Source organism: Oncorhynchus mykiss, chromosome 13, assembly GCF_013265735.2.
Source record: "Oncorhynchus mykiss isolate Arlee chromosome 13, USDA_OmykA_1.1, whole genome shotgun sequence".
In the NCBI taxonomy this organism is placed as follows: Eukaryota; Metazoa; Chordata; class Actinopteri; order Salmoniformes; family Salmonidae; genus Oncorhynchus; species Oncorhynchus mykiss.
The window spans coordinates 18115942-18174670 of NC_048577.1; the positions used below are offsets into that span (position 1 = coordinate 18115942).

At 43.5% G+C, this 58729-nt stretch overlaps 2 protein-coding genes across 5 annotated transcripts; both read left to right on the top strand.

Moving 5' to 3' along the window:
• Positions 1–6227: 6227 nt before the first annotated feature.
• Positions 6228–8944, top strand: LOC110485794 (homeobox protein MSH-C). The gene is made up of 2 exons (XM_021556959.2): positions 6228–6767; positions 7377–8944. The coding sequence occupies exons 1-2, from the start codon at positions 6332–6334 to the stop codon at positions 7790–7792; spliced, it is 852 nt and encodes a 283-aa protein (XP_021412634.2). The 5' UTR covers positions 6228–6331; the 3' UTR covers positions 7793–8944.
• A 7169-nt stretch (positions 8945–16113) lies between these two features.
• LOC110485795 (patatin-like phospholipase domain-containing protein 6) lies at positions 16114–53732 on the top strand. Of its 4 annotated transcripts, XM_036940440.1 has the most exons (35): positions 16114–16223; positions 23412–23509; positions 24892–24945; positions 25167–25254; positions 28659–28741; positions 28856–28947; positions 29097–29237; positions 29493–29652; positions 30130–30210; positions 31077–31205; positions 31310–31390; positions 31602–31809; positions 32075–32175; positions 32459–32638; positions 33178–33255; positions 33668–33873; positions 34544–34675; positions 34954–35077; positions 35321–35510; positions 35618–35767; positions 36012–36075; positions 36165–36333; positions 36609–36791; positions 37391–37509; positions 37818–37974; positions 38198–38314; positions 38549–38618; positions 43693–43809; positions 46092–46208; positions 48163–48311; positions 48408–48560; positions 48852–48971; positions 49231–49333; positions 50948–51117; positions 51208–53732. In XM_036940440.1, the coding sequence occupies exons 2-35, from the start codon at positions 23453–23455 to the stop codon at positions 51280–51282; spliced, it is 4218 nt and encodes a 1405-aa protein (XP_036796335.1). In that variant the 5' UTR covers positions 16114–16223; positions 23412–23452; the 3' UTR covers positions 51283–53732. The 4 variants fall into 4 exon arrangements, with proteins under 4 accessions (XP_036796335.1, XP_036796337.1, XP_036796336.1 ...); XM_036940442.1 differs by lacking the exon at positions 46092–46208; XM_036940441.1 differs by lacking the exon at positions 43693–43809.
• Positions 53733–58729: the final 4997 nt, after the last annotated feature.

Consider the following 58729-nt stretch of genomic DNA (forward strand, 5'->3'; position numbering starts at 1 on the left):
GTTTGGCCCCGGATTGAAATGCCCGGCCAAGAGTGAAGAGAAAATTGAGGCTGCTGCCTAGGGTTTTCTCAAATATAATGCATCACAACTTTGGCTGAGAAGATAGTAGGAGTTCGTGGTGACATTCTTTGGTTGCCTTTGTAACCTCAAAGTAGTCACGCTAAGTTCTTTGTCCCCTGTATTCCCAAACCTCGCTCGCCCACTCGCATTGTCTCCAGACTTTCCTCAAGAATGCTGATTTCTATGGCCGACGAACGCGGAGGTCAAATGAAAATGGTTAATTGCAATTGTCACCTCTTGCGGTGTACCACTACCTTAAACGCTTTCTGTTGGCAACTGCGTGTAATTCCCTCCCTCTCTCTCAAGGCCCGCTACCGAATCTGTTTTGTTTTGTGTAAAAGGCAGTTAGGATGGAATGACAAATGATAACAAGAAAGTCATTCCTCACATTAAAGACTCATCGACATTCATACTTCAGTTATCATAGTGTTGTTCTTCATTATAGCTCATTTGTAGTTGAAGTGGCAGTAGTACTGTTATCCTTGTTATTGCACACTGCTAGATCAAATGGTGCTGTAGAGAGCCTAAAAGAATTCAACGGCTCATTTCATTCATGGCGCTCAAAAATGTCATAGAAGTAATGGTCGAAAAGCCAGACAAGTTCATTTCACTTTTGTGCATTCTGCAACAACATTTCTCTTATTACCCAAGCATGCATTCAGCGACCAGGACCATTTCTCACTGACTGATGCCACTGTTGCCACAAGGAGGGAAGTGGCTTTGGCATAAAAATGTTAACCAGCATTTAACTGCAAGCTTGAAGCCGGTCTGATGTGGATAGATTCGACTTGTTAAGTCAAATGAAAGGTCAAGAGATTTTCCACGGATATCCTGCAACCCAAGGCAATGCTATTTAAACCAATTTAATTTAAAAAATGGGAGAGAGCTCTTGCCTGGTTTCCTGATGTTAGAGTTAAATGAAGATGGATGCAAATGAAGCAAGGCAAGGAACTTTTAAGATAAAACACACTCCAAATATTTTCTCATAGATTTCATGTGAAATGTATGAGGATGCCTCTCAATTCTGCTCACGTTCCGTTTAAGCCATGCAGTTCTCGGTCCCTATCTCTGACACGCAATAAGAATTGATCAAATTGAAGACTAAGTAACTGACTTTGGCAGATCCACCACCAAAATCTCTGTGTATTTCATTTTCATGATCAGATTCCACACCATTCTGGACTGCTGATTCTCCACTTCTCTCCTCATACAGACTCACGTGAGAGCAGAGCGGTGAGAGAGTGGCGTGATTGGATGGCGATGGCCAACGAATATGTCCCCTCGCCCCATCCTCCTGTGTGGTGTCAGCAAGTGTGTCCGTCTCACTCTGTTTCATTACCCATCAGCCATTGTGTTTCTGTCTGTCAAGCCCATCTCACACGTATTGGGTTCCAGTTGTCCCTCACTTTCTAAATGATCGGTTTGTTTGTCACTGTACAGGGCCTCACCATGGCACGGACACCACCACATCAGGGAATTCACAGTTCACTGGTGGACAGCTCAACTCTGCACCTTTCACCCCGGGTTCCTTCTGACTGAGAATTCAGCTTTGCTGTACAGTGCACAACGCTTATGGAGAATGCGGTTGTAGTGATCAACTGCTTAGTGATCATATAGTCATCTAAGGATGTAATCACTGTCTGCAGAGTGCACTGTATTAGATTGGAATTCCCAAATTCTCTGTCTGGTTCCAAGCTATAGAGCTACTTCCTTGTCTAACACACAAATCCAACTGCGCATGAAATCTAATTTGATTTTGATCGTGTTTAATTACTTTTATGGGTTTCCTTAGTCATTATATAGGGTCAGGGGTCATTCCAACTGTCTGTGAGAGAAATAGGCCTAAGTCACGCTTTCATTCAGCAGTAAAAACCTATTAATTGAGCTAGGAGTTAGATTAGGGGTCATCTACTATATAGGTTTCCATACCACTCATTATGAACCTTAAATAGATGATCTAACTTAGTCTTCTCACATTGTCTAAATTCGCTGCCCAAACTTGGACCCTGCTTTTACGAACAGGTTCCATAGAAGCTTGAGAATATTGGAAAAGGCCCCATTTGAGAGTCCTAAATGGGACCCTATTCCCTACGTGGAAGTAGAGAACTACATAGGGAATAGGGAGCCATTTGTGACAAAGACAAAGTTTTCATTTCGGGTGCCGAAGGAAAGTGTTTCCCATTGAACGTGTCGACCTTGGGGGACAGATCTGCTTTCAAACTCTGTAATGACATCTGACACAGTTCACTCGCTTGCATGCTGTTACAGAAATTCATTTTGGGGATCTAGGAGAGAAGGTCTCTGAAAGTCTGAAACCGAAGACCCCGGCCGAACATCAGGGGGGAACGTTTTACTGTAAATTCACGTGTAGATTATTTATGGGTAGTACCTGTATCGGGTGAATCTCTGCATGGATTTGTGTTGATCTATGATTCGCCTCTTATCCTCGTCTAGCACGACAGTTGGGAGATTAGATTGACTGAAGGGTACATGGTTGCTGGGATCTCAAACCTAAAACAGCTGGGCTAGGAGATTGTGGAGAGTGCCTGTTGAGTCAGAGCGAGAGGAGACAGAGAGGCAGATTGTTAGATACGAAAATGCAGGGGTGGACTCCCAAATTAGGGCTTGAATTTTTTTTTTTATGAGAAACTGTCACAGTGGTTCAGATATTGATAATGACAGACTCATTTGGGAGGAGTGTAAATGATTGTAACTATTCATTCATGTATTTGGAAATGTATTTGAATCATATGTGAGATTGGAAGCCTAGATATCCAGCCACTTTGAAATGACGCAAACTCTTAGGGTCATTTTCCCGAATTCAGATTAAGCCTAGTCCTGGACGAAATAACATTCTCAAATAACATTATCTTCAACGAACCCCCTGTATACGGTTCTACCTACAACCTCTATGAAGGGTTCTACCAAGAACCACTTTATCATCAAAATGTTCTTCCTAGAACATCTATGAAGGGTTCTACTGAGAACCCGTTTATCTTAAGACGGCTCTTCCTAGAACCCTCAATGAACGGTTCCACCGGCCGTAAAATGTTATTATTTATGACAATACATTACATATATCATAAGGCCTTTCTTTGAGGGCCTAGTTACTCCCAAACACAGTGATGTTAGGAATCTCCTGGTTTACAGGCCACACCAGGCCTGCAAGTCACATTATGATGGCTTGCAAAGTGATGTGTAATTCCTATTGGAATCCAGCCAGAGTTAGGATTTCCAACAAGTGGAATTGTTAATCACCTGCAACCTGCATTCAGAATGACTGCTAGGGTAGGGAAGATTGAACACTGAGAGTACCTCAATCATCTAAACTGGAACAACCATATCAGTAACGGGTGCAATAAATCCAACAGATTGGATATTTAGAAAACTGTAGGTTATTTATCTTTGTGTAGCATAAAATGTATCAACCAATCAATGTACATGCAAAAACACAGATATTACAGTAAAACGAACCATTCTGAAAATCTCCCTTGAACAGAGCATGCTGGGAAATATTATCTATGGTTCTATGTAGAACCCTTCTTGCCTTCCAAAGAATCATCAAAGAATCCTTTCTTCCTTAGGATGTTAAAAGGTTCTAGGTAGAACACTTTTCCTTACAAAGAACCATTGTGTGAAAGCGAAGTCGTGCATCTCGCTCATCGCAATATCTGCAGTGCTGCTCGAGGCAACGTCATTCCGCTGAGTTAACCAATCAATCTTTCCTGTCCTTGTGCAGCTTTGATAAAAAGCCTGATTGCCCACAGAACTACGTCAGTTTGGTAAGTTTTCCGACCATGACAGTCATGTGATTTGACATAAGTCGTATAAGATCATAAACCAAATATGACTTGTTGTCAAATGAAGTTGACCAATTACACTTAATGTTTGACACAAGTTCATTCATAGTGTGACTTAAAGATGCACTCTGGGATCTTATTAAGCACAACAAATTCAAATCATATTGCACTAATTGGATTTGTAACATATCACACAAATTGCAAAAAATGGTATGATATCATAAAAATTGCTACATTGTGCTATCACACAAAATGGATGAGGTAGTACACAATTGGATGACGTAGCACCCAAAAAACGGGGACCACTTTTGGCTCATGGGCACCACTTTCAAAACTAGTGGCTGAAATTATACAAAAGTTTGAGAGTGCATCTTTAAGGAGTTAAGGACACATAAGGTCATAAACCAAATATGACTGACTGGCGGTCAAGTAATGTGAACCAATCACACGTGCCTTCTCAGGATTGGCCAGATTCAAATATTGAATTATTCACCCTTTAATCCAACTAAGATGTAAATGGAAGTGTGAAAAGTAACAAAGACAATCCAGAGAGGGCTGAGTGGGTCTCCAGTGTATTGGAGTGACCATGCACTCTGCACTCTCTGTCTCTCTAAGTGTCTTCCTTGCCAGAACATTAACCTAAGAGCGATGGGGCTAAGGCAATTCAATTAAGACAAACCCCCCACTTGTGGCCTACTAGGCGGCCATTTTGCACTTTACCAAGTGTCAATTGTGTATTTGATACTGCTGATGACTGTTGGAAGTCAAACAGGCTTTCAGTGGGGTTGGCCATGCCAGGGAGGCCATCTTGGATTATATGGTGTTATTTACTATGGTGTCATGTTGGGAGTGCAGAAGGGCAACGCTTTGGGATGATACACATCATGAAAGATAGTTGACATCAATGACACTGGGGCAAAGTGATGATTTTAGTGAAGGAGAATGTCTGAGAGAATCCTTGTGTTACAAAGCTCCTGAAGGAAATGAGAGACTAAACTTTAAGAGCATATTTTGCGTGCTGGTGACACTTCAATCAAAGGCATTAATGTTAAAATAATATGTGGTCACATAAGGCCTATGCTGCCACTTTAAAGGGCTACCAAATAATGTTTTGTGATAGGAGACAACTAGGTCACCACATATGAAATCAGGCCATGACACCACAGCTATTCGAAACTGTCAAGTAAATGTTTTATTTTTTCATATATTTAAAAAGCTGTTAATTGTCCCTTTTTAAATGTTTGTTTTTTTACTTTACTTCGTGGAATGTATATGATGTCAAATGCCAAATATTCCATATTTATTATAAAGATTAATAGGCTTTATTTAAAAAAAATCGAAATCAATATTCATTGCATTGTCTTTTTTACCTGATCTTTTGTATTTTAGTTTTTATTCCTCATTGTTCATTTGACCATTTTAATTTCAATGTTGCTCGATGTTTATTCTTTCTGTGGAAATATGATCATTTTCCAAAACATTTTTGAAATACTGCCCCTCTTATCATCCGATCAAGTTGTTTGTTCTCTTCTTCCAAGAAGTGAAACAGGCTTTAATGTCAGTGGTTGTGCCTCATTCCTGCAGCTATGCTCTGGACTACGAAATATTTCGAGTACAATTGGTTAAGTGGAGTTAACCGTTCCCTTTTCTCCCCGAGGTAGCTTCCTTTTTGATCCCGCCGAGGCTGGCGCCTTCCAAAACACAACTTGTCTGGCTTATTAAATAGTTTGACCTGAAGAAAAAACGCCTGTTGCTTCTCAACCGAGCCTATTGTAAACTTTAAAAAGTCCATGACAGCATTTAAATTGGCGTAATGCTGTGTGACCAACAGTCATAGCATATCGATTTATTTATTCAATATGTCTGTTCATAAATGTTTAGATGACTTTTAATATTCTAACGAGTTTCAATTTCTTTGTGTATTTCCATATTGTTTGCCCTTTCTCATATTTTATTTTAGCCTATTTAATACTTTAGAAGGATCCCTTTATAACCTCGCATTCTTCTGCTTCTTATCACAGCGTTCTCGGGTGTGAAATTAATTAATTAAAAGGTTCCAATAAGTGCTCAACTAATGGATGTAAATACTCATGAGGCCTCCCCACTGGTTAATTGCGCTAAAATTGGTCTACTTTGTGTTCCGCGGAGACAAAAACCCCTTGAGCTATCAATGCACCAGCTCCGCACGGGGTCTGTATGATTAAAACTTCTTGTCGCTTTCAAAGGGCCTCTTGATGTCTCTTGGAAGGCAGAGGGCCAATGAATACGGAGGAAAGGAGCGCTGGGAACGTCACGAGGCCAAGTTGAGACAATGATTGGACGGCGCGGAGAGAGGAACAGTTACTGCCCTTTTATAGACGACCCCATCTAGTGAGTTGAGCTACTGGGCAATATTCTGACAGCGAGGACAGCACCAGACGCTATACTCTCGATCGAGATTCGATTTTCCTGAGCTGGCCAGGCGGAGGTGTATGGCCCCGTACCCCTTTGAGATGAATCCCGTTGGCCTATCGGGGTCTCCGTCCCGCGAGATTAAACTCCACCAGAAAGAAGAGTCGGATACGGAGTGTGAGGAGCTTCAACCCAAAGATATGACAACTGACAAAGGATACAAAAGTAAGACGAGCAGTCTTCCATTCAGCGTCGAATCATTGATTTCCAAGAAAACAACCTGCAGGACTTATTCTTCTTCTCCCTCCTCGGATTCGGGTCTCGTTCAACCGAAGCCTGTGGTGGCGGCGGTGCAGATCAGAGAACAGTTTTCTCCAAGGACTTTTTACGTGGAGAGGAAAGTTTCCCCGGAAAGCTCGCAGAGCGTGTCGGACTGTCAGAATGACGACAATCAAGATTTTTGTGAGAAAGACCAGAGCACTTGGTTCCAGACTACATCTTTCTCAACTCCCCCTCGTAAGTCCCTGCTTCCAGAGTTATTTGACTGTCTAAATGTTGGTCAACTAATTAGGCCAACCATTCCCTATTGTTTGTCTATAATAATAATAATAAAGTAGTAATAGTCATATTATTAGCAGTAGTATTATTTCTAGTTTTTCTATTATTAGTCTGTTATTGATGTTATCGTATTCATGAGATCGTTATTACCTCACATAATAGATCGTCATAAGCCTAGCTCACTGTGGTCCTGACTGTCTATCCAAAAATCTATAGAATTTGCCTCGAAATGTCCCTATATCAGTCTAATAATACAACGTTATTTCAGAGTAGCCTGATAGGTCTAAACTGTGCACAATTAGACAAAGTTCCTGTATGTTCCCGATGTCTGTCATAGGTCTATTTTGGAATTGGGAAATTGGTAGGCCTATCCATTAAAAGCCACCGTGCAGGAATAAACCTTATGGCAATGTCCTTAAATGCATACGTTGTTTGGTGAGGCTAATTATGACGAAAAAAATAAGTTTTTTGTCACATAGGCGCAGTGAAATGTGTTGTTTTAAAGGGTCAGCCGCCCTTGAGGTTTACATGTAATAACAATACCTTTTAATTTATTTGTCCCTCCAGGAAGCTTAAGTCCACCTCCATGCCCTTTAAGGAAACATAAAAACAACCGAAAACCTCGAACGCCCTTCACTACCTCCCAGCTGCTCGCTCTGGAAAGGAAATTCCGACAAAAGCAGTATCTCTCCATTGCGGAGCGTGCCGAATTCTCCAACTCCCTCAATCTGACCGAGACCCAGGTCAAAATCTGGTTCCAAAACAGAAGGGCTAAAGCCAAGAGACTTCAGGAGGCCGAGTTGGAAAAGTACAAACTGGCGTCGAAACCCATGCTACCTGCCTTTGCTCTGCCATTCCCCCTGGGAGCGCACATGGGCTCTCCATCTCTCTACGGACATTCTAACGCCTACCCCAGGCCCACGTTACCTGTTCCGGGACTCTTCGGTGGACCTGTCACCTATGGAATGTATTATTTGTCTTGACTTAGATTGTGCATTTACGTTTGAGATGAAATCATATGTCATTGTATATGTTTTCAAACATGGTTGCAACACTTAACTTTACCCCCTGTCTGGAACATGGATATATTTTTCCAGAAAGCCATAATTTCCCAGAAGGCCTATAAAGGCCTATATTTGTCTACGCGACAGAGATCATTTTTAGATATATGTTGTATACATACGCTCATTAAAGTCAAACAGGCCAATACTTGTGGGACATGTTCTCATGCCTAGATATTCTTAGGCAAATGTTGGCCACATTGTTGATTGCAAGATGGTGATTGCAAGCTCATTTTATATCGAAGGCCTATAGGCCTTATTTTGTATATTTCTGATAGCGATTTCTGATAGTTGAGCAGTTATCAATGGCCAAGTTGTCAAGGCACGTGAGGCCTTAAAACACAACCCGTTTGCCACTTGCAACTAACAGCGTGTGTAATTGATCACTAGACCTACACATTTTTGTATCCATTTCGATTATACAAATGGGGGCATTAGCATTAAGTTTGTAATTAATAACAGGCCTAGACAACGTCAATATCCTCGTGCGTAATATATAGCCCTGTGCGCCATGCAACGAAAAAGTACTTAAAACAGCCTTATTGAACGTGCCTTAAAATACCAACTAGGCCTATTTTGAGCTCTCGAAAAGCATACTTGAACTGTAAAATGTCTGTCATTTGTTCAATATTGACGAATTTTCACATTCAATTGTCCGTGCACACAATTATGGAAAATCATGACCAACAGAATTATGCATGTGTACATTTGCCGCATTTCTTTCCAGTTGCAAGCTCTGTAAATCCGGTTTCTTTTCATGGAGTGAAAAATTACTTTAGAAAACAAATGTGCATAAACTATTTGTACTTTTTTACTATGAGGCCTTAAGACCAATTACAAATGGGATATTTGTATGATTAAAAAAAATGATTTTATTTTCAAGAAATATAAATAATATCATTGTAAATAATAGTGTTCACGTGTCCTGCAACTCTGATGGAAGAAGGCGCAGGAATATTGATATTTATTAAATATCTCTGTATCTGTACTGTGTACATACATGGTCTTATTTTAATTATTCTCTCATACTTGTAAAAACTGAGCTCAGTAAATAAACATTATAATTTAAACTTCTGTTGAAATGCTTTTGTCTCGTCAATGAACACAGATTACACGTATTACACCACACCGTGAACATCAAGATTGAAAGGGAAAATTGTTTTGACTGACAGGAACCAATGTAGGCCTACATTTTCTCCTAATTTTCTCTTCATTAGAAATGTAACAACAATTTCTCATTTCAAGGTTCAGTATTCAACCTCCATCTATTCTGAATAATAGTTGTATAGTTCGTTCATCTATGACGACTGGAATGGTAAATTGCTGCAACAAAAACTGCCAAAGTTTTCTTGATACTTGCAATGTTTAAACGAACAATATACGTAGTCTATATATGTTTCTTAACAATTTAATAGTTGTGCGAATTAGGCCTACGTTGACAAGAAAAGCGGAAATTATAGGCTACCTTCACAAGACTAGACTTGTGTGGTTGTTGTAATATGCCCATCACTACCACTAATAGCCGTACTCCTATGATAAATATTTATTAAAATTGTAATAATAATTACAATCATACGCTTTCATAAAATGTTTCCTTGATATATTGTTTTATTTGTGTCTTGTGGCCATTTGATAAGCTAAACGGTAGTTGAAACGACCAATGACGTTTGGATGCTATGATTTGGTTTCATTCATCTCTGTCATATTAAACACAAAAACAGTAGATTTCAACCAGTCTTATTCCATCTATCTAGTAACTTCTTAATTCCACATGAACCGTTGTATCATCCATCACCAAGCGTTTCATATAGGCCTACTCAACATGTGTCTTCATTTCTCCCATGGTTGTTTAGGCTACAGTTTTGAAATGATATGGCATTTTCCACCACCAAGTAGCCTAGGGAGCTTTAGCGAAATTGGGAGGATGTTCAGTATTTATTTAAAAAAAAAAATATGACCATCTCCAAGAAACCCGTCGTGATTTTGGAATGGTGAGCAAGGTTCCTCATGTTGGAACCACTTCACACTCCAACACGGTAGTGGGCGATATACACTCTTTATTTGTTTCCCGATCAATGGATGCACCAAAGAAATAGAGGCACTTCCACAGTTGCGCAATGTGGGTAAAAGCTTGGACGTAACGAGGTATTTTGTCAATTAAAATGTTGTAAATAAAACGTTTTGGTATCCATGTCAGTTATGGAAATATTATACCATGCAACGTGTGCTTGTCCTGCACATGCACGGCATATAGTCGTTATTGTTACCCTTCCCACACGTAGGCGTTCGTCTGAAATCTCATGTGTTTTGCATTCCGACCTTGGCTGTAACATTGGTGCTAACAACTTGCAAGGTTGTCAAACGTTTAGTTTGCAGAGTTAGCATAAAAAAATGCAGTTAAGTTTTACATTAGTGCTTGCAATGATTAAACAGCGTTTTGCTCATCTGCAGAAGAAATGTAGAAGCATTGGCATGCTTGCATAATTCAAGACATGTGACTGTTTCAAGTGTCACCGCATTGTTTCTTGACAGCAGGGCTGAAATGGCAGTTTAGCAAACCCAATAGCAATACCCAACTGAATCCATCGTGTGTCTTGGCATTTCTCCTGGGTAAAACCATTTGAATTCAAATCAGTTTTTGACAGCATCCCTTGATTTAAACAAAACTTTCCATTCATGTTTGACCATGACTTGGTCAGAAAGTGACTTTTTGGACCTGAATGCCAAAATATTCAGGAGATAAAGGTGCTCAAAGTTGACTCATTTTGCATACCCTACCATACCATGAGACATCCATGTTTTCATCACTGGAAAATATAAACGGATGAGTTTAATATCATTTAAAAGCTTGCAAACAGGGGTGACATATTTTAACCTTCAAAACACCAGTCTTAACGTCAACAGTGAAGAGGCGACTCCGGGATGCTGGCCTTCTAGGCAGAGTTCCTCTGTCCAGTGTCTGTGTTCTTTTGCCTATCTTAATCTTTTCTTTTTATTGGCCACTGAGATATGGATTTCTCTTTGCAACTCTGCCTAGAAGGCCAGCATCCCGGAGTTGCCTCTTCACTGTTAACGTTGAGACTGGTGTTTTGCGGGTACTATTTAATGAAGCTGCCAGTTGAGGACTTGTGAGGCGCCTGTTTCTCAAATTAGACACTAATTTACTTGTCCTTTTGCTCAGTTGTGCACCGGGGCCTCCCACTGCTCTTTCTATTCTGGTTAGAGCCAGTTTGCACTGTTCTGTGAAGGGAGTAGTACTCAGCGTTGTACGAGATCTTCAGTTTCTTGGCAATTTCTTGAATGGAATAGCCTTCATTTCTCAGAACAAAAATAGACTGACGAGTTTCAGAAGAAAGTTCTTCGTTTCTGGCCATTTTGAGCCTGTAATCGAACCCACAAATGTTGATACTCCAGATACTCAACTAGTCTAAAGAAGGCCAGTTTTATTGCTTCTTTAAATCAGGACAACAGTTTTCAGCTGTGCTAACATAATTGCAAAAGGGTTTTCTAATGATCAATTAGACTTTTAAAATGATCAACTTGGATTAGCTGCCACAACGTGCCATTGGAACACAGGAGTGATGGTTGCTGATAATTGGCCTCTGTACGCCTATGTAGATATTCCATTTAAAAATCTGCCGTTTCCAGCTACAATAGTCATTTACAACACGAACAATGTCTACACTGTATTTCTGAACAATTTGATGTTATTTTAAATGGACAAAAATGTGCATTTCTTCCAAAAACAAGGACATTTCTGAGTGAACCCAAACTTTTGAACGATAGTGTACATGTACATATTACCTAAATTACCTCGAATAACATGTGCCCCCGCACATTGACTCTGTACTGGTACCACTTGTAGATAGTCTCGCTACTGTTATTTTACTGCTGCTCTTTAATTATTTGTTATTTAATTTTTTACTTAACACTTATTTTTCTTAAAACTGCATTGTTGGTTTAAGGGGTGGTAAGTAAGCATTTCACTGTGAGGTCTACTACACCTGTTGTATTCGGCGCATGTGACAAATACAATTTCATTTTATTTGACTCTCATAGTCATCACACCAAAGCCAGTGTTGCCTATATCAGACCGCTGCACTATAGGAGCATGTCTGGAAAAAGCTATTTTCTTATCACTGGTGCAGAGGAATGGAATGGTGTACCAAACCATATAATATCCACTCATACGCTAGGGAGTTTTCAGATTAACCTTGAGAAATGGTTTATGGGCAAAATGCTTTAAAACTGCAAAGGCTTAAAGAAAATATAATTGTTTTCAAAAAACGTTACATGGTCATCTATTTGATTCATTTGACAGTTTCCTCCCTATTGATGATACGTTTTTGTTTCCATGTTATAATCTTGGGTATATTTTGTTTTCATGTATTTTCATGAGGACCACAATGGAAATACGTTTTAAAACTGTTTTGCCATCCTCAATGATTTTAATGGCATGGTACTGTATCTACATGTGTGGTTGTATTGGGTTTTAAAATGGTCAAATATATCAATGGGAAAATATGTATGGACGGTTTTGTTCAAATCGAAAGGGGTGCGGGCAAAAAGTCGAATGGATTTACCCTCCTTTGAAGATTGCGTAGTTTAGATCGAGAACATTGAGTTTTATTACGTCTCTGTAATGTCTACGTTGCTGCTACTCTTAGTTATTATCTATGCATAGCCGCTTTAATAACTCTACCTACATGTACATAATTACCTCGAATGACTGTACGGGCACACCCTGTATATAGCCCCGCTATTGTCATTTACTGCTGCTCTTTAATTATTTGTTATTCTTATCTCTTACCTTTTTTTTTTTTAGGTATTTTCTTAAAAACTGCATTGTTGGTCAAGAGCTTGTAAGTAAGCATTTCACTGTAAGGTCTACTACACCTGTTGTATTCGGCGCATGTGACAAATAACATTTGTTTTGAAGATGCGAAGCGATGCCATCTCTGCCAAGTCAGTGGCACTCATTTACCAAATACAATCTTTGACAAAGAATATCAACTCCCGCAATGATAAACTTTCTACATGATCTAATAGCAATATATTTAATTTAATAGTAATATTGGATCAATGAGGCAATGGTGACTGGCTTGTCCAGAAAAAACTCTTAACACTACCCATATGACTTGTAACTCACTGCTTCTGCTTCCTGAGCATCGATGGCACTGAACCGTAGGGGGGAAAGCAACATCTAAACGAGTGCAGTTATAGCCAACGAACCAATCACATTAGCACATCACGTGGGCACATTGGCAAAACCCTATTTTCTGAAGGGTTCCACCTTCTTCTCAAACTCATCCACCATCCCTGCTCTGGCCACCTCAGTCTTGTAGTAACTCCAGTCGATTTTACTACCGGCTTCTCTGGCAGAGACTTTAGCCTTTGTGAACACACACATAGAGAGAAATCAGAGGGATCCTACAAGCTAGTACCATGAGAATGATAGAGGAATTTTCTTTGTATCTGTTCCATTATGGCATCTGTGAGCGCACAGTCAATGACATTGAGTCCATCTTCCGTTTGAAGCTGTCCATTTTCTTCTTCTTCTACTACTTCTATGAGTTGGTAAACAAACTGAAAGGGTGCATACCGCCACCTGGAGTGTGTTGTTTGAACAGGTAAAAAGCCAAGGTTGGCGATTTACTGCCACCTGCAGCTATGGAATGTTTGCTAATGAGTGTAATTCATGGGCTGATTCCTCTCGATGACCCGGATAGAATTATGTGAGCCTTCCTTAACCTATAGGATGTTCCACCCAGTTAACTACTTCAAGATGTTGAAAGTCCTCAATTGTGCTGCCCAGGCTAAAACAGGATTTTGAGCACTAGAGTCCTCTATCTATGGGCAGTGCATGGTCAGGAAAAACTCATAGCCCTAAATGTTAGGTATATTTGACTTTATCACAAAAATAGATCATCTACAGATCCGAGTACATTATTTTATTGTCATGATTATTTTATTTCCTTGAGAAATAGTTTGTTTTCTCTATGCTTTTTTCCTAAGGTTTTCAGAGGAAGTAGTAATAGTGCCATATCTAATGACACAAACATTAAATTGGTTTTTGAGCCAAACATTTGTTTGTTGCGTCACTAATTTAGCTTTCTTAACATGCATTTTGTCAATTAAATATTACCACTACAAAATAGAAATGTTGATGATGTAATGGCTGTTTCTAATCATCAAGCTTTGATGATTTGAATCAGCTGTGTAGTGCTAGGGCAAAAAACAAAACGAAACCCTCTCCTAACCTGCCACGTTAGTTCTCCTAACCTGCCACGTTAGTTCTCCTAACCTGCTGTGTAAGTCTACCTAACCTGTTATGAAAGGTCACTCCCAAAACCGGCAGCCTGCTTTGAGAACAGTGTGAGTTTCCACTAATGTGATACACATGTAAATTATATGTTCCAAGTTAAATATCCCAGATAATAAACGCTATGGTGTACTGACAAGTTAGCACCACTGGGTGGCAGTATATGCATGTACTTGGCTCCAGGTTGAATGTGGCACCAAGACTCAGCACACTTTTCATACTTGCACAAATATATGAAATTAGTATTGTGAATGCTTTAAGTGTTTCTTGTTGTTAACTGAATTGATTTATGTCAATGCTGAATTACTATATGGATTACATTTTAGTCATTTAGCAGAGTGACTTAAAATTTGTGCATTCATTTTAAAATAGCTAGGTGAGACAACATCAAAATCGTATAATGTTCAATTTCCCTCAAAGTATTAATTAGCTAAGTCAGTGTTAGCGGGAAAAGAGAAGTGCCTTTTTGGGGGGTTTCAGATGGTTTCAAAAGATGGACAGGGACTTCGCTGTGCCGACTTTAGGGGGAAGCTTGTTCCACCATTGGGGTGCCAGGACAGAGAAGAGCTTTGACTGGGCTGAGCGGGAGGTGACCCCCCCGTAGGGATGGGAGGGTCAAGAGACCAGATGTGGCTCGGTTTGGGGTGTATAGGGTTTGAGCATAGCCTGAAGGTAAGTGGATGCAGTTCCCCTTGCTGCTCCATAGGCAAGCACCAGGGTCTTGAAGATGATATGAGCTTCGACTGGAAGCCAGTGGAGTATGCGGAGGAGCGGGTTGACATGGAAGGTTGAACACCAGGTGGACTGTGGAATTCTGGATACATTTCAGGGGTTTGATGGCACAAGCGGGGAGCTCAGCCAAAGCAGAGTTGCAGTAGTCTAGATGGGAGATGACAAGTGCCTGGATTAGGACCTGCGCCGCTTCCTGTGTGAGGAAAGGTCGTACTCTATGGATGTTGTAGCGCATGAACCTGCAGGAACGAGTCACTTCTTTGATGTTTGCAGAGAACGACAGGGTGTTGTCCAGGGTCACGCCAAGGTTCTTTGCACTCTGGGAGGTGAACACTGTAGATTTGTCTTGAAGTGGACAAGCCTTTCCCAGGAGGAAGAGCAGCTCTGTTTTGACGAGGTTGAGCTTGAGGTGGTGGGCCGACATCCAAGGTGAGATGTCTGCCAGGCACACAGAGATGCGTGTCACCACCTGGGTGTCAGAAGGGGGGAAGGAGAAGAGCAGTTGAGTGTCATCTGCATAGCAATGATAGGAGAGACCATGTGACAACCGAGTAACTTGGTGTACATAGAAAAGAGGGGCATAGCGTTTTGGATGTGGCGTTACCCTAATTATAGGGCCTTTAAACCATCACAACAGTGATTGAATCAATCACCCCTCATTCAATACTAAGTACTGATGAATATCATTATATTTTATAAATTGCTGCCTTATCTTTCCTATCTAACATACATCTTGGTAGATGTCTGAAGATTCTGGTAACATTTTTTGTGTGACATTTTTTATTTTAATATTATAATGATGGCACCTGTAGAAAGTGGGCAATGTCATGGACTACATACCCAGTTGATCAATATGTATTGTCATTAGTTTGTAGTCGGGTTCAAGGATCCATCATAAATATTTTATTAGCAGCTAAAGTGATTGTTCAGTTATCAAGATTAATTTACTAAAATCATGCATAAACTGTACAGTACATTTTTGGTTTGTTATCTCTTGTTACTGGTTAGTGTAATCGTCAGTCATATACACCTCGCCAATCACAGGTTTATTTGTAGCGTCCCCTTCTCAACCTTGCAGTGCGACTGGCTACTTCTCTCATATGTATATTTAGATAGGCGGGCTATGTTGTAACATTTCATCCCTGGATGCAGATTGGATTAGATATCCACGATTTCAGATTTTGATTGGCCTGCTGCTCATGTAGAATAAAAAAATAGGAGGAGTTGTATTACAGATAATTTCCGCTATGTGTGTTATTTGACAGTACTGTAAAGCTTGACGAGAAACACGCAGTTCAGGTAAGGGTGTTCATCGTTTTAGTCACTTTACATGTCGATAAATATCATGACATTTATAGTGAGAGGTCTGTCTAGCTGAATAAATTGACATATGGATGCGTCTTTGTGGTAGAGATTGTGTCACCAAATGTCCAGATAGCGCGCAGGCTGTGCCGAGCATGTCAATCAATAAGCACTGTCCCTGCTGAGGTCAAAAGACTGCATCTTTGCATTAACCAGATTCTGGTGGTTTTTCTGCAGTTAACGGCTAGTTAACGGCTAGCCAGCAGGGACAGTGAGGTAGGTGTATGATGCTTGCCTGCTGTTTCAAAGCGTGTCAACTTAGCTAGCTACCGTAACCAGGCTACTGAATGTTGTGGTGTAGCGGCACACATTGTAACTGTTAGCTATGTAACTAGCTACAAAATAATGAGATTACTTAATTGAGTACACGTTTCTAATGGGCTTTCCAGATCATATTTGGCCCTGTAGTACTGCTAAGGTAGATGAGTGCCTAGACACGAAATTAGCACCACTTCACCAGTTTCATTACCGTACTCTGCGCAAAAACATACCCACGGTTTGCGCAGGTCCGACCGAGAATGCGGCTACGTTAGATTCAGAAGGGCAGACCAGGTTATTAATGAGGGCTATAGTAATGCAACGCTACACGCGAATTATGCAACAACTATTTTGACATAGAAACCCGAGTTGACCTACTATTGCCACACTGTCCTGCGACCGTTCACAACTGCACACAACTCATGAGCTACTAATTCATGCCACAAAGGCGATACTCTAGTTAACCTACACATTTGAAAACGGTAATATGGTTCATGCTAATTGATAGACTTTAGGGAGCAAAGGTCAAGTTGGGCTATATGCTTACGTCTGGTTTCTGTTCTCTATGGCCCTCGTTATTGCACATCATAGAAAGTTGGCTAAGTCAGAGATCATGTACTTTCTGTCCATAGTCACCACAGTAGTTTGTCTGTTCTCTAGGGTCTGACAGGCTGACCCAGTATAAACAACATGCTTATAGGCTGTTGTTGGTGGTGTTAATCCCTGGCCCAGAATGGGCAGTGTACGTAAATAAAACAGGTTTGGTTGTGCTATTATTTCTCCTGGTGTGAGAGGGAGGGGAGGAGGAATGACGAGAGAGGGAAAGAGAGTTTGCCCATGCCTGGGCCTAGGGACATCAACACTGGCAGCATTGTTTTGAGGACAATGGGAATAGCCACCAAGCTATATGGAGGCGTTACTGCAGAGTGGGAGAGAGAGACAGCTGCTTCTGCTAGAGGAGATTTCTGTAACATTTGACCCTTTTCACTGACCGTGATCTTATTACGCTGTAATAATTCTGCTAGCCCAAGCCTTGTAGTAGTGTGCAATGAATGCAATAGTTAGCATAGGCCTACGTGTTACACAATAGGATATACACTGTGACAACAACACTTAATATTCACTGAGATGGCATGAAGGGACACGGCAACTCGCTCTTGGGATCATTGGACACTCAGTACTTTAAGTTTGCCAGATTGATTGTCTTTTATCCTTCGAGAGCTAATTCTTTCCACAACAAAAGCCTAGCACTTCAGCTGTGTGTGAGGGGCAGGGAAAATGTCATGATGAGCCAATGGAAACGTGTAGGTTTTCCTTTCTATATGATTACCCTGGGTCTCCTTGTTGTCTATACAGCACAGACCAGCAGAGCATGTGATGTTTCCAGAGCCAGACGGTACTGCTTGGCTGGGTGGAATCACGTTTACCATGGTATTTCATTAAAATGGGCATTTATGAACATAGGGATATTCAATAGTTTGGGTACTTAGTTTTGCTTCAGCAGGTGGTTAAATGAGTCAAACACAAATGAACAGTGGAGGATGAGAGAGGGTAGTAGAGAGAATAGACTTTGATGATACACATCCTGTTTCAGGTCTGTTTGTGACAGGCTATGCAATATGACAGTCCACTGTCAACCACTCTCTCTGCTTTCATCCAATGCAGCTCTTGGCCTCTGGTTCCTAGACCATGATGTCATGGATTATCCCTATAGCTGGGGTTCAAAAGTACATACAGAGCATTTGAAAAAAGTATTCAGACCCCTTCACTTCTCTACATTTTGTTACGTTAGCCTTATTCTAAAATATATATATATTTTTTTTACTTCTCAATTTACACACAATAACCCATAATGACAAAGCAAAAACAGGTTTAGAAATTAGTATTCAGGCCCTTTACTCAGTACTTTGTTGAAGCCCCTTTGGCACCGATTACAGCCCTAAGTCTTCTTGGGTATGATGCTACAAGCTTGGCACACCTGTATTTGGGGAGTTTCTCCCATTCTTCTCTGCAGATCCTCTGAAGCTCTGTCAGGTTGGATGGGCAGCGTTGGTGCACAGGAACAGCAATTTTCAGGTCTCTCCAGAGATGTTAGATCGGGTTCAAGTCTGGGTTCTGGCTGGGCCACTCAAGTACATTCAGAGACTTGTCCCACAGCTACGACCGCTTTGTGATTAGGGTCGATGTCCTGTTGGAAGGTGAACCTTCGTCCCAGTCTGAGGTCTTGAGCGCTCTGGAGCAAGTTATCATAAAGGATCTCTGTCCTTTGCTCTGTTAATCTTTTCCTCGATCCCAACTAGTCTCCCAGTCCCTGCCGCTGAAAAACATCCCCAAAGCATGATGCTGCTACCACCATGCTTCACCATAGAGATGGTGTCCAGTCTACCATAAAAGCTTGATTGGTAGAGTGCTGCAGAGATGGTTGTCCTTCTGGAAGGTTCTCCCAGCTTCACAGAGGAACTCCTGAGCTGTTTCAGAGTGACCATCAAGTTCTTGGTCACCTCCCTGACTAAGGCCCTTCTCACGCGGTTGCTCAGTTTGACCTCATGGCTTGGTTTTTTCTCTGACATGCACTGTCATCTGTGGGACCTTTTTATATAGACAGGTGTATGCCTTTCCATATCATGTCCAATCAATTGAATTTACCACAGGTGGACTCCAATCAAGTTGTAGAAACATCTCAAGGATGATCAATGGAAACAGGATGCACCTGTGCTCAATTTTGAGTCTCATTGCAAAGGGTCTGAATAATTATGTAAATAAGGTATTTCTGTATTTCATTTTTTATAAATTTGCAAAAAAAATCCCACTGTGTCATTGAGGTATTGTGTGTAGATTGAGGATTTCTTAAAATTGTATCTATTTTAGAATAAAACTGTAACGTAACAAAATGTGGAAAAAGGGAAGGGGTCTGAATACTTTCCGAAGGCACTGTAGTAGGCCTTAACCATATCACATTAGCTTTTATGGCTAAATATCTGTCTGTTAGCCTAGCTAGGGTATGTTTGATCAGCTTCAGTGGCAGTCAATGGAGGTTTGAATTAGAGGTTGACCGACTGATTTTTCAACACCGATACCGATTATTGGAGGACCAAAAAAAGCCGATACATACCCATTAATCGGACGATTTTTGTATGTATGTATGTATGTATGTATGTATGTATGTATGTATGTATCATTTTGTCTGTCATAGTTCAAGTGTACCTATGATGAAAATTACAGGCCTCTCATCTTTTTAAGTGGGAGAACTTGCACAATTGGTGGCTGACTAAATACTTTTTTGCCCCACTGTATGTGTAATAATGACAATTACAACAATACTGAATGAACAATGAACACTTTTATTTTAACTTAATATAATACATCAAAATCAATTTAGTCTCAAACAAATAATGAAACATGTTCAATTTAGTTTAAATAATGCAAAAACAAATTGTTGGAGAAGAAAGTAAAAGTGCAATATGTGCCATGTAAAAAAGCTAACATTTCAGTTCCTTGCTCAGAACATGAGAACATATCAAAGCTGGTGGTTCCTTTTAACATGAGTCTTCAATATTCCCAGTTAAGAAGTTTTAGGTTGTAGTTATTATATTACTATTTCTCTCTATACCATTTGTATTTCATATACCTTTGACTATTGGATGTTCTAATAGGTACTTTAGTATTGCCAGCCTAATCTCGGGAGTTGATAGGCTTGAAGTCATAAACAGCGCAGTGCTTGAAGCATTGTGAAGAGCTGCTGGCAAACGCAGTAAAGTGCTGTTTGAAGGAATGCTTACGAGCCTGCTGCTGCCTACCACCGCTCAGTCAGACTGCTCTATCAAATCATAGACTTAATTATAGTATAATAACACACAGAAATACGAGCCTTAGGTCATTAATATGGTCAAATCCGGAAACTATCCTTTCGGGGGGAAAAAATGTTTATTCTTTCAGTGAAATACGGAACCGTTCCGTATTTTATCTAACGGGTGGCATCCATAAGTCTAAATACTGCTGTTACATTGCACAACCTTCAATGTTAAGTCATAATTACGTAAAATTCTGGCAAATTAGTTCGCATTGAGCCAGGCGGCCCAAACTGTTGCATAGACCTTGACTCTGCGTGCAATGAACGCAAGAGAAGTGACACAATTTCACCTGGTTAATATTGCCTGCTAGCCTGGATTTCTTTTAGCTAAATATGCAGGTTTAAAAATATATACTTCTGTGTATTGATTTTAAGAAATGCATTGATGTTTATGGTTAGGTACAGTTGTGCAACGATTGTGCTTTTTTCGCAAATGCGCTTTTGTTAAATCATCCCCCGTTTGGCGAAGTTGGCTGTTTTTTGTTAGGAAGAAATAATCTTCACACAGTTCGCAACGAGCCAGTCGGCCCAAACAGCTGCATATACCCTGATTCTATTGCACAGAACGCAAGAGAAGTGACACAATTTCCCTAGTTAAAATAAATTAATGTTAGCAGGCAATATTAACTAAATATGCAGGTTTAAAAAAGATATACTTGTTTATTGATTTTATGAAAGGCGTTGATGTTCATGGTTAGATACACATTTGTGCAACGACAGTGCTTTTTTTCACGAATGCGCTTGTTAAATCACCCGTTTGGCGAAGTAGGCTGTGATTCAAAGATAAATTAACAGGCACCGCATCGATTATATGCAACGCAGGACAAGCTAGATAAACTAGTAATATCAACAATCATGTGTAGTTAACTAGTGATTATGTTAAGATTGATTGTTTTTTTATAAGATACGTTTAATGCTGCCACGCAGTCTCCTCGTGGAGTGCAATGTAATCGGGCCATGATCGGTGTCCAAAAATGCAGATTACCGACTGCTATGAAAACTTGAAATCAGCCCTAATTAATCTGCCATTCTGATTAAATCGGTCTAGTTTGAATGCTAAGCTAGCTGCTTGTTTGTCTGTGCTCAGTGTGTGGCCTATAAAGACTTTGTTTGGGTTGCATACTTGCATTTATTTACGTCAACACATGGGTTAGGAGAGATGCTGGGGGGTCTGGAATGTCTGCTGTGATGTAGGGATACATGGAGGGAGTGGGAGGAAGACAAGTAAAGTGGCGAGATGAAGGGAACAGATGGGGGAGGAGTTTCATTGGTCGTCGCTAGGCCTAAATCCCAGGAGTCATCAAATCAAAGTGTATTTGTCACGTGCGCCGAATACAACCGGTGTAGACCTTAGTGAAATGCTTACTTACAGGCTCTAACCAATAGTGCAAAAAAAGTTTTAGGTGAACAATAGGTAAGTAAAAAAAAATAAAACAACAGTAAAAAGACAGGCTATATACAGTAGCGAGGCTATAAAAGTAGCGAGGCTACATACCGACACCGGTTAGTCAGGCTGATTGAGGGAGTATGTACATGTAGATATGGTTAAAGTGACTATGCATATATGATGAACAGAGATTAGCAGTAGCGTAAAAGAGGGGTTGGCGGGTGGTGGGTGGGACACAATGCAGATAGCCCGGATAGCCACTGTGCGGGAGCACTGGTTGGTCGGCCCAGTTGAGGTAGTATGTACATGAATGTATAGTTAAAATGACTATACATATATGATAAACAGAGAGTAGCAGCAGCGTAAAAGAGGGGTTGGGGGGGGCACACAATGCAGATAGTCCAGGTAGCCATTTGATTACCTATTCAGGAGTCTTATGGCTTGGGGGTAAAAACTGTTGAGAAGCTTTTTTGTCCTAGAATTGCCACTCCAGTACCGCTTGCCATGCGGTAGTAGAGAGAACAGTCTATGACTGGGGTGGCTGGGGTCTTTGACAATTTTTAGGGCTTTCCTCTGACACTGCCTGGTGTAGAGGTCCTGGATGGCAGGCAGTTTAGCCCCAGTGATGAACTGAGCCGTTCGCACTACCCTCTGTAGTGCCTTGCGGTAGGAGGCCGAGCAATTGCCGTACCAGGCAGTGATGCAACCGGTCAGGATGCTCTCGATGTTGTAGAACCTTTTGAGGATCTCAGGACCCATGCCACATCTTTTTAGTTTCCTGGGGGGGAATAGGCTTTGCCGTGACCTCTTCATGACTGTCTTGGTGTGTTTGGACCATTCTAGTTTGTTGTTGATGTGGACACCAAGGAACTTGAATAACCCAAATAGGGATTGGGGGGGGGTAGTAAACGCTCTTAGAGGACCAGCCCTCAGGGAGATGGTCATGGGAAGAGGGGGGTATTAGTGCCATGCCATGCCATCTGGGCACAGTAGGATTGTCTGTCTCTGGATCATGTGTTCCAACTGCCACTGTATTCTCTCTATAGTGCACTACTTTTGACTAGGGCTCTGTTCAAAAGTAGTGCACTGTGTCGGGAATAGGATGCCCTTTGGGACGTTACCTGTGTGTCATTGGAGCACTGTTATTATCTCTAACTCTGTTTGGGACTGGGAGATGATCATGTTGCCAGTTTCAGTGGGGGAGGGAACGGATGGGGATTGGCTGAGAGGCTCTGCTGTTCATGCATAAACACATATACAGTATGAATCTATAAACAGCAGTACCTCTGAGAAACCTGGATAGGTGACTTTCCCAAAGTGCCCAGGTTTTCCAGGAATTCTGGTTGGAGTATTCTAGAATTCCTGCTTGTTGCCTCCTGATTCAGGGAATTTTCCAACCAGAATTTTGCAGCCCTAAACCTGGACAACCTTCACAAAGTGCAATGAGTCATAAATGCATACTAGATAGTATTTCGTATCATTTTATTAGTCATTGCTCTTTTTAAAAGTCCAGGTTTATCTTCCGTGCGACTGAAAAGCTATTTGCTTTACTACTTGTGTGAGAGAGTGAGTGAGTGACGTAAACAGTAGCCTGCATGTCTAATGCCAACATCCTGTTTTGTCTCCTTAGAGGCCGTTGATGGACCAGCCTGGTGAAGAGGCGGGGTTAGAATGGGACAGAGCACCTCGGAACAAGAGGGCCAAGAACATGCAAATGTCTCTCTGGACGTAAGAACACACACACACACACACACACACACACAAAATCCTGTCCTCTACCACTTACTCTAGCCCCATTGACCTCACCAACTACTACAGTGAGTGAGTGAGTGAGTGAGTGAGTGAGTGAGTGAGTGAGTGAGTGAGTGAGTGAGAACCTAGTCTGTTGCCCAACTGTATGAATTCAACCGAAATGTCTTCTGCAGTATGTACAGTATCCACCATCTGTCAGACCATAACCAACTTCTCATCAATAACTGCAGCTAAGTCCTTTCTTTTGTCTCTTCTCCTGATCAATAAGCACTGTCCGCCCTCCAGCTCAGTCACTGATTGGCTGAGAGCCAGAGTACTAAAAGCCCATTGGCCTTGCCCCATAGTTATACACTATCTGATTGGTTATGTGACCAGTGGTCAACTCAACCATCCCCTTCTCTCTCACACACACTTTCTATTGCAGCAAAACTGTAAATAAGCTTATCTCTGAGCTAGGATCTCCACTCCTTCAGTGAGTCATATAGGGCCTAGTCTTAATCAGTGAAGGAATTAGAACAGGGAAGGTCCTTTTGGCAGGACATCACTCAAGTTCTACGATATCCTCCTGGAGAGAAGTGTCCTATTGATTTAGAGTTAGAGACCTGTCATTTCTCTGCTTTGGTCCCCAACTGTGTGGGTGTGTATGGCATAGGAGTTAGACATCTCTCTTGGCTCTCTCACTTGTTACCACTCACTCACTCACTCACTCACTCACTCACTCACTCACTCACTCATTCACTCAGCTGTGTACAGTATAGTCAGATGATCACAGCCAAAGTCTGGTGCAGCAGAGTAAAGCAGCAGACAGTCACTGTTCCCATTGTTGGTCTCTGAGCCAGGCTGACATGGGCGCACGGCAACTCAATCCATATTGAGAGAAGGCAAATAGGCTTACTGTATAATAAGTCATCCTCATCATCATTAAAAGTATTGTTAGTGAGTTGTGTTGTCCCATATCTTTATATGGAGCTTTTTGAGTTAAGCTGGGTAAGAAGGGACTGAGAGAAGGAGGGGGGGACAAAGGAAAGAGCAAGTGGGGTGGGGTGCTGACCTAAGAGGGTGTTGATAAATAGTTAGGCCAAACTCAACACATTGGGTGACTGGATGTGTTTAAGATTCCCCCCCCCCCCTGATTCCTGATTCAACCCAGATGAAACTATTTTACGTCATCATTCCCCCTTCTCTGACGTTCTTTTCCCCGGGCATGGCAAATCCCAAGCCCTGAATTCCTTTATACGTCAGTTACTTAACTCAGTAACGGAGCTTTCCCAGCTCTGGAAAAAGCTCCCTGTCTACAGTACATAGTCTATAGGCTATTTTATACGGTTGTTCACTTCTCTTTTTTTGTCTACCAACAGGAAGGGTTTAATAACATCAAGGCGTTTGTGGAGGAAGAGCTACAGACTAGCATGGTTAGTTCGTATGTTGTAGTCTGGTGTGCAGTGTTTCATTCCATGAAGCCGTTGTAATTATGCTCTAATCAACTGCTGCACACCTCTCTCTTTGTCTCTCCACATCTCCCTCTGTCTGTCTCTCTACATCTCTGTCCATCTCTGTCTCTGTCCATGTCGCTCTTTGTCCATGTCTCTGTGTGTGTGTGTGTGTCTTTCTCTCTCTCTCTCTCTCTCTCTAGATGATAGGGATGGTGATTGGTGCGGGCATCGCCATAATCCTCATCGCCATCCTCATCTTCTTCATGCTGCGGAGGATCCAGCTCAGAAGTACGTGTCACATTCTCTCTCCAATGCATTTTCTTCGATAACTATAAAATGAAATAAATGCTAGCTTCAGTTACACTAGCGATTGCCCTTCACTTACACCTAAGAGCTTTCTAGCGCTGTCCCCGAACCACCAAAAAATTGTCAGACTGAGTGTAAAAGTATGTGGACACCCCTTCAAATTAGTATATTCAGCTATTTCAGCAACACCGTTGCTGACAGGTGTATAAAATCCAGCACACATCCATGTATTGTCCATAGATAAGCATTGGCAGTAGAATGTCCTGTACGGAAGAGCTCTGACTTTCAATGTGGCACTACCATTGGATGCCACCTTTCCAACAAGTCAGTTAATCAAATGTGTACCCTGTTAGAGCTGCAGCGGTCAACTGTAAGTGCTGTTATTGTAAAGTGGAAATGTGTAGGAGCAACAACAGCTCAGCCGCAAAGTGGTAGGCCACACAAGCTCACAGAACGGGACCGCCGAGTGTTGTTGCGCGTAAAAATCTTTTGTCCTCGGTTGCAACACTCACTACCGAGTTCCAAACTACCTCTGGAAGCAACATCAGCACAAGAACTGCTCATCGGGAGCTTCATGAAATGGGTTTCCATGGCCAAGCAGCCGCACACAAACCTAAGATCACCATGCGCAATGCTAACACGGAACCCAAACCGGCTGCACGTGTGCGCCACTGCGCATTAATGTATTTTGTCCCCCCACACCAAACTTGATGACGACACGCAGGTTAAAATATCAAAACAAACTCTGAACCAATTACATTAATTTGGGGACCGGTCGAAACGCATTGAACATTTATGTCAATTTAGCTAGCTAGCTTGCACTTGCTAGCTAATTTGACCTATTTAGCTAGCTTGCTGTTGCTAGCTAATTTGTCCTGGGAAATAAACATTGAGTTGTTATTTTACCTGAAATGCACAAGGTCCTGCTCCGACAATTAAGCCACACATAAAACGGTCAACCAAATAGATTCTAGTCATCTCTCCTCCTAGGCTTTTTCATCTCTTGACTTTATATTGGCAACTTTCATAAATTAGGTGCATTACCGCCACTGACCTCGTTGGTCTTTAAGTAACCCACGTGGGTATAACCAATGAGGAGATGGCATGTGGGTACCTGCTTCTATAAACCAATGAGGAGATGGGAGAGGCAGGACTTGCACCGCGAGCTGCCTCACAAATAGAATTGACTTCTATTTTAGCCCATGGCAACACAGATGCTCGTTGGCGCACAATAATTGAATAATATAGATTTCAAAATTTATTTAGCAACGCTTGGGCACGCGACTTGAGCGGTGTAGTCAGCCTGTAAGCGTCGGCTGGAGGGGTGTAAAGGTTGCCGCTATTGGAGCAGTGGAAACGTGTTCTCTGGAGTGATATATCACACTTCACCATCTGGCAGTCCGACGGACTAATCTGTTTGGCAGATGCCAGGTGTGGAAGAACTTGACTGGCCTGCTCAGAGCCCTGACATCAACCCCATCAAACACCTTTGGGATGCATTGGAACCCCCGACTGCGAGCCAGGCCCAACATCAGTGCACAACCTCTCTAATTCTCTTATGGCTGAATGGAAGGAAGATCCGGCAGCAATGTTCCAACATCTAGTGTAAAATCTTCCCAGAAGAGTGCAGCAAAGGGAGGACCAACTCCATATTAATGGCCATGATTTTGAAATGAGATGTTCGACGAGCAGGTGTCCACATACTTTTTGTCATGTAGTGTATAGACACCCTATGTGTTTAATAAAATCATCTGTGTACTAAGCTTGTCTGATGCTTTAAGCACGCTGTTTGATTTAAATAATTAAGACAAATGGCTCAAGAGGAAGCCAGAGGTCAAGATAGCCTAAATCTTTTCATGACCCTCCCGCTCACCTTCGCAGATTCTGCCGTTAAACTCCTGAAGTTGCCGTTAATAGGCAACACCAGGGGTCGGCAACCTTTTTGATTTGGAGTACCAATTTATCTTACCAAGTCTACCGATCTGCGTGCCAGTTCTGATTTTCATATGCACGTTTTCATGACAGTTTCATTTAATTTCTAATAGTCTTTGTATCTCAAAATCATTGTCATGTGGTTAATTTAAATTCTATCTAAATGAAAATGATACAAATCTAAAAGTAACTTCTATTGCCAACTATGTACAAGTTGCCTACATAAAGCCAATAAATAAAAACATTGCATCCAGCAGATATAAAATATCCTGATTTTAAATATAAGTATCCTATCAATTACATTGGCAATGCAAGGCCTGTCTGCAACGAACTTGAAACATTGTATCAACTGGGTCCAGCCTGAAGCTCCTGCTAGCAAACTTGTAACATTGTATCAAATATTCTGGGCCCTCAGTTTCCTGCTCCAGTGATCTCGAGACAGACACAGCTGTAGGCTATTTGTGCAAAGGATAAGAAGTAATCCAGGTATTTTATGACATTTCCACTCGATCAGAGCATTAGATGTTTCCCTTTCCAAATGCATTGACAAACTATTGTCATTCTAAATGGATTCTAAAACCAGACTTTGTTAACGTTCTGTTTGAGGTGAAGAAAAGCATTTCTTCTAGAAGCTTTACAGCTTATTAGTGGTGGTGAGTTAAGACAATCAGAAATACTATCAGACATCCCCAAACGGGCACATTTTATAGGCCACCATTAGCACGCAGGCCAGGTAGCCTAGGCCTACTTCTATATGCGTAATCAGGTGCACGTCCTTACTTAACATTGACAGGAGTGTTCTAAACAAAAGACAATGGAATGAAATGAACCAAAACTTTTTTTCTCAGAAGTGTAGCGTAGGCTGTGAGCACTGCGAACAACGTGTCCACTCCAACAATGAGAACAGTAAACGACTGTAGACCTAATAATAAAAATATTACCATAAAATTACCATAACCAAACAAACATTGTAGATTGGTAATTAACGTTAAATGTAGGTTACTACTGGTGATATATGTAATGGGGAATTGATAGACACAATCAAAGGGCAAATAATTCACACAATTAAGTTATGAAACAATGAATTTATACGAAATGGCGGGAGAGGCCATTCTGGAGAGAGACATGCATTTTAGCCACACCCCCTTTCATCTTGGACCGTGGCATACCCACGGCCTCCTCAATGGATTAGTCCACTGAGACAGGCGTCAATCAGATGTGCCATGGATTTTTTTTTTTTTTTATCCATTTGCGACTGCTCGACTAAAACAAAATCTTGGTCGAACAACAGCCTATTGACCAAACAATCGTCCAGTCAACTGCTTGTGAATATATGGTTTTAGCTTGCTATAATGTATCTTAAAATGTTCATACTGGTACTTTATCTTGTTCACATTGCCATACTGTTTGTGTCCGTGCTCTAGTATCTATATGTATGTTTTAACTTCTCACAGACCTGCAAGCCCAGGAGGCCCCCAAGTATCGATTCCGCAAGAGGGACAAGGTCATGTTCTATGGGCGAAAGATCATGCGCAAGGTTAGTGGCTGTGCTGGGATGCGTTTTGGGGATTCTAGCAAAGTAAAATGGTACCCTTTTGTTCGACAATGTGTCTTTTTGTCCTAGTTGACCTTTGACCTTTGGCTCTCATAGGTGTCCCAGTCCACTTCTTCCCTGGTGGGCACAGCCTCCTCCACTCGCCCACGACTCAAAAAGAAGCAGAAAATGCTCAACATTGCCAAAAAGTGTGTGAACACGGTTTACCCTGTCTACTCTACTCTAATTCATGATGCTAACAAACATAGTGACTACAGAGTAGAGAACAATAGTCTCTTATACATTTGTCCTCCCACTCTCTCATCCTGCTCTCCACCCCTCCCTCTCCTCCCTCCAGGATTCTGCGTTTTAAGAAGGAGGTGCCCACCCTGGTAGCTAAGGAGCCTCCTCCCTCAGTGCTGGAGGCCGACCTTACAGAGTTTGACGTGGCCAACTCCCACCTGCCCTCCGAGGTGCTCTACATGCTTAAGAATGTCCGGTATGTAGTGACTTCTCCGAGTTTGTTTGTGTGTGTAGAGTGTACTCTGTGTGTGTGTTAAGATGTTGTGGAGTTCTTATCTATATGGAGGAGACGTGTGTGTTCAAGTATCAAACCACCATGTATCATGGGTAAATTGTGACTGATTGATCTTCAAATAATATTGAGTTGTTATTAATGATGCAGGGTGATACGTAGGTCAGTCAATCACTTTTTTGTGTGTGTAGTAATCTCTCCATCTCCATCTCTCTGCAGTGTGCTGGGCCACTTTGAGAAGCCTCTGTTCCTGGAGCTGTGTAAACACATGGTGTTCCTGCAGTTTCAACAGGGAGAGTACGTCTTCAGACCGGGCCAGCCTGACAGCAGCATCTACGTGGTGCAGGACGGAAAACTAGAACTGTGCCTTACTGGAATGGTGAGAGAGGGAGAGTGTGTGTCTGTGCACCTGTGTGTGTTTATCATGAACACAAATGGCCAGACATTTACATTTTAGTTTTGTTGTTGTTGCGTTCTGTACAATTGAGCCTCCGTCCGTGCTAACGAGTTAACAGGTACTCTCATAAGGGGCTTACAGTTCTCTAACAATTAACTCTCTTGTAGGTCATTAAATAATGATTACCACCTATTTAGTTTTTGACTCAGATTATCCCAATATGAAGGAAAAGGATCAAATGGAATGATCTCTGAATTTAGAAAGTTGTGGCCACGATGAACTTGCATTTGGGCAATGATTGGAATAACTTAACATGAACAGAATGTTTTCACGATAACTGTCAATTGTACTGTTTGCCTGTGTTATTTTGTGCTTTGTTTTTAACTCAGAAATGTATGTGCCTTTTTGTCCATGTTCATTTGTTATGAAGTACTCTGTTTTACCCCTGTGTGTTTGTAGGACGGCAAGGACGGTGTGGTGAAGGAGGTGTACCCCGGAGACAGTGTCCACAGCCTCCTCAGCATCCTGGACGTCATCACCGTAAGACGCGCCCACTTCCTGTCCCGCATTGCACACTCCCTAAACCACCATGCCAGGTGTCGTTTCTTGTTTGAGTCACCCCTTTGTCTGTCCCTGTCACGTTTCAGTCAGAACTTTGAACTTAGTCAAGGAACAAGTCAGGGAAGTCGAGCGTTGAATCGTAGCCGCTAAAGTTGAATCGTATCAAAGTCATGATGATTCTGCAATTTAATGTTATATCGTGAAGCACTATGATATGACAAGTGTGGCTTATGTGCGCTTTTACTCTTGGTGGGAAGTATACAGTGAACTATTAAACACATGACCCTTTTAGAGTCAAGAGGATTTGGTAGCTAGCATCTAACTCCTATATTTAGAATTGGGGAAAAGTACCTGACACAAACATCCTGGAACCCTTGCTTTACGGCTGACAAAGGGAAGTGGAAGACGTCTCTAAAGCAATGCTTTCTGCTGGTGGGTTCTGCTAGTTCCCTCTTATTGGCTTGTGACTATAAACATTTAGCTGAGTAGTTCAGTTCTTTGTTAGTGCGTGGGTCACAGGGACATTTAAAAAAAAAAAAAAAGCTTCACCCAAGTCACTGCAATGGCCGGGGTAGGCCGTCAGTGTAAAATAAGCATTTGTTCTTAACTGACTTAAATAAATAGGACCGCGTTGAAAGGGCCTTGTGTTTGTTTCAGGTACACCTAGCTAGCATGTGAGAACCACTCTCAACACAAACTTCCCCTCCCTTTACTGCTGAAAATAGGAACTTGTAAAATGTCTCAAGTCTCCAAAATGTCTGTAAAGTCACTAATATTGAGTTAGTACAGTATATTCTGAGAGTGTGTGTGTGTGTGAACCTTATCACTGTGTGTGTGTGTTTCAGGGACACCAGAAGCCGTACAGGACGGTGTCGGCGCGGGCGGCTGAGGTGTCCACCGTACTGCGTCTACCCGTCGAGGCCTTCCTCTCCATCTTCGAGAAGTACCCTGAGAGCTTGGTGCGGGTGGTCCAGGTAAGCTGCAGTGTGTGTGTGTGTGTGTTTGTCACCAGGCTTGGACGTGTGTTTTTTCTCTTGATGTTCATGTGACCTTTTCCTCCCTCGGTCTTCTCATGCAGATCATCATGGTTCGTCTCCAAAGAGTAACCGTTCTGGCGCTGCACAACTACCTAGGGCTCACCAACGAGCTCTTTAGCCACGTGAGTCAAGCGCCCCACACACACACACACGGCGCCACAATTCATCATACCACCCAGATCCTCAAACATACACGCACCCACACATGGACATTCTGTTTGTCACTTTTCAATGCTGACCTGGTAATTATAACATTGCTAATTCAGCCTGTCTTCATTGACCCTAACTTCCTCTCTCTCTTTCTCCCATGCCCCTGTCCTCCCCTTCCTAAAGGAGATGCAGCTCTTGCGCCTGCTGCCCCTGTCCCCCCACCCCGTGCCCCGCACCAGCCCCCAGCGCCACGGCAAGCGTTTCGGGAGCCTGACCGTGCCCGCGGAGGACCGCGAGGCCGCTGTGAAGGACGCACCAGATCCTGGGAAGGATGGAGCCACAGTCCCACCAACCCTCAGCAGGACCATCTCCATGCCTGTAGACATCGCTGGTGACTAACTCTTTCTGTCGGTCTCTCGATCCCTCTCTCTGTCCGTGTGTTAACATCGACATTCTTAGTATGTAACTTCAGCTCTGTGGCTTCAGTCCAGTTTTTACTGCATGTTAGTGACCTGACTTAACATTTTACGTTAGTGTGCTTTATGGTCCTAGTATGTAACTTACCTCTGTTGCTTCTCAGACTGTTGACTGTGGCGTTTACACGTGTTTATGTTAACATGATTTCTGTGGTGTGTGTGTGTGGTGTCTACACACAGGCATGCAGAAGAATCTGCGGTCTGATTTCGATATGGCCTACGAGAGGGGACGGATCTCAGTTTCTGCTGAGGACGGCAACACACCACCCACCTATTCACGGGTCAGTATATACGCGTGTTCACACACACAACGTTGGATATTAGTGACATCTCAGAATATGCATTTACATTTGAAATAAAATCCAAACAGACATTTTTTTAGTAATTCAACAGTTTATCTATTCACTAACAGTCATCCTAGTGCACTAAAATACACATTTGCACTTCAAAGTAGACCACTAACTCTTATCTTTGTACATCATAGATCTGCACTTCAAAGTAGACCAGGCACTGTGTACTGTAATTGACATTCATGTCCCTCCATGTTTTCTGTTTCTTTCCCAGGACCAGCGGGAGAGGAGGGTGACCGTAGACGAGGTGCCGTCGGGGGTGTACCTGTACCCCGAGGAGGAGGGGGGTCCGGACAACCAGTTCTCACCAGGACCAGGACCCGTCCCTGGTCGCCCCAGCCCTGCCCTGTTCGAGGAGGCCCTGAAGGAGCTCCTCAAACTCATGAGGATAGAGGTTAGTACTAACTACTGCTTAGTAACCTTAGTACATGGTCAGTCGATGGTTGCTATCTATGTAACCATGACTCTAGTAACAATGTAATCATGTGGCATTTACCTGATTATTGTGTTAAAAAAAACTATCACCAAGTTACTTTGGCCTTTGGGCTAATGTACCATGTCTAGACAAGATATTTTGAAATGCAAAGCCCAAAGTGTTCTTATTGGACAAGTAGTACCTCCCCTTTTCAAAACATGTCTCCTTACTGGACATCAACCAGCACTTTCTCCCTCTGACTCCTTTTATCTAAGCTTCTTACAGATCCATTTCACAATCTACTGTTATGGTTGGAACCGAGCATCTGAAATGTACGATATCGAAAGTTCTGTCTCCGTCCGTATATTTGCCAACCCTCTTGATTTGCAGCCCAGGAGAGCAAAAGGGGAATCCAGACGTTGTTTCACCACCAAGAGCGTTTCCTCATTCCCTCCCTCTATCGCTGTCTCACTCTTTCTTTCTTTCTCTCGTTCTGTTCTTTTTCCTTCTTCTGCCAGGACCCCGCTCTGCTGAATGGGAGAGTGACTCTGCACCACGCCAAGGCAGGAACTGTGCTGGCTAGACAAGGAGACCAGGTACTTTTCTGAGGCTTGGAGAGATGTCCTTTCCTCTGTTTGAATGCAAGTTGACGTTTGTCATGAATCTTGTCATGGAGGCAGAACTGAGCGATTTCCCCTAGATGGGCCAGCTGCAAAGTCTAAATTGTCTACATCGTCATGACAATACATGCCAACCTGACTGTTTAATACCCCAATTTTACGAGGGAGAAGTCTTCAAAACATTATAGATTTTTGATATTACAGATTCCTATCATCCCTTAATGTTTTCCTTGACATCTTTCCCCTCCAAATCCCTCTCTTTCCCATACACTTTATTCTCCCCTCCCCAGCTCCTTACCCCCTCCTCTACTCGCCTTTCTTCAACCCCTCTAAACACACAAAAACAAAACATGAGACCTGAAATCTGAACTCCCTCTTCTCCTCTCAGGATGTGAGTCTCCACTTCGTCCTGTCCGGCTGTCTCCACGTGTACCAGCGGATGATCGACAAGCAGGATGCGGTGTGCCTGTTTGTCACCCAGCCGGGTGAGATGGTGGGCCAGCTGGCCGTGTTGACTGGAGAGCCCCTCATCTTCACCATCAAGGCCAACAGAGACTGCACCTTCCTCAAGATCTCCAAGTCTGACTTCTATGAGTGGGTGTCTAGTAGAGACCAGACTAGAGAGAGACTAAAGCGGGGGGGGGGGGGGGGGGGGGGGGGTGGGGGGGGGGGGGCTGCAGGCACTTCCTGTTTTTGATTTAACCGACCTGGAAGACCAGCTGTGTTGAATTTAGTGCTGAACTGATCAATTAGCTCAGTTGGTGTGGTGCCTAGTTGGAACAACATCCTGCTGTACCCGTGGCACTCCAGGAACAGGGTTTCCTATCCCTGGGCTAAACCCTTCTGTGTGAAAGGGGTATCGTTCACAGTCTGGGCATTAAGCTGGACCATTTAGTTTAAGCCTAACTCTGGTTTAGAAGTAGAGGAATGCAGGATGTTGGATGATTACATGAAATTGAAATATACCCGTAGTCACTGACTGTTGACTATTACACCATCTGTTACAAGTAGGTTGGCTTCAGTTCCAGACATGCATTTCTCGTTTTATGTCACAACTGTCTCACTGTTGATAAGATGCTGGTTATTACTGTCTATCTGGTCATGGTAGAAAAGACGGAAGTGGTTCGAAAGTGGCAAACACTTCTAACCCTAGCTTTGTTTATCAGTTCCTGTGATATTTAAGCATAGTGACTGTCTCTCCCCGGAGATACTGCCTGTGTGTTTTTCCTGATCTGGTGTGCTCTGTGCTGCCCCCTGTCTTTAGGATCATGAGGGAACAGCCCAGTGTGGTTCTGAGTGCAGCCCACACTGTAGCCATCCGCATGTCCCCCTTCGTCAGACAGATGGACTTCGCCATAGACTGGATGGCTGTGGAGGCCGGCAGAGCCCTCTATAGGTATCTGGACAAATCTTCTCTTATGGCAGTATTTTTTAATTTGACCAGAAAATCTGTATTGGTGTGTTTGTTCTTATTACAAGCAGGCAAACTTTTTCTGACTGACAATATCACCTATCTGAAGGTATTTTTCTTTCATACGTTTCAAACTCTAGCCTTGCACAGACACGCTCAAATGTACACTGTCCTGAAACCAAACCACTCTTTTTTTGGTTTGGGGGGGGTCTGATGATAACTGAACTGACTGTTCTCCACCTCTCCTCTCCTCGTATCTCCAGGCAGGATGACCAGTCGGACTGCACCTACATAGTTCTGAACGGACGTCTGCGTTCTGTTATACGTAAAGCTAACGGGAAGAAGGAGCTGGTAGGAGAGTACGGTCGAGGAGACCTCATAGGAGTGGTGAGACTTTGGCCCATTTCTACAGCTCTCATCGTTCTGGTCTTCTATGTAAAGGCAGAATATGTTGTCACTATATTAGTTTATAAAGCTAATATTCAGAATAAAGTCAACCTCATGTATTTATATTAGACCTGTGTGTGTGTATAGTGTATGTTTGGGTTGTATTAGATCATTGGGGACACTATACCTTTTTTAAATCCCATTGTTTTTGGAGCTCTTACGATCTCCTCCTGTTTTCCCCAGGTTGAGGCTCTGACCCGACAGCCCAGAGCCACCACGGTCCACGCGGTCAGAGACACAGAGCTGGTCAAGCTCCCAGAGGGAACGCTCAACAACATCAAGAGGAGGTACCCACAGGTGGTCACCAGGTTGATCCACCTGCTGGGACAGAAGATCCTGGGGAACCTGCAACAGGCCCGAGGACCATTCTCAGGTGTGTGTGTGTGTACACTGTCATGTACTGTATGCATACACACACTTGCCCTCTTTGTCCTCTAGATAAAGCCATTACTCTCTCTCTCTCACCCTGTACTTCTCCAGGTTCTGCCCTCGGCCTGTCCAGTGTAGCGTCCAGCCCTGACGTCACCAACCCGGCCAGTAACCTGTCCACTGTGGCCGTACTGCCCATCTGCGACGAGGTGCCAATCAACGCCTTCAACCTGGAGCTCAGCCACGCCCTCAGTGCCATAGGTACACGCCTCTAGAGACTAGCATAGCAACTGTCAATCAAACCTTACTATGACTTGAACGACTTGTTTCATATTAGTCAACAGTTACATCTGCCTAATGTGAGTAGATTCTGTGGACAATAAAGTTGTTCTATTCTGTTCCTTAACTAAATTGTTACATTGAGCGACCGTGATATTCAATTTTATATACATCAATTGTTCTCTCGGAAATATTAGACACATTTCTATTTGTCCTTGACGTGTAGGACCTACCCTGCTGCTGACCAGTGACATCATCAGAGAGCGACTGGGGGCCTCCGCTCTGGATAGGTCCGTTTTTATCCTCTCTTCTTCCTCTCTCCCTCTGCGGTATCCATACCAGTTGGTTGTTTTTAACTCTCGTTCTCCCCTCGCAACAGTATCCACGAGTACCGTCTGTCTGGCTGGCTGGCCCAGCAGGAGGACATCAACAGGATAGTCCTGTACCAGACAGACAGCAGTATGACTCCCTGGACCCAGCGCTGCATCAGACAGGCTGACTGCATCCTCATCGTGGGCCTGGGGGAACAGGAACCTGCACTGGGACAGGTAGGAGGGGACAGGGTAAAGAGCTGGAGGTTGATTTGGGTGGGGCTCAATGTTTGGAGGATTGGTTGAACTATGAAGCTACTCTACTTACAAGCTGCCTCGTTACATTTATTTGTTCAATTTAAAACTTTCGTTGTGAAATTATACATGAACCTCATATTTAAGCTTATTTGTAGAGATTTTTTTTTAAAACAGTCTAGTTATGACTGCATCTTATCCTCAGTACTGTATCTAACCATGTCTCTCTCTCTCTGTCTCTCTGTCTCTCTCTCTAGTTAGAGCAGATGTTGGAGAACACCGCGGTGAGGGCCCTGAAACAGCTGGTGCTGCTCCATAAAGAGGACGGCTCGGGGCCCTCCAGGACCGTAGAGTGGCTCAACATGAGGAGCTGGTGCTCCGGACACCTCCACCTCCGCTGCCCCCGCCGGGTCTTCTCACGACGCAGCCCCTCGAAACTGGTGCGACTCCCTGGGGAGATGCCATGACTTCTCTTTCTAACTTTCGTTTGTTTTTTGTGTGCTTTTCTCTCATTCGTTTATTCATTCGTTACACACCGACCTTTGCCCACATCTGATTGTGTTCCTCCGTTAGATTGAGGATGAGGACGGTTGTAAAGAGAGCTCTGACGATGTGGTAAGAGAGGAGGCTAGTCTGTTTGCAAGAAAAGGTTTTCTGGATACTTGAATAGCCTGTTGAGCATGTCCTCTTCGTCCAATCTATATCTTTTTTTGTTTTATCCTGCACCGAGTGATGGCTCAAAAGGAAGCCCTTTGCTGTTCTACGAATAACACCAGTTTTGGTTTTCAAGAGAAATAACATAGTGCTTTGGCTACAAAGGCTTTAGGAAACCCAGCCCATGTCGTCTTGGGGAAATGATCCATTGACAAGCTTACCAACCACTTACAGCGCTTCGGTGGATAGCAACTGTCGCTAACCAGGCCCAAGTCTGAATGGTTGGACAAGCTCTCGTCTCAAGCGCATGGAAGCCTACAAATTGCTCAGATTATCATCTGAAATAAACGTGTGTGTGTGTGTGTGTGTGTGTGTGTGCGGGCAGAGGGAGGTGTATGAGAAGGTGTGTGAGAAGACAGCGGACAGACACAGTGATTTCTCTCGGCTGGCCCGGGTACTGACTGGGAACAGCATCGCTCTGGTGCTGGGAGGAGGAGGTGCCAGGTCAGTGGACTCTCTTTTGTAGATGGTCAAGTAGTACATGCTTTACTCCACACTACCGACATCATCAAATGCATGTTTTCAATGACAGTCATGGGACCACAGCTCTTTGCATGAGAAGTCCTGTCTTCTGTTGATCATTATCAAGATTTCTTGTAACATTAATGTCCTTCAGGGTATCTGTAGTCTCGAATTAGTCAGGTTCTTTCGGATCTTTTCAAATTAATGAAAGAAGTGGAAGAAATGCAGTCCTCAAACAGAGTGAGTTTCCTACTCTCTCTGATTGGTTGTTGTCTCTGTCACTCTTGCAGAGGCTGCTCCCACGTGGGAGTGATCAAGGCCATGGAGGAGGCAGGAATTCCCATCGACATCGTGGGAGGGACGTCCATCGGGTCGTTCATCGGGGCGCTGTACGCCGAGGAGAGGAGTGCGGTGCGCACCAAGCAGAGAGCCCGCGAGTGGTCCAAGGTCTGATCCTCCCTCCGCTACACCATCCTCTTGTTCCTATTTGGCACATTCCTTTGTCAGGTGACATGTAGTGTATTAGAGGGGATCAGTTTGAGCACGGCGAGACACAGAATCACTCGTGTTGATTTGTGGATCAGTGTGGATCAGTGATTCTGTGCGGTTCCGACTGAAATGTCGACATCAGACACACTCATTATTAACCTCCTTCCCTCCCTCCCTACAGGCGATGAACTCCGTATTCAAAACCATCCTTGACCTGACCTATCCCATCACCTCAATGTTCACCGGCGCCGCCTTCAACACCAGCATCTCCAAAGTGTTCCAGGACAAGCAGGCTGAGGTGAGAGGTCACACTGTCTGTCAGTGCTACTAGAGATGTCTGTCTGTGAAGGAAACTGGGCTAGGTTCAGTCGGCAAACCTTGTGAACAGTTGCAGATAGAGATGTCTTGAATAGAGCTGACGTTGATGCCTACTCCACATTTTGGAGAGGCATATTTGTTCTACATAATATATATCCGTCTGAACGTTCCTTATTCCAATTCATATGGAATGTGTGGTCTATGTATCCATCAGGACCTGTGGTTGCCGTACTTCAACGTGACTACTGACATCACGGCGTCTGCCATGCGTGTGCACCAAGACGGTGAGTGACAGGCAGCTAACCGCTGGCCCCTCCTTCTCTCTGCTCTATCGCTGTTTAGAAATGGACGACTAGATTTCGAAGTTGTCTTGACCGCACTACAGAAGTAATTGTCCTAGTTCTATGGGATTTTGAGTAGAAATTGGATAGCTGTTAGGAAAACTCCAAGCAGTCAGACACACACACACACACACACACGTTAGATATGTATTTTATTTAGATATATACTCCATATGTAACGCTATTTAACTCAATCCACTCACGCTGGTACGGCCCAATATGACCGAGAACTAACGTGGGATTGACATGATCATTCATTCCTAATGTCATTCGGCGTTTGACGATAACAGCTAGATCGTTTAGATTAGAACGCCCTGGTTTTACTGTATCAGAGTATGGGTTATGAGACTAAAATCCCAGCCCCTTAATTGTAAATTTTACATTTTTATTTTATTTTAGTCATTTAGCAGACTCTCTTATCCAGAGCGACTTAGTTAGTGCATTCATCTTAAGATACCTAGGTGGGGTGATAATTTGGCGTTTTAGATCAATTGGTGCGATTCTGCATGCGTTTCAGCTGTATAATACTAATCGGGAGGTCATACAGCTGGTATGCTAGAGCAACATCCTCTGTTCCCTGCTTGTTTAATATGTTCCTCCATTGACTGACTGACTGACACTTAATATATGGATTGTGTATGTATGTCATGACTGACTGAGTGAGAAATGCACTACCACTAATGCAGCTAGAATAGACCTAGAGGCTGGGGGTACGACCCCTGCTGACCTCTTGGGGTCAAAGGCCTCACCTTTTGGCTTGTGGAAGGAAACCTACCCCCCCCCCCCCCAAATCCAGTCTTAGCACATGTTGCATGCATTCGTTATCACCGGTAATGTCCACTAGTTTGTAAGAGCAAAGGCATTTAAAGAAAGTAACCTATAATGTTTCATGTTATTTATGTACTGATTTTAGGCCACATAGGCAAATGTAGCAAATGAGTCCTCCTTGATCCTGGATTTGGGGTGTCATAAGGTTGTGTGGTCCTCCAGTCATATGTTCAATGCCTGTCTGCACTTGGCATGTTTACTAACGGCGAGAGCAAAGCTTTACAATCCTCTCTCTCTTTACCAACCACCTTCCTCCTCCCTAGTGTAATGTCACTTCCTGTTGACGCAGCCTAGTCCACTCCCACTGCTCATCTCTATTGCTCTCTTTCTCAGGTTATTCCTCCTACCTTTCTCACATCTGTTTTATGTTTAAAACGTGTCTTTAAAACAACACCAAACAAACCATGCCACAGTGACTTCCCTAATGTTCATTTGCTCATATGGGGACACTTTCACCATCTGCTGTATAGGCTTACTATTAGCCTGGTCTCAGATCTGTTTTGCCATCTTGCCACCTCCAAAGGTTATTGTTGGGTAGATGGCACAAACAGATCTGGGGCCAGGCTAGTGTACTATAGATGTAGTGTGCTAGTCGCTTCCACCCCTGTCCGCGTCAACAAGTAGGATCCAGAACACTCTTCATTTGCTTTACCCCTCTGCACCCTTACGCCTCTCCCTCCATCCCTCCCTCGCTTCCCATAGTTTCTCCCAATGTGCTTTTCTTTCATACAGCTCTAAATTCCCATTACTGGAGGCTTACACACAGGAATAGAGTGAAGTTGCCCCAAGACGCTGATATTGGGTCAGTTATGTATTTCCCCCAATAATGGTTAAGTTTAGTATTGGGGGAGGGGAAGCTCTGAGAGGGCAATTTCTGAAGCTGAGTACGTTTTTTTTAACGCAAGGACTTTGTGTTCGCGGTGGCACTATTTAGTTTATGCAACACCCCGTGTTTCCATAAGCCAACCAATGAATCTTAGTCTCTTCGACGTTGTGTAAATGTAGCATCATTTAGTCTTTATTTTTTTAATGTTACGCTAGTCGCAAGATGGCGGCTTTTAGAGCATGGTCATAGGCATCAGGTTTATAGATTGTGTGTGTGTGCTAGCTAAATCTCCCTGGCTTGAAGATGGATCTTCCTTTTCATCTTTTTCTAACTCTTACTTCTCTCTTTCACTGGTCTCCCTCTATCACTCTCTCTCTTTCGATCCCTTTTTCCGAGAATGTTGGTGCATTTTGTAGTAATTTTCTTGTTTGTTGTCGGCTGCTATCTATCTAACCAAGCTAATAATAATTCTTACGCTCTAAACAAAACACCAAACAGGACAACTGTGGCTGTTGATAGCCTGGGAAAGAGTAGAAATACACTGAGTGTACAAAACATTAGGAACACCTTCCTAATGTTGAGGTGCATCCCTTTTGCCTTCAGAACAGCCTCAATTTGTCGAGTCTTGGACTCTACAAGTCATGGACTCTACAAGTAATGGACTCTACAAGGTGTTGAAAGCGTTCCGCAGGGACATTGGCCCATGTTGACTCCATTGCTTCCCTTCGTTGTGTCAAGTTGGCAGAATGTCCTTTGAGTGGTGGACAATTCGTGATACACATGGGAAACTGTTGAGCGTGAAACCCAGCAGCGTTGCAGTTTCTGACACAAACCGGTGCGCCTGGCACCTACTACCGTACCGTACCGTACCCCGTTCAAAAGCACTTACACTTTTTTTTGTCTTGCCCGTTGGCACACGTACACAATCCATGTCTCAACTGTCTCAAGGCTTAAAAATCATTTTCTAACTTTTTCCTCCCCTTCATCTTCACTGATTTTGAAGTGGATTTAACAAGTGATATCAATAAGGGATCATAGCTGTCACCTGGTCAGTCTGTCATGGAAAGAGCAGGTGTTAATGTCTTGTGCACTCAGTGTATGCAGGTCTCCATTTTCCAATGAGGTTTCTGAACTAATACAGGATTACGGTGTTTGAGTGGTTTAGGAGAGTAAATGGATGACACCATTTTAACTATTAGTTTGAAATTATGTGTAATATTAATGCTGTGATGCTATTTAGTTATTTTCTATCTGTATTTAAAAAATGTAATTGTCATCTACAGTCCTGTCTGTGCTATCTGTTTTAGTTCTCGAACTGGCCTCTCTGGTTATTTACTTCTCGAACTGGCCTCTCTGGTTATTTACTTCTAGAACTGGCCTCTCTGGTTATTTACTTCTAGAACTGGCCTCTCTGGTTATTTACTTCTAGAACTGGCCTCTCTGGTTATTTACTTCTAGAACTGGCCTCTCTGGTTATTTACTTCTAGAACTGGCCTCTCTGGTTATTTACTTCTAGGACTGGCCTCTCTGGTTATTTACTTCTAGGACTGGCCTCTCTGGTTATTTACTTCTAGGACTGGCCTCTCTGGTTATTTACTTATAGGACTGGCCTCTCTGGTTATTTACTTATAGGACTGGCCTCTCTGGTTATTTACTTCTAGGACTGGCCTCTGGTTATTTACTTCTAGGACTGGCCTCTCTGGTTATTTACTTCTAGGACTGGCCTCTCTGGTTATTTACTTCTAGGACTGGCCTCTCTGGTTATTTACTTCTAGGACTGGCCTCTCTGGTTATTTACTTCTAGGACTGGCCTCTCTGGTTATTTACTTCTAGGACTGGCCTCTCTGGTTATTTACTTCTAGGACTGGCCTCTCTGGTTATTTACTTCTAGAACTGGCCTCTCTGGTTATTTACTTCTAGAACTGGCCTCTCTGGTTATTTACTTCTAGAACTGGCCTCTCTGGTTATTTACTTCTAGGACTGGCCTCTCTGGTTATTTACTTCTAGGACTGGCCTCTCTGGTTATTTACTTCTAGAACTGGCCTCTCTGGTTATTTACTTCTAGAACTGGCCTCTCTGGGTATTTACTTCTAGGACTGGCCTCTGGGTATTTACTTCTAGGACTGGCCTCTCTGGTTATTTACTTCTAGGATTGGCCTCTCTGGTTATTTACTTCTAGGACTGGCCTCTCTGGTTATTTACTTCTAGGACTGGCCTCTCTGGTTATTTACTTATAGGACTGGCCTCTCTGGTTATTTACTTATAGGACTGGCCTCTCTGGTTATTTACTTATAGGACTGGCCTCTCTGGTTATTTACTTATAGGACTGGCCTCTCTGGTTATTTACTTATAGGACTGGCCTCTCTGGTTATTTACTTCTAGGACTGGCCTCTCTGGTTATTTACTTCTAGGACTGGCCTCTCTGGTTATTTACTTCTAGGACTGGCCTCTCTGGTTATTTACTTCTAGGACTGGCCTCTCTGGTTATTTACTTATAGGACTGGCCTCTCTGGTTATTTACTTCTAGGACTGGCCTCTCTGGTTATTTACTTCTAGAACTGGCCTCTCTGGTTATTTACTTCTAGGACTGGCCTCTCTGGTTATTTACTTCTAGGACTGGCCTCTCTGGTTATTTACTTCTAGGATTGGCCTCTCTGGTTATTTACTTCTAGAACTGGCCTCTCTGGGTATTTACTTCTAGGACTGGCCTCTGGGTATTTACTTCTAGGACTGGCCTCTCTGGTTATTTACTTCTAGGATTGGCCTCTCTGGTTATTTACTTCTAGGATTGGCCTCTCTGGTTATTTACTTCTAGGATTGGCCTCTCTGGTTATTTACTTCTAGGACTGGCCTCTCTGGTTATTTACTTCTAGGACTGGCCTCTCTGGTTATTTACTTCTAGGACTGGCCTCTCTGGTTATTTACTTCTAGGACTGGCCTCTGGGTATTTACTTCTAGAAACATTGCGTTATGTTACCTGGCCATGTTCACTGAGGGTTTTAGATTGTATACGTCGAGCGCTCTGGACATGTTTTGCCCCTTTTGTCTCCTGCTCTTTTCTGTCCCTCACTCTCTCTATATCTGGCCATCTCTAGCTCTGTCTTGCTCCTAGGTTTTACAAAATTACGGAAACTTTCCAAAGTTCTCAGGTTTTTCAGAAATCCCGGTTGGAGGATTCCCAGAATCAATTGGGAGTTCTTCAACTGGAATCTCCCCAACAAATACGGGAACTTTGGGAACGTTTCTGACAATGTGGAACCCTAATCTCTCCTCTCTCCTTTGTCTCTCTCTCTGTCTGTCTGTGTGTGACGTGGGGCTATTTGTCCATGTTTGATGTCCCCTCTCCATCTTCCATTCTGACAGGCTCGCTGTGGCGCTATGTTAGAGCGAGTGCCTCCTACACCCCCTATTTACCTCCCCTCTGCGACCCCAAGGATGGCCACCTGCTTGTGGATGGTTGCTATGTTAACAATGTCCCAGGTCAGAGTTCAAAGTTCAAACCTCGACCCGTCTCAACCCCAAAAAGGAGTGGTCGAAGTTGCTCCTGACCACTGATACAGGGTCATATTATTTTCACCCACCTGATGGTTGATGTTAGGATTGGGGTTATGTCATCTGATCCCAGATCTGGGGTTAGGGGAAACTTCTACCTTAAGCTCCTTGAAACAACCGACAATCAACCACTCCCTCCCCCTCATGTTCCGTCTCACCTTAACCCCACCTGACCAGTCGGACATTGGGAACCCATGGTTTGGAAGGAAAGTTAGGCTAATACAGTGTATATTTCGGTGTGTGAGTGGAGGGGATGCAATGTTTCGCTCCCCTACACCCAGAACCACCCATTCTTAACACCAATACTTCTCTATTCAATTTGGCTTCAATAGTTCACACTCATACACACGACAGTTACGAATTGGCTTTGTCCCGCCCCCCCAGTGTCAGTAAGCCCCTCCCCATGCCTCCGGATTGGCAGTGAGGCTCTGCTCATGCAGGTACATATCCATGGGTCAGACAGAGAGGTGCATGATGGTCCTGCTTTTGGTGCCCCGCCCCCTCCCTGTTTTTGGTTCTCCATGCTGCTCCACTTCATCTCCCGAGTTCTCCTGCACTTGGCTGGTATACTACACACCAAGTGTACACTCACTCGCCTGCTTCGTCCTGAGCATGTTACACAGGCTTTTCCCTGAGGCCTTTCCACGCAGCTTGCTGCTTGTCGTTTCCCACGTTCTAAAGCTTGGGCCTCAGTCACTCGTTTGTCAGTGTAGGTCCATAGGTTGTAGCTTTTTTCCGTATTGACCTTGCTATAGGAACACAACATGTAGCGTTCTCTTCAGGGTTTTGAAGCTGATCCTATGGTGTCGGGAAATAAAGGTTTTGTGTTGAGGTCAGAGAAGGTCACCATATAGGCTATTTCATGTTTTTGTTTTGTTTTTGTGGTCTGTAGTAGTTTTTTCTGTGTCCATTTGTCTGTCCGTTCGTCCATAGCTTGATCCCATGTCGTCATACCGAGCAGTGCTTATGAATGGCTTCTGTCAACCAACCATTTGCACCCCCCCCCCCCCCCCCCCCCCCCCCCCCCCAGCAGCTACACCTCCCCCTGTCTATGTATGTGCATGTGTCCGTGTACTGTACGCATCTATATATTGATGTATTGATGACAGTGTTGCTGATGCTACCCGTTTCCCTTTAGCTTTTTCTAGCGAAATGCCAAAAGTGTTCTGGATCCTACCAATGCCCATAGACGAACATACAGTTCCATCACTCTTGTCAGTGAAGGGCTTGATTCAATCCTGACTATGCGTTTTCTTAGTACTTCTAAGTCCAGAACTAGTTCAGTTCAATGATTCCACACTGAAATTCTTCAGTCTCGTATGTCCCCTTCAAACTCCACACACAGCGGCATCCTTTTGTTCCTCTGGTGCTCCTTCTCCTTCCAATCCATGCAGCGCCCAACCTCCCCCTGCCCTCTGCTGGCCCGGAGTGGTATTACAGGACCACAGCTCTGGGCATGGCTGGCTGGTTGCCCCTAACATGTTCACTAGTGTCTGAGAGATCTCCAAATGCTGTGACCAGACTACCAACCTCCAGTGCTCCTTGTGTCTAGTTGGGGAGTCAGGGAACTGAAGGCTAGGTTTAAAAAGGTTCCTCATACCTGTATTTTTGGGGATTTTTGTTTTCTTTCCCCTTTATGTATGTTTTCACCAAGTGCTGTAAAACACACCACTTTTTATAAATGGTTCTAAAAGCAAAAGCTTCACTTTGGCTCGATAACCTTTCACAAGGGTTAACTCACAAGGGTTAACTCACAAGGGTTAACCCACAAGGGTTAACTCACAAGGGTTAACCCACAAGGGTTAACTCACAAGGGTTAACTCACAAGGGTTAACCCACAAGGGTTAACTCACAAGGAGCATAAGGTTGTGGTTGGGGACAGATTCTGGAGATCGAACCAACCCTTGATACTCTGTGGCTGCACCCATACCCCTGTACCCTGTGCCTAGACCTGACACACACACACACAGGTCTCTGTGCATGGCAAGGTGTTTCAGGGGATGCAGAAGCGATTTGAGAGGTTGGGCAGCACCACATTCACATCCCGTGGCTAACCCTTTGGCGGTTACCCACCTCTGGGTTAACCAATTGGGATTGCATCCCTTTGGTTTGGGGCCGTGGTCTGCTGCCAAAACGCATGACTAACCTGAGAAGTTACGCCAACATTATTGAGATGTTATCCCCTCCCTCCCCCTGGGTGTGGCTCACAGGGTCACTGTGGCGCTATGTGAGGGCGAGCATGACCCTCTCAGGGTACCTGCCGCCCCTCTGCGACCCCAAAGATGGCAACTTGCTTATGGACGGGGGCTACATCAACAACCTGCCAGGCAAGTAGATGAGGAGGAGAACAGGAAAGAGGGAGGAGGGAAGGGGTAGTAGGACAGTTATTTTAGTTGGGGGGGGGGGGGGGGGGGGTTGAGAAATCATCCATGGGTCGGGGCTGTCATTGACGATGGTGAAGAGGACAGTTTGACCGAATTCAGTTGCTTTTTCTACCATCTGAGCAGTGGGAATGAGCGTTCAAGTCATTTCCATTGTCAAAATGTTCAAATTTAATTTGCCAACAATCTTTTCAAAATTAATGGCTTCTGACTGAGGGGGGAAAACAAATATGTAAATGAACCCCGTAGTGTATTTGAAATTGGTGTGTAACATGCTTTAAGCTCAGGATAAATCTTTCCTATCAGATGGGAGAAAATACAACACAGAGCGTCAAGTGTGTTAGTGGTGGTGGACACTGGCGGTACAAAGTATCCCATTGTCCAGTATCCACAAGCTTTTTAAATCAGCACTAAATCAACAGAGTTTCAGAATGCTATGTGTCTGTCAGTCAGGCTTCCTGGTGTCTTACTGGCTGAGAACATCTAAAGGGGCGGGGCATACCGTATTCCTCAAATTATTGGGGTGTTGATAGAGTTGTGATTTAGGCAACTTAAAAACGGTATATAGTTAGCGTTCTCAATTCCATAAAACACAACAAAAGCCCATGCTTCTAAATCAATGACTTACTAGACACCAGTCGGCTCTGACAGTACATTCCCTTCCAGTTTGAATACGAAACGCAGTATCATGTCCCTCAACAAACTGGTATTCAATAGGATGTTACCAATTTGGGAGTTCTACCAAATGGAGGTACTGATTGCCTGTTGCATTCCAGCTGGGGAAAAAAGACAACTTGGGGAAAAAAAAAAAAAAAGTTCTCCATGCTACTCAAATGTCTCTCTTCTCTCTATGCTACTGTTACCCTCTTGGAGGTCGGCATTGTAGCGTGCAGAATAAAAATAATGAAACACAAAACCATGTTTCACAAACCTGATGAAGTTGAACATCATCCTTTTCTATTTTGGGTGATTTTAGGTTTATTTAGATGTGGAATCTCCTTGTGGTTTGTGCCATATGGTCGGGTGGCTTCGAGGTCTACAATACGTGTGATTATTTGATGATGTGGGTGGACACACCCACAGAGTTGGACCCAGTGTCTATCGGGATAAAGCAATGACTAGTCTCACATTCTACAAGGCAGAAGAGACGCAATGCCATAGTTACCATCTAGTGTTTATGATGGATTTAGATAGCTAGTACCCATAGAACTAACGCTAATGATAAGTTTAAACTCTTCCAAATTTAGGCGTGGTTAATTTTTTACATTTTTGTAATTTAGCAGACGCTGTTATCCAGAGCAACTTACAGAAGAAATTAGGGTTAAGTGCCTTGCTCAAGGACACATTGACAGATTTGTATTCGGCTCGGGGATTCGAACCGGCGACCTTTGGTTTACTAGACCAACACTCCAAACCGCTAGGCTGCCTGCCAGTTCCTTGAACACATTGGGTCAACACTGTGGAGTGTACTGGTGAGACCTGCACCCTTCACGGGGTTACTTGGTCTCAAACCCTGTCTGGGACTCGCACCATAAACACACACCAAGGCTGCACTATCAACCATGCAGGAGTGAACAAAACGTGGAGATAAGAATTCACCCAAACATTGGGACCATCAGGAAAAATGTTGAGGTGCAGTAGGGCGATATGAGTAGATGCACTGTATACAACTGGAAATGAAATGAAGTTTGTGATTATCCAGTTGATGATAATCCAGCCAATTGGGATGTCTGTTTCTGGTGGAGTGAGTTTGAATATGGTAATAAAGTATATGAAGGACAACGTTCCTATTAGGAGATAACCACAATAACCCCAGACTGGGTTTTCCTTATCGTCCCTGCTGCCGGCTCGTGTACGTGTGTGTCTGTGTGTGTGTGTGTCACAACGTGACGTCCCACAGCGGACATCGCGAGGAACATGGGCGCCAAGACTGTCATCGCCATCGACGTAGGTAGCCAGGACGAGACGGACCTCTGTAACTACGGCGACAGCCTGTCGGGCTGGTGGTTGCTGTGGAAACGGATCAACCCCTGGGCAGAGAAAGTGAAGGTATGATGATCAATGCAAATGACCCCATACAACGACACGCGCACACTTCCATGCACACTCACACATTCTCACACCCTATCGTCTATACTCACCCAGGTTCCAGACATGGCAGAGATCCAGTCCAGGCTGGCCTATGTGTCGTGTGTGCGTCAGCTGGAAGTGGTGAAGAAGAGTGCCTACTGCGAGTACATCAGACCACCCATCGACCGCTTCAAGACAATGGACTTCGGCAAGTTTGACGAGATCTACGTGAGTTCCACAATTCCCTCTCAACACCTCTCTCTGTCTCGTCTCCTTATGCAGGCTCTGGGATATGTTGAAAATGTATTTTACATTCATATTCTCTTAGAGAAAATAAAATGTTAGGTAACAGCTGACATGAAGTTTGGTAAGATACGGTCTCCTGTTCATAGCTAAAGAATCACACGGTAAAATACCATCTTTGTAGCTTGGTCTCCACCAGACTCTGTTGCTACAGTAGCTTGTTAGTGTACCACATGGTCTGTTACCCCAGGCTAACCTGTCCTCTCTGTCTGTCAGGATGTGGGCTACCAGCACGGCAAGCTGCTCTTCACCGGCTGGGCCCGTGGTGACATCATCGACAACATGCTCAAGGACCACCGCTCGGCAGACTACAACGACAGCAAGACCAAGACGGACGTGAGTCACACACACACACGTCACAAACTTTACCTTCACCATCTCACAGCTGCTCCACTTTACATTAACACACAGTTACATTTCTATAACGTTATTATAACCGTCTTTACATTATGACCTTCTCCTAACATAATATTTACCTAACGTTATTATAACATTCCCATGACATTCTCTTGTTTTAAGCTGTGTTCGTTGTTACATTTTACACTAATTTTAACATTCTCGTTAACATAATGACATTATCTTGTTTTTATTCCAGTCCTGTACGTGTCCAGGGTCAGACTTCACTGACCTGGCTGAGATCGTGTCCAGGATTGAGCCAGTCCAGACCTACGTCGATCCCGACGCTGATGCTGCTGAGGGTAAGAGGCTATTATAAAGTGGAAAATGTACTGAAGTCTGGTCGAGCAGTAACCCTACTAGCAACGTCGATAAGGGTTTGAGCATTTCCCCTTCCTCTCTGTTTCCCTCTTTACCGTGTCTTGACTCTTCCAAGTGTCCTGCAATCAAATAATAATCACCGCTCCAGAGCCAGTGTCCATGAAGCCTGTCAGATTAGGATTGCTGATCTAGAATCAGGTTTGCCTTTCAGATCATAATGAATAAGATTTATTTGGAAAGATCCTAGATCAGCACTCCTACTCTGAGACTATTTGTGAATACAGGCTCTGGTCACCTTTAAAAAATATTGAATGTATCTTTACTTAAATTGGAGCTCCTTTACGATAGAATATACATGGAGAGAGACACTATATATACAAAAGTATGTGGACACCTCTTCAAATTAGTGGATTCGGCTATTTCAGCCAGTCTCGTTGCTGACAGGTGTATAAAGTCTGCAGACCAACATTGGCAGTAGAATGGCCTTTACTGATGAGCTCAGTGACTTTCAACGTGGCACCGTCATAGGATGCCACCTTTCCAACAAGTCAGTTCGTCAAATTTCTGCCCTGCTAGAGCTGCCCCGGTCAACTGTAAGTGCTGTTATTGTGAAGTGGAAACATCTAAGCGCAACAACGGTTCAGCCGCGAGGTGGTAGGCCACACAATCACACAGAACGGGACCACCGAGGGCTGAAGCGCGGAAAAATCGTCTGTCCTCAGTTGCAACACTCACGACGAGTTCTAAACTGCCTCCGGAAGCAACATCAGCACAAGAACTGTTCGTCGGGAGTTTCATGAAATGGGTTTCCATGGCCAAGCAGCCGCATACAAGCCTAAGATCACCATGTGCAATGCCAAGCGTCGGCTGGAGTGGTGGAAAGGCGTTCTCTGGAGTGATGAATCACGCTTCACCATCTGGCAGTCTGACGGACGAATCTGGTTTTTGCGTATGCCAGGAGAATGCTACCTGCCTATAGTGTCAACTGTAAAGTTTGGTTGAGGAGGAATAATGGTCTGGGGCTGTTTTATAGCCCCCTGTTTTAGTTCCAGAAAAGGGAAATCTTAATGCTACAGCATACAATGACGTTCTAGACGATTCTGCGCATCCAATTTTGAGGCAACAGTCTGGGGAAGACCCTTTCCTGTTTATGCATGACAAAGTGAGGTCCATACAGAAATGATTTGTCAAGATCCGTGTGGAAGAACTTGACTGGCCTGCACAGAGCCCTGACCTCAACCCCATCGAACACCTTTGGGATGAAATGGAATGCCGACTGCGAGCCAGGCCTAATCACCCAACGTCAGTGCCCGACCTCACTAATGTTCTTGTGGCTGAATGGAAGCAAATCCCCACAGCAACGTTCCAACATCTAGTGGAAAGCCTTCCCAGAATAGTGTAGGCTGTTATAGCAGTAAAGGGGGGGCACAAATCCATATCAATGCCCATGATTTTTGAATGAGATCTTTGACGAGCAGGTGTCCACATACTTTTGGTCATGTAGTGCATCACATAGCAATCTTCAGTCTTGTTGCTTGTGCTACCGTATGGCTGGTCTCTTTCATAGTGCATAACTGTGTCTGTGTGTCCCACAGCGGGGGACGAGTCGGACTGCCTGACGGAGTATGAGGAGGACGGGATGGACACGGTGAGAGAAGAAGAGGAGGAGGAGGAGGAAGAGGAGGAGGAGGAGGAGGAAGAGGGGGAACAGGAACTCGATGACCTCTCCCCCGGAGAGTGGGGCCAGAACGGAGTCTTCCAGGCAGTACGTGTAACACACAGACATCATAGACTCTCACTCACACACTCACACACCCTGCTGTTAGTAGTGACTGTCTGTGTGTTGTTCCTCTAGGATGTGGAGAAGTCAGTCCGCCAGCGGAGGAAAACAGGTGACTCCAACACCTACTCCGAGCTCTCCGACTGCTGACAGGAGGAGAGGAAAAATGAGAAAGACACAGGCTCTGGGTCCAAAAACTAAGAGGTGGAAGAGGAGAGTTGGATGTCGGGCAATTTCTGCAGATACTGTAGCTTAAATACTTATTTTTTTCCTCAACCCTAATCTACCACGCTTGATTCTAGTAATTAGCTGGTTTATCAAATACATCAGGTTAGTTCCATCAAGGGTTGAAAACCTACAGGAGAGCTCTCTAGGAACAGTGATGGAGAGCCCCGCTCTAACCCCTGACCCTTAACCCGGAAGCCCTTGGACCACTGGTGCCCAGTGTGACTTGGACCATGAATGGACCCTCTCCAATCTGAAGATGGACTCGACTGGGACCCCACCACTCTGTTTCCCTCCCACCACTCCACTCCTGCCAAAGCTGAAAAACTTTTATTGGGGTGACTAAAGGGTGTCCCTCATACCACAGGGAACACATTAGTACTTGGTTGAAGTTAAACACCTGGTCTCTTTAAAGCGTTCAGCTCCAATGCTTTGGCCCTATTCAGACTGTCTGTCTGCATGTCCTGTCTGTCCATAATCAGGAGAGATTATCATTGATGGTACACTGTTCTCTGTTCAGACACACATGGGTATTACGTGGATGGAAGTTGGAGAGAGGTGTGTGTGTGTGTGTGTCATTACGATTTATTCGCTAGTAGTAGTATTGATGTTGAATGGAGAGAGAGAGATGTAAAAGACTGCTAAAGAAATGAGAGGTACAAAACCGCTGCTGCACACAAACGGTAGAAAGACTGATGTATACTGAACAAAAAATATAAAGACAACATGCAACAATTTCAAAAGTGTTAGGGAGTTAGTTCATATGGAAATCTGTCAATTGAAATTCATTAGGCCCTAATCTATGGATTTCACATGACTGGCCAGGGGAGCAGCCGGGGAGGGCATAGGTCCACCCACTGGGGGGCCAGGACCAGCCAATTAGAATAAGTTCTTCCCCACAAAAGGACTTTATTACAAACAGAAATACTCCTCAGTTTCACCAACTGTCAGGGTGTCTGGTTTCAGACGGTCCCGCAGATGAAGAAGCCGGATGTTCAGGTCCTTGACTGGCGTGGTCTGCGGTTGTGAGGCCGGTTGGACGTACTGCCAAATTCACAAAAACAACATTTTAAACAACAACTTTAAATTCTCTGGCAACAGCTCTGGTGGACATTCCTGCAGTGAGCATGCCAATTGCACACACCCTCAAAACGTGAGACATCTGTGGCATTGTGTTTTGTAATAAAACTGCACATTTTACTGGCCTTTTATTGTCCCCAGCACAAGGTGCACCTGTGTAATGATCATGTTTTTTAATCAGCGTCTTGATATGCCACACCTATCAGGTGGATGGATTATCTTAGCAAAGGAGAAATGCTCACTAAAAGAGATTTTAAACCAATTTTTGCACAAAATTTGTGAGGCTTTTTGTGCGTATTAAGAATGTCTGGGATATTTTATTTCAGCTCATGAAACATGGGACCAACACTTTACATGTTGCATTTTATATTTTTGTTCAGTGTACATTATTGGATGTTGAAGTAGGGAGGTGAAAATGTGTAGAGGAGAGGTGTGTGTGTGTCATTGGTTTCCACCATGCTTGCTACTACTGTATGCTGCTTGTTTCAAGCAGAGGATAACAATGCCTTTTTAACCTGAATTTAATCGTTTAAAAACGATGGAGAGGGGAGACTTTACCAATGGACCTTTTAGTATAGAAACCCCCCGCCTCTCCCTACTTGCCTAATGCTTGCATGGGGTCCTGTGTACTCCCTAACCAACAAGTGTCAAACTCATTCCACGAAGGCCAAGTGTCTGTGGGTTTTCGCTCCTTCCTTTCACTTGATGAATTAAGGTCACTAATTAGTAAAGAACTCCCTCCATGGATTGAGTTTGACACCCCTGCCCTCAAATAGTCACAGAATAATTCAGTCTAATCTTAGTAATAACTATATATACATGATACATACTTTACACCTGTTAATACTCATAGAAATGATTTATTATACACATATTTATGTCTGTTTTTCTGCTGCAAAACTTGGGACTCTTTTCACCTGAGAGATGTCCTTCCTAAATCCATTCAAATGTGCACTGAATGTTTTTTGTTTGTTGCCAATTCATTGTATTTATTTGTTTTGCTTGACCACTGGCTTTTTTTAAAGCCTTTTTTTTTATCACTGAACAAAAAAATCCTAATGGAAAATTCTAATTACGGACATGAATAATGAACTGTACTGTCCTTTCTTATTAGCTTGGGTTTTGCTATTTTGCACTGATGAATATAAAGAATAATTCCTTGGTTGGAAAGGAGGTTTGTTTTATTTGCATCTTCCTTAAGATGCCCTATGGAGACAGGATGGTATGGGATGTCATTTCAATTTAAAGAAATGTTAAAATGCATACTGAATAATAAATCTAAATTATAATGCAAACATTTGTTTTTATTTTATAACAGGTAGTGGAGAGGATTTCTCCTGTAACTCTACTTTTACTGTACCTGTAGTTTCTGAAGTTGTCCACAGGAGGGAGCCCTGTTCATTCAACGTGATGAGAACCCCAACACTACTCTACTGAATCATCATAGTTTGCCAGCGCCACACCTCCCTCTCTCTCTACACAGCAGAGGAGGATGTGCAGAAACACGTCCAGAAGATGTTTCCAAATTATCCATGCACCCTCTCACTCCACCCCAGCCTCAGCTCCACATCCCTGGGTGCAGCGTCTGCAGTTCCCCCTCAGTGAAATTACTCAACCACATTACATGACTGGACATTCCCTCCAATAACAGTCATTGGATGCTTGTGAAAGTGATATAGCATGATCTCTCTCTGGAGGATTTCGTTGTATTGTTATGTGTAGTCCCACTGCACTAATACCTCTACATGGGATGTTAAAGCCACTAACGTGAACAGTCCCATGACACTTTTTAACCTGTTTTGTCCTATGTTGTCCAGAAGCTGATGACAGGATGTTACATCATGACCTATGTTGTCCAGAAGCTGATGACAGGATGTTACATCAAACCATGCACTGTGGTCGTACAAAATTGACTAACAGGATATTAAGAGTGAAGTGACACACACACACACCCAAATAATACTGTGAAGTGAACTACTGTATGACAGACAAATTCCTCCTTACATTTAACCTGTAAATCTGGTTGGTTTTATCAAGATGACTGGTGTTAATCTCAGGTAATCTACCTGCATAATATCTCTCCCCTGCAGTTGAACTATCAAATCAAATCAAATGTATTTATATAGCCATTCGTACATCAGCTGATATCTCAAAGTGCTGTACAGAAACCCAGCCTAAAACCCCAAACAGCAAGCAATGCAGGTGTAGAAGCACGGTGGCTAGGAAAAACTCCCTAGAAAGGCCATAACCTAGGAAGAAACCTAGAGAGGAACCAGGCTATGTGGGGTGGCCAGTCCTCTTCTGGCTGGGCCGGGTGGAGATTATAACAGAACATGGCCAAGATGTTCAAATGTTCATAAATGACCAGCATGGTCAAATAATAATAGGGCAGAACAGTTGAAACTGGAGCAGCAGCACGGTCAGGTGGACTGGGGACAGCAAGGAGTCATCATGTCAGGTAGCCCTGGGGCATGGTCCTAGGGCTCAGGTCCTCCGAGAGAAAGAAAGAGAGAAGGAGAGAATTAGAGAACGCACACAGATTCACACAGGACACCGAATAGGACAGGAGAAGTACTCCAGATATAACAAACTGACCCCAGCCCCCCCGACACATAAACTACTGCAGCATAAATACTGGAGGCTGAGACAGGAGGGGTCAGGAGACACTGTGGCCCCATCTGAGGACACCCCCAGACAGGGCCAAACAGGAAGGATATAACCCCACCCACTTTGCCAAAGCACAGCCCCCACACCACTAGAAGGATATCTTCAACCACCAACTTACCATCCTGAGACAAGGCTGAGTATAGCCCACAAAGATCTCCGCCATGGCACAACCCAAGGGGGGGCACCAACCCAGACAGGTGGAAGATAGTATCTCAGGCAGGGGGTACCAGTACAGAGTCAATGTGCAGGGGGTACCAGTACAGAGTCAATATTCAGGGGGTACCAGTACAGAGTCAATATTCAGGGGGTACCAGTACAGAGTCAATGTGCAGGGGGTACCAGTACAGAGTCAATGTGCAGGGGCACCGGTTGAGGTAGTATGTACATGTAGGTAGAGTTATTAAAGTGACTATGCATAGATGACAACAGAGAGTAGCAGGGGGGGGGGGGGGGGGGCGCAAATAGTCTGGGTAGCCATTTGACTGGAAGTTCAGGAGTCTTATGGATTGGGGTTAGAAGCTGTTTAGAAGCCTCTTGGAACTAGACTTGGCGCTCCGGTAATGTACTGGGCCGTTCGCACTGCCCTCTACCATTCTCCAGTTTTCTTTCACTTTAGTAGCAACACACCTGCCCTCTGTAGCTTATCTGTTCATCTTTGATGCCAGGCTGATTGAAGGAGAGGAGAGGGGGATGGGGTAATAACAGGGTTGTAAAAGTAACTTGACACCACAGAACAAACAATGAACCACACCTTCCTACCGCTCTCTTTCTCACTCGTTCTCTGGCCCTCTGACCATATTAGGTAGAGAAGTCACGAAAACACCTACATTGGGGGAACTGAGAAAGTGGAAGATAGTATCTCCTTCTGAATGGTTGAAACACATTAGTACATGTTTGTTTGGGGATTAGTGAATCATGCCTGGGGGTAGTTGTCATACTCTTACCTGCTGAATCGTTTATGTGTGCTTTTTAACCAGATCGGTTTGTGAGGCACATCATATCATCTTACCTGGCTCTCTGTCATTGCCTGTGTTTACACAGGCAGCCCAAATCTGATTGATGATCTGAAAAATATCTGATGTGAAACGATCTGATGTGATTGGTCAAACTACCAAGTTAGTGGAAACCACTGCCTTTGACGTTAGCTCTTCTCTCATGACTGGACGAAAAGTGGTCACCAGTGTGACGAATGCCCTATTATTACTGTGCATGCACTGGCCCAGGTGCTCCTAATTGAGTCTAGATTAACTGATTCGTTGAAACATGTGATTGACTGACTGGTTTTCCCCTGTCTCTTCATAACGCTCGTTCAGTTTGTTTGAGGTGTGGCTACTTAGGGGGAAGCGACGGTTAGTGAAGGTTGTGGCAGAGTGCCTTTGAAGCCTTGGTTTTGCAAAGAGAAGTGTGATTTGAGGAATGATGATCTGAGTTAAAGATGAAATGCATTCCCTGCACACAAACCTGTTTTTGTTTGATTTGATTGTTTTGTTTTATATCCTCCCTTCATTTTGTTGCGTAATGTAGAGCAGCGATACTGTATATATGACAAGATGATCTTGTCTCTGGGCTAACAATGGGAGTCGTCCAAAAAGCGGGAAGGCAGGTGGTCTGCTTATTGTGGACATAGTTTGACGGGAGTTTAAACCCTCTCTCTTTGTCTCTTCCTCTCTGGGTAGAGTTAACTTGGTTTAGGGAAGCTGAAATTGGGAGCGAGAAATAAACTGTGACCTGTCTCAGACTTTCATTCCATGTACTGCCACTCAAGTCCATTCTAAAACAACCGGTGTGGTCTGTGCTATGAGTTATTCAGTGGCCCCTATGCACTTGGTGTAAACCTAGGGTGTGTAGATCAAATTTGATTTGTCACACGCGCCAAATACAACATGTGTAGAAGTTACTGTGAAATGCTGAATACAACATGTGTAGAAGTTACTGTGAAATGCTGAATACAACATGTGTAGAAGTTACTGTGAAATGCTGAATACAACATGTGTAGAAGTTACTGTGAAATGCTGAATACAACATGTGTAGAAGTTACTGTGAAATGCTGAATACAACATGTGTAGAAGTTACTGTGAAATGCTGAATACAACATGTGTAGAAGTTACTGTGAAATGCTGAATACAACATGTGTAGAAGTTACTGTGAAATGCTGAATACAACATGTGTAGAAGTTACTGTGAAATGCTTACTTACAAGCCCTTAACCAACAATGCAGTTCAAGAAAGAGTTAAGAAATGAGTTACTAAAGAAATTAAAATTAAAATAACACTGAAATAAGAGGCTATAGACAGGGGGTACTGTTAACCTGGTACAGGTTAATCAAGGTCATTTGTACATGTGGTGGTAAAGTGACTATTGTACTGAATTGAGTTGTCACAGCACCTCTTGGCCAGGGTGTGACAAATGCACGCAAATGTTTACCTAGTTTTTAATACATGATAAAAAAAATAAGCAAAGGTGTACCCTGTATGGTGAGGTTTTCAATCACATTGATGAAGAAATACACTAATGATGCTGTTGTAGCATCTTTCGTGACACCAACCCACCTTGGCCATGTTCAGAGTGGCTGCAGATCAGACCTTTCTACACCCCTCTTCCCAACAACTAAAGGTCTCAAAACTTCTACTGTCTCTCCCACCTGTCCCCCCTCCAGCCCCCAAGCCTTCTGAGACCTGAGGCAGAAAATCACAGGAAGGGCAGGTACAGACAAGACTCCTGCATTTCTCCACACATACTCTCCTCTCTCAGATCAAATGCTCACCTTCTGTCACAACACCCCTTCCTCTCTCCTTCCCAAGCCTTACCATCCAGTATGGTTAAGTAACAAACAGATCTGTTAATAGCAATATTTATTGGCCTGGGTGAGGTCTGCCGCTGAAGATAAGTGTTAGATATTTGACTATTGTGCTAAAGTATTGGTAGTTTATTCTTTGGAATTGACAAAAGTGATAATTCACCAAAACAACCGGATAGATATGCATGATCATCCCTCCAAATCCCCCCCTATTTCTCCTACCACATTATTATGATGTTGGTTGATACATGGAGGGGGCGGCGCAAATACCTATCTACAATATGGTCTGACTGCGACCCGCATCCTCTGAACTGCACCGGGTTGAAACACCCAGGGAAGCCCTGTCACCTCTTCTATTGGCTCCTGGCTACTTCCTTGTTCTAGCAGGTTAGGATCATTATTAAAGGAGGTTAGAACTAAAGTAGCAAGTTAGGACAACTAAAGTAGAAGGTTAGGAGATCTAAAGTAACAGGTTAGGAGAACTAATGTAGCAGGTTAGGATAATTAACGTGACAGGTTAGGAGAACTAATGTAGCAGGTTAGGATAATTAACTTGGCAGGTTAGGAGAACTAACGTAGCAGGTTAGGATAGTTAACATGGCAGGTTAGGAGAACTAATGTAGCAGGTTGGGATAAAAAAAATAGCAGGTTAAGATAATTCATGTGTCAGGTTGGAGAACTAAGTGGGATAGGAGAATGAGGTTATGGTTAGGAAAAAGGGTTAGGCTTTGCTAAAATGCTACAAGGAAGTAACAGGTGCAACAAGGGCAGCAGGTAACCTAGCAGTTAAGAGTGTTGGGCTAGTAACCAAAAGGTCGATGGTTCGAA

What these genes read in the sequence shown, in the direction of transcription:
- LOC110485794 (XM_021556959.2), top strand. Translation starts at nt 6,332, where the DNA reads ATGGCCCCGTACCCCTTTGAGATGAATCCCGTTGGCCTATCGGGGTCT. An exon ending in ATCTTTCTCAACTCCCCCTC is followed by an intron (nt 6,768 to 7,376) that starts GTAAGTCCCTGC and finishes TTGTCCCTCCAG; the next exon opens with GAAGCTTAAGTCCACCTCCA.
- LOC110485795 (XM_036940440.1), top strand. Translation starts at nt 23,453, where the DNA reads ATGGGACAGAGCACCTCGGAACAAGAGGGCCAAGAACATGCAAATGTC. An exon ending in CATGCCTGTAGACATCGCTG is followed by an intron (nt 31,810 to 32,074) that starts GTGACTAACTCT and finishes GTCTACACACAG; the next exon opens with GCATGCAGAAGAATCTGCGG. An exon ending in TCAAACTCATGAGGATAGAG is followed by an intron (nt 32,639 to 33,177) that starts GTTAGTACTAAC and finishes TTCTTCTGCCAG; the next exon opens with GACCCCGCTCTGCTGAATGG.